General features: G+C 39.3%; 3 protein-coding genes across 4 annotated transcripts; 1 reads left to right on the top strand and 2 right to left on the bottom strand.

The window, feature by feature from the left end:
* Window positions 1-4,285: 4,285 nt before the first annotated feature.
* Window positions 4,286-8,125, bottom strand: LOC128598610 (GTPase IMAP family member 7-like). Its single transcript, XM_053609199.1, has 2 exons — window positions 8,036-8,125; window positions 4,286-5,900 (listed from the first exon to the last, which is right to left on the bottom strand). The coding sequence occupies exon 2, from the start codon at window positions 5,857-5,859 to the stop codon at window positions 4,972-4,974; it is 888 nt and encodes a 295-aa protein (XP_053465174.1). The 5' UTR covers window positions 5,860-5,900; window positions 8,036-8,125; the 3' UTR covers window positions 4,286-4,971.
* Window positions 8,126-11,928: 3,803 nt separating this feature from the next.
* On the bottom strand, window positions 11,929-22,120 carry LOC128598617 (GTPase IMAP family member 7-like). 2 transcript variants are annotated; one of them, XM_053609225.1, is made up of 2 exons: window positions 22,010-22,120; window positions 11,929-13,002 (listed from the first exon to the last, which is right to left on the bottom strand). In XM_053609225.1, exon 2 carries the CDS (start codon window positions 12,959-12,961, stop codon window positions 12,527-12,529), a length of 435 nt encoding a protein of 144 aa, XP_053465200.1. In that variant the 5' UTR covers window positions 12,962-13,002; window positions 22,010-22,120; the 3' UTR covers window positions 11,929-12,526. The 2 variants fall into 2 exon arrangements, with proteins under 2 accessions (XP_053465200.1, XP_053465202.1); XM_053609227.1 differs by having other exon boundaries at window positions 11,929-12,993; window positions 22,010-22,105.
* A 26,891-nt stretch (window positions 22,121-49,011) lies between these two features.
* Window positions 49,012-59,357, top strand: LOC128598609 (GTPase IMAP family member 1-like). The gene is made up of 3 exons (XM_053609198.1): window positions 49,012-49,112; window positions 51,076-51,127; window positions 54,529-59,357. Exons 2-3 carry the CDS (start codon window positions 51,082-51,084, stop codon window positions 55,413-55,415), a joined length of 933 nt encoding a protein of 310 aa, XP_053465173.1. The 5' UTR covers window positions 49,012-49,112; window positions 51,076-51,081; the 3' UTR covers window positions 55,416-59,357.
* The last annotated feature ends 10,285 nt before the right edge of the window (window positions 59,358-69,642 follow it).

Consider the following 69,642-nt stretch of genomic DNA (forward strand, 5'->3'; position numbering starts at 1 on the left):
CATGCTGTTTGCCTGGAAGGAGCCTTACCCTCTCTGGTTAAAGAGCAAAGGTTTCATTTTGGGATCATGAAGCTGAGCAACACCCTGGCCTCAGCCTGAGTTTAGCCTGACACAGCTATAATCCCATGCTGCTGGGGAGGAACAAGGGAGTCCAACCTCTCCTACACACACCAGGGACAAGTTCCACCACCCTGCCATAGGCTCTTGTGAGACTAAGATGCAAGCAGATCACACTTCCAAGTCTACTGTTTGTGCTGCTCACCTGAAAGGCACCCTGCCCTCTTTGACCAGAAGCCCAGAGACAGCACCATTTTGAGAGTTTAATCTGGGCTGAGCCCTGCCATCAAGCTGAGTTCAAGGTGAAATGGCTGTAGCCTACACCAAACAAGGAAGGGACAAGGGAACTAAGCTCTCCTAAGCACACTTAGGACAACACTCATCATCTTGCTGTTGGCAGCTGTGGGACTGGGCGCTGGTCTGTCCAATGCCCATTGCAAATACCAGTAACACCACTTGGGTCCACCACTGCTACTGCCAACACCCATGTCATATCACCTGTGCAGGGGCCTGACAGCCTGCACACAGAGCTGGCCCTCTGCTCCCCGAGGCCCGAAGAGAATTTTTTCCCGCCCCAATACACTAACATAGTTACCCATGGGGAGTACTTTGAAGGTGACTGTCATGATACTCAGCAATAAACTATGTAGCACTTCCTAGGATAAGTTTATGAACTTAACTGTCAAGCCGCATGTAAGTGGGGTTGCACCAAACTAAAAATCTTCTGCATAGCAAAGAACACAATCAATAAGTGAAGAGACGATCTATGGAATGAGAGAAAGTATTTGCTAGATATATATCTGTTAATGTCTGAGGGTTTATGTCCTTTAAAAAAATGGTATGTTGAAATCCTCACACTCAAGATGATGATATCAAAAGGTGAGCCCTGTGGGAGGTGCTTGATTTTAGGGATGGAGACCTCATGAATGGGATTAGTGCTCTTAAAAATGTGGGACTTCAGCTTGGCGCTTGTAGCTCAAATGACTAAGGTGCCAGCCACATACATGGGAGCCAGTGGGTTCGAATCCAGCCCCAGGACTACCAAACAACAATGACAACTACAACCAAAAAATAGGTGGGCACTGTGGTGGGCACCTGTAGTCCCAGCTACTTGGGAGGCTGAGGCAAGAGAATCGCTTACCCAGGATTTTGGGGTTGCTGTGAGCTGTGACGCCACAGCACTGTAGCCACAGTGACAGCTTGAGACTCTGTCTCAAAAAAAAAAAAGTGGGATTTCATCAGGCACTGACTCTGCCAGACTCCTCAGCCTCCAAAATGGTGAGAAATAAATTTCTGTTGTTTATAAGCCGTCTTGTTTATAGTATTTTGTCATAGAAGGCCAAATGAACTAAGAGAGATAGTTGGTACCAAGAAGTGGGGGTGCTTCTATAACAAATATTTTAAATGTATAAGTGGCTTTGAAACTGGGTAATGAGTAAAGGCTGGAAGTGTTTGGTAGTCTGCTAGGAGAAAGGCTACATTGCTATGAATGGGCCATTTAGGATGATTCTGCTGAGGCTCGGACAGTCTCAGTCTTCTTAAAGAATGCCTTACCAGTTTATAACTACTAAGGTTATTGGTAGAAATAAGAAAGGTTACTCTGCTGTGGTCACAGACAGAAATGAGGGATGTGTTATTGGACAATGGAAGAAAGGACATCCTTATTAAAAACTGGCATGGAGTTTGGCTGGATGGTGTTTACTTCTATCTAGTGTTTCATGGAAGGTACAATTTGTGAGTGATGAAATTGAATATTTATCTGAGGAATCTTTTAAAAAGTGCCATTCAATCCTATAATTCCTCTACTAGGTATATACCCAGAAGACCAAAAATCACATTATAACAAAGATATTTGCACCAGAATGTTTATTGCAGCCCAATTCACAACTCCTAAGTCATGGAAAAAGCCCAAGTGCCCATCGATCCACAAATGGATTAATAAATTGTGGAATATGTACACCATGGAATATTATGCAGCCTTAAAGAAAAATGGAGACTTTACCTCTTTCATGTTTACATGGATGGAGCTGGAACATATTCTTCTTAGTAAAGTATCTCAAGAATGGAATAAAAAGTATCAAATGTACTCAGCCCTACTATGAAACTAATTAATGGCTCTCATATGAAAGCTATAACCCAGTTATAACCCAAGAATATGGGGAAGGGAGAGAAGGAGGGAAGCGAGGGGGGAGAATGGGCAGAGGGAGGGTGATTGGTGGGATAACACCTGCAGTACATATTACAAAGATACATATGAAACTTAGTAAATGTATAATATAATTGTCTTAATACAATAACTAAGAAAATGCCAGGAAGGCTATGTTAACCAGTGTGATGAAAATGTTTCAAACTTTTTATAAAACCAGTGTATGGTGCCCCATGATTGCATTAATGTACACAGCTATGATTTAATATTAATAAAAAAGTGTTGACAATAAAGGTTCACCCCTCTTGACAGCCTGCAATAAAAGAGAGACGAGAGAAATAACTTAAAGATGGAATTGGTAGCCGAAGGAAAGTAGAACTTAAACTTCTGGAAAATTCTATCTATCATATTGGGGAAAAATAAGAAAGCCTGTTTAGAAGAGAACAAGGATGTGGCCAAGTTATCCTTTGACAAAGGAGATTTCTGTGGGTCAGCCCTCTCAGTGGAACCCAGGTCCTATTGATCAAGATAGTGAGGAGATTTAGTCAGCCATTTAAAAAGAAACCAGAACCTACTGTCCCAGACAGTGGAAGAATGATCCCAAAAGCATTTCAGAAATCACTGAGGCTGACTCTGCCAAACCCAGAGTACTAGGGCCCAGGGGAAAAAATGATTTAAAATGGGGAGTCACTGCTGCCCAACACTGCCTCACATCGTAGGCTGTGCTCCCCCAAACTCTTGCCACGTTCCTTGGCTGCCCCAGGTACAGCTCTGGAAAGCTCCAGTGTGGTGTGCATAACCCCAGCAAAGCTACGAGGACAGAGCTACCCACAGCTGTGGAGGCTGGACTGTCACCAAAAGGGTCCACAAGGCAGGACCTCCACATCAGTGGACCTGGAGGGTAGAGCATCAAGCCAAAAAAGGTGACTATTGAACCTTACGGTTTTGAAAACTTGCTTGGTAACTGTCACTCCTGTGGTTTTTCTTATTTTTCCCTTTTGAAATCGGAATGTCTATACTATGTTGTTCCATCAGTGTATGTTGGCTGCACATAATGTATTTGATTTCACAGGTTCATAACAAGCAATTTGCCTCAGAATGAATTCTACCTTAAGTCTCACCCATATCTGATTAGATGATAATTAGATGAAACTATGGACTTAGATTTTAAAATTGATGCTAACATAAGTTAAGACTTTCTTTCTTTCTTTTTTGGTTCCTCTTATTTTTACTAATGATGTTTTTCACAAAGGTCCTTGCTTCTCTCAACTGAAGCATTAAAATTGAATGTGGTTTTGTAGATGCCCGTTATCTGTTACACAAAGTTTAATGGGGGGGAGCTCAGCTTTCTCATAACATAAAATTCTGGCTAACAATACATAGGGAAGAAGAGACATCCTCTTTAAGTGGTAATGATTAAAGTGAGGTATACAGTTATATTCCCCAAGTGATGAAGTCATATAACTTTGAATATTGGGCGGAGTTTTCCATGACATCAATGGAAATAAAAGTCTAGTTATAAAGCCACCTAAAGTTAAGACTTTCTTAAGACTTTCAGGGCTATTGGGGTGAAATTAATGTATTTTGTGTGAGAGAAGGGCACAAATCTTGGGGTGTCCAGAACAGAATGCTATGGTCTAAATGTTTATATCCTCCCAAAATTTGTATGTTGCAATCCTCATCCTCAAGGTAATAGAAGTATGAGGTGGGGCCATAAGGAGGTGATTAGGTCTTGGGGCCAGATCTCTCATACATAAGATTAATGTCCTTATAGAAAAGGTCCAAGAAAGACCCCTCACTCCTTTTACCATGTGAGCTGAGAATGAAAAGGTGGCTGTCTATGAAAAAACAGGCTCTCACCAGACCCACGTCACCTGGCCCCCTGATCTTGGACTTCACAGGTTCCAGAACCATGAAAAATACATTTTTGTTACTTGTAAGCCACTCAATCTACAGTATTCTTTATAGCAGCCCAAATGGTATAAGGCCATAGCTAAAGGAAATGGAATCAGTGTCCTGCAGAGATATGTGCACTCTTCCACTCACTGCAGCCATCACTCATAACAGTGAAGGTACAGAACAACCCATATCCCTAGGCAGATGAATGGATAAAGAAAATATGGTGTTATCATTAACATTCCATTCATAATAATGCAATATTATTCAACCTTGGAAAAGAAAAAAATCTTGTCATTTGGAACAATATGGATGAAACTGGAGGACATTATGCTAAGTGAAATAAACTAGGCACAGAAAGATAAACACTGCATGATCTCACCTAGATGTGGAATTTTAAAAAGTAGAGCTCACAGAAGCAAAGAGTAGTATGTTGGTTACCAGGGACTGGGGGATGGGGGAAAAGAGGAGATTATTCAGTTTCAATTTATGCAGAGTGCATAAATTCTGGAGGTCTAAGTGCAGCATAGTGACCATAATTAATAATGTTATATTTTATTTTTGAAATTTTCTAAGGAAGTAGGTCTTAAATGTTCTCACCACACCAAAAAAAAAAAAAAAAATATATATATATATATATATATATGTAACTGTGAGGTACTTATCCGTTACTTACCTTGATTTAGTCATTTCACAATGTATACACATATCAAAACATCACATTGTATACCTTAACTATACACAACTTTTATTTGTTAATTATATCTTAATAAAGCTGAGAGACAGGAGGCATGGTTGCAACCATCTTTGAAAAATACAATGTGACACATTAACAAATCATAGTAAGTTGAGGAGAAAGAATTAAATTGATATCACTTCCAAAACCTAGGCCATATTCCTAAAAGCAAGTTCTTAATCATATTTAAAATTTTTTCAAATACATTACTCTCAGCCTGTTCCCTTATGTTTCTTATTTTTTCTTCATATTTCCTCCTTGCTAATTCTATCCTTTTCTCCTTTTCTTCCTTTGATTTATGAGCATATTCTTTTTCTATTTTTTTAATCTCATCATTTAATTGATCAGTGTAGATTTTCCTCAAAACCTCCGCCTGTCGCCTCAACCTTTCCTCTGTGTCCTTGTATATGGCCTCAGAAAAGTAAGAGCCTACATTTTCTTGCACCATCCTATCTATCAGCTCCACCAGCTCCTGCACTTGACTTTCCTGCTTTGCCTTATCTGTTCGGCTGCTGTTGCTAACAGCACAGTACCTGCCCCCGCACTCTTTGATGATACCTTCCAGGTTCACAGCTTCTTGTACAAAATCATCTAGAGTTTTTTCATGTTCCTCCAACTCTTCTTTGCGGGTGAACAAAATAATCATGTGCTTCATGGCTGCCTCACCAAAGACAGCCTTGATCAATGCAACGGTTTTCTGCTCTTCTTCCGTGAAGCGGCCCAGGGGCATAACCAGGACAATGGCATGAGGCCCCGGGCAAGAATAGAGAACGCAGCGGCTGACTTCTTTACAAGTGGTATCCAGGCTCTCTTTGGTGTCAAAGAGCCCTGGGGTGTCAACCACAATAAGTTCTCTCTCCTTCCATTCTCGGGATGCTCTCTGACAGGTCTGGGTAACCGCATGGGCAGCAATTTTAGATGCAAAGATTTTCTGTCCAAGGATGGTGTTTGCTGTCGCACTTTTCCCACTTCCGGTTTTCCCTACCAGGACTATCCTCAGTGAGCGGTCCTGATGTGCAGCCATATTCACACTAAGAAGCTCGGGAACTTAGGCTCCTATAAGACCTAAAGGACAGAAAGGAGAAGAAATAAAGACCAATTTTAAATGAGTGGGAAACATTCCCAACCCCCTTTTCTTATTCCTCTTTCTCCCTGAAAATTTGTAATATTCTATTATCCATATTGATCCCAGTAGCGAATGAAAGATGAAACAATTCAATGACTGTGGAAGAAATAATACAATAGTTAAAGAGTTTCCAGGTCCAGATGGTTTCACAGGCGAATTCTATTAAACCTTTTAAGATCTGATCGTCTGGGTGCCACTTGAACTATTCCTTACTATACAAAAAGAAGGAAAACTTTTAATTCTTTATAGGCAAGTATAATATCAATTCCAAACGTTGACAAATATTCACCAATAAAAAGCTATGTGTGTGTCTCATTTGTGAATATTGATACAATGTCCAAAATAAATAATTAGACATTAATAAATAATACACCATAAGTGCAATTTATTTTAGAAATACTAGGGTGGGTCAACATGAGAAAATTGGTTGTTACAATACATCACATTAATAGATTAAGAAGAAAATTACCTAGATGAAGAAAAGGAAATTTAACACTAATTCATGTTTAAATAATTACATAATATAGAAATTAATAGACACTTCTTTAACATGATTTTATACTAATATAAATATTTTGAATTTTGTCATCTTCTATTCTGGAGCTACAACTGCTGGTTATGAAGTAGATTGGATGCAGAGAAAAGCAAATTAGCCTGGAGAATCAAGAAAAGGAAGAACAAGAAAAGACCAGCTTTACCAGAAAGTGAAACAGTATAGTCTGTATAATTAAAGAGGTATGAGGTTGGTGAGTGAATAGAGACAGACTGCAAAACAGAAGCAGAAAATTAAGAAATAGACACTGCTGGGGCAGTGCCTGTGGTTCAGTGGGTAGGGCACCAGCCCCACATACTGAAGGTGGCAGGTTCAAACCTGGGCCTGGCCAACTATAACAGCAGGGACAACTGCAACAACAACAACAACAAAAAAGCCAGGCGTTGTGGAGGGCACCTGTAGTCCCAGCTATTCGGGAGGCTGAGGCAAGAGAATCGCTTAAGCCCAAGAGTTGGAGGTTGCTGTGAGCTGTGATGCCACAGCACTTTACCAAGGGCAACAAAGTGAGACTTTGTCTAAAAAAAAAAAAGAAAAGAAAAGAAATAGACACTGCTCATATACTTATTTATATTTAGTTATATTATGTTACATTAATATTCTATTCCATAAAATAGCATCTACTATCAATGTCAGAAAAGGTGAACAGTTTTATAATCAACATTGGGATAACTATATAATCACATAGAAAATAGATTAAATTGCATCCAATTCCCCATATCATGCAAATTCCTAATAGATCAGAAAATTATTGTAGAAAATTACCCCACATAAATAAAAGAAAGTCAACACATATAAACAAATAATAAAAAATAAATAGCCCATATAAATGCATACTTTTTTTGCAAACTGGGAGTTGGGAAAATGTTTCTAAGATTTAATATAGTGTAAGGAAAAGACTGAAATTTTTGATTACATAAAAATCTAAAAAATGATGTAAGGCATAGAAAACCATAGACAAATTAAAACATAAATGTCAAATTAGGAAAATATTCCTTTCAATTTATATCAGAGAGAACTAATTTTCCTATTGTATGAATAATATCTAAAAGTAGAGAAACAAAAGCAAACAACTGGAAAAGGAAATTGAACAAAAGATATGAATAGTTCAAGGAAAGAAATGTCCCTCAAATATATAAAATATATTCAAATTTATTTATAATAGAGAAAATGAATACACAATAAAAAATAAAATACAATTACACCAAGGTAAGTATTTCTCAGCTATAGGTATGGCAAAAATACCTTGGTTTGGGGGTGTAATTTGATGGTAAAGGTATAAGAGAAAAAGGTCATCTCCTACATGTCCAGTAGGAATAAAAATACAGTCCACCACCTCTATAGGAGAAAGTAGCAGCATCTTGCAAAAGTACATATACATTTACTCTTTGATTATCAATCCCAATTTTAGGATTTATCCCAAGTCTACACTGGCAAAAACATAGAAGGAAGTATGCAGAAAGCTATTCATTTTTGTTGGATGCCGGAAAGGAGTCGACAAACTTTCTTCTTGAGCAGGCTCACCTTCTCTTGAGCAAGTGGATGAGTTTCCAAGTTTTCTCCAAAGAGGCTGTTTGAGCTGCTGCTTTTGCTTTAACTGTAAGACAAAAGCATTTTTACCTCCTAAAACCTTTGAGTTCAGGAAGCTCAGATTGGGTGGAGCCAATGAAGAAACTGTCTGCTTTTAAAGAGACAGAGATATTGTTCCATAATTTGGTGGATGCTTTGCTTTTACTGAGTACGAGTTGAAATCTTTTGCCCATGTGCCTGCTGTAACGCTAACATTTCCTAAGGCTATGTTTTTTGCTTGGGGTTATAGCAATAGGTCCAAAACGCCCTTTATTAAATGACCAAAATATTAACCAAAAAGCATGAGGCACGGTGTCTGTTTGTATTTCCTGGGTGGAGGGAGAGACTGAGAGCTGATTTTGGGGGAAGAAGGAAAATGAGCATGTACCTTGGTGTTTCCAAATTTAGTGCCAAAGGATATTTCTTAAGAATTGTATGATATGGGTTATTTTTTTAAAATAGAGTCATTCAGGAAGGTCTGAAGTTACTTATTCACAAATTAACAGCACTGAGGTTCAAAGGCAAAAGAGTCTAAACCATTCAAAACCAACAGAGGGAAAAAAATGAAGGTGAGGACTGAAAAAGTCTGCCAGTGATCACAGAACTTCTCAAGAATTTTCAGGTTTCTCCAAGTTTGAAAGTATGCATGCTCTTTGGGACTTTGAGATGTGAGCTATTCTCATTGGGCATGGGTGTGGAGAGAAGGGAACACTTGTACACTGTTGGTGGGTTTGCAAACTAGTATGCCCTTTTTGGAAAGAAGTATGGAGGATCCTCAAAAAGCTAAAAGTAAACCTTCCATTTGTTGCTATGAACGGGCCATTTAGGATGATTCTGCTGAGGCTTAGACAGTCTCAGTCTTCTTAAAGAATGCTTCACTAGTTCATAACTACTAAGGCTATTGGTAGAAATAAGAAAGGTTACTCTGCTGTGGTCTCATACAGAAATGAGAGACATGTTGAACAATGGGGAAAAGGACATCTTTATTAAAAAGTGAGATGGAGTTTGGCTAAATGGTGTTTACTTCCAGTGTTTCATGGAAGGTACAATTTGTGAGTGATGGAATTGAATATTTAGCTGAGGAAATCTTTAAGCAAAATGTTGAAGGTACACAGCTTGGACCTACAGTAAAATGAGAGAAGAAAGAAATAACTTAAAGATGTAATTGTTAGCCAAAGGGAAGCAGAACTTAAACTTTTTGAAAATTCTATCTATCCATATTTGGGAAAAACACAAATGCCTATTTAGAAGAGAACAAGGGTATGGCTAAGTTATCCTTTGATAAAGGAGATTAGTATGGGGGTGGAACCTGTGGCTCAGTGGGTAGGGTGCTGACCCCATATAATGAGGGTGGCAGGTTCAAACCCAGCCCTTGCCAAACTACAACAAAAAAAATAGCTGGGCATTGTGGCGGGCACTTGTAGTCCTAGCTACTCAGGAGACGGAGGCAAGAGAATCGCCTAAGCCCAAGAGCTGGAGGTTGCTGTGACTGTAACATCAGGGCACTCTACCAAGGGCAACAAAGTGAAACCACTGTCTAAAAAAAAAGAAAACGAAAAAAAGGAGATGAGTATGAGTCAACCCAGGTCCTAATGATCAACATAGTGCGATTTAGTCAGCCATTTAAAAAGAAACCTATAGCATGTAAACTGTGACGTGGCAGGGCCCCTATGGTTTGGGAGAACATCCGGGGGATGAACCCCCCCTCTACTGACCCTCCTCAACATATAACATATTTTCTCTAAGCTTCAACTTTTAACCCAGCGAAAGAAAAACAAGTTTTCCTTAAAACTTTAGCTTTTAACTTTACAGCTGCTCTTCAAAGCAGTCACGTACATTTTCCAGCTAATCTTATAAATATGTAGTATTGCCAATATTTTAGAAGTCATGCAGTAATAATAGGTTATGTTTACCTGGGAATTTGTGCCTGTTTCTCTTCTTATAATTAAGTTGAACATGTGTCTTACTTCCTTGAAAAACAACTTTGTACTGCCTCCTTAAAAATAAAGCTATTTTGGCACTCAGGTGCTAGTGATAGAGAAAAATATCCCAGATCTCCCAAGCCCATCTTTGACTCTCATTTCCACCTCTGTCTCTCACATCTTTGTCTTTTGTGTTTTATTTCATCATTTCCCACATATTCCACTCTGGTTCATTTCTTTTTCATGCTGATTTGTGAAAGAAACCAGGACCTATTGCCCAAGATTGTGGAAGAATGATCCCAAAGGCATTTCAGAGATCATTAGGGATGGCTCTGCCATCACAAGCCCTGAGTACTAGAGTACTAGGGCCTGAGGAAAAAAATGATTTCAAATGGGGGCGTCACTGCTGCCCAACACTGCCTCACATTGTAGGCTGTGCTCTCCACACTCTTGCCATGTTTCTTGGCTGCCCCAGGTACAGCCCTGGAAAGCTCCAGTGTGGTGTGCATAACCCCAGCAAAGCCACGAGGACAGAGCTATCCAAAGCTGTGGAGGCTGGACTGCCACCAAAAGGGTCCACAAGGCAGGACCTCCACATCAGTGGACCTGAAGGGCAGAGCATCAAGCCAAAAAAGGTGACTATTGAACCTTACGGTTTTGAAAACTTGCTTGGTAACTGTCACTCCTGTGGTTTCTCTTATTTTTCCCTTTTGAAATGGGAATGTCTGTCCTATGTTGTTCCATCAGTGTACGTTGACTACACATAATGTATTTGATTTCACAGGTTCACAGCAAGCAATTTGCCTCAGAATAAATTATACCTTAAGTTTCATCCACATCTGATTTAGATGATAATTAGATGAGCCTTTGGACTTAGATTTTAAAATTGATGTTAGCATAAGTTAAGACTTTCAGGGCTTTGAGAGTAAATTAATGTGTTTTGCATGTGAGAAGGGCATGATTCTTGGGGTACCAGGACCAGAATGCTATGGTCTAAATGTTTATATCCTCCAAAAATTTGTACGTTGAAATTTTCACCCCCAAATAGGAGGTGGAGCCATAAGGAGGTGATTAGGTCATGGGGGCAGAGCCCTCATATATGAGATTAATGTCTTTATAGAAAAGGTCCAAGAGAGACCCCTCACTCCTTTTACCATGTGAGCTGAGACTGAGAAGGTGGCTGTCTATGAAAAAACAGGCTCTCACCAGACCCACATCACCTGGCACCTTAATCTTGGACTTCCCAGGCTCCAGAACTGTGAGAAATAAATTTCTGTGATTTATAAGCCACCCAGTGTACAGCATACTTTATAGCAGCCCAAATGGTATAAGTCCATAGCTAAAGGAAATGGAATCAGTGTCCTGCAGAGATATGTGCACTCTTCCACTCACTGCAGCATCATTCATAACAGTGAAGGTACAGAACAACCCATGCCCCTGGGCAGATGAATGGATAAAGAAAATATGGTGTTATCATTAACATTCCATTCATAATAATGCAATATTATTCAACCTTGGAAAAGAAAAAAATCTTGTCATTTGGAACAATATGGATGAAACTGGAGGACATTATGCTAAGTGAAATAAACTAGGCACAGAAAGATAAACACTGCATGATCTCACCTAGATGTGGAATTTTGAAAAGTAGAGCTCACAGAAGCAAAGAGTAGTATATTGGTTGCCAGGGACTGGGATATGGGGAAAAAGAGGAGATGTTGGTCAAAGAATACAAAGTTTCAATTATGCAGTGTGCATAAATTCTGGAGATCTAAGTGCAGCATGGTGACCATAATTAATAATGCTATATTCTATTTTTGAAATTTTCTAAGGAAGTAGATCTTAAATATTCTCAACACGCCAAAAAAAAAACTATGAACAAATTACTTACATTGATTTAATCATTTCACAATGTATACACATATCAAAACATCACACTGTGTATCTTAAATACACACAATTTTTATTTGTTAATTAACTCTTAATAAAGCAGGGAGGCAGGAGGCATTGTTGCAACCATCTTTGAAAAATACAATGTGACACATTAACAAATCATAGTAAGTTAAGGAGAAGGAATTAAATTTATAGCATCTCCAAAATGTATGCCATATTTTTAAAAGCAATTTCTTAATCATATCTACAATGATTTCAGATATATTATGCTCAGCTTCTATCCCTATGTTTCTTGATTTTTCTTCATATTTCCTCCATGCTAATTCTATCTTTTTAAACTTTTCTACCTTAGATTTATGAGCATATTCTTTTTCTATTGTTTTAATATCATCAATTAATTCATCACTGTATTTTTTCCTCAAAACCTCTGCATGTTGCCTCAGCCTTTCCTCTGTGTCCTTGTATATGGCCTCAGAAAAGTAAGAGCCTACATTTTCTTGCACCATCCTATCTATCAGCTCCACCAGCTCCTGAACTTGACTTTCCTTCTCCACCTTATCTGTTCGCGGGCTGTTGCCAAAGGCACAGTACCTGCCCCCGCACTCTTTGATACCTTCCAGGTTCACAGATGCCTTTATAAAATCATCAAGAGTTTGTTCATGGTTCTCCAACTCCATAACAAAATAATCATGTGCTTCATGGCTGCCTCACCAAAGACAGCCTTGATCAATGCAACGGTTTTCTGCTCTTCTTCCGTGAAGCGGCCCAGGGGCATAACCAGGACAATAGCATGGGTCCCTGGACGAGAAGAGAGAACACAGCGGCTGACTTCTTTGCAAGTGGTGTACAGGCTCTCCTTGGTGTCAAAGAGCCCTGGGATGTCAACCACTACAAGTTCTCTCTCCTTCCATTCCCGGGATGCTCTCTGACAGGTCTTGGTAACCGCGTGGGCAGCAATTTTAGATGCAAAGATTTTCTGTCCAAGGATGGTGTTTGCTGTCGCACTTTTCCCGCTTCCGGTTTTCCCTACCAGGACAATCCTCAGTGAGCGGTCCTGATGTGCAGCCATATTCACACTAAGAAGCTCGGGAACTTAGGCTCCTATAAGACCTCAAGGACGGAAAGGAGAAGAAATAAAGACCAATTTTAAGTGAGTGGGAAACATTCCCAACCCCCTTTTCTTCTTCCTCTCTCTCCCTGAAAATTTGTAATATTCTATTATCCATATTGATCCCAGTAGAGAATGAAAGATGAAACAATTCAAAGACTATGGAAGAAATAATAAAGTAGTTAAAGAGTTTCCCCCACAAAGCAGTACCAGGTCCAGATGGTTTCACAGGGGAATTCTATTAAACCTATTAAGGTCTGATCATCAGGGTGCTACTTGAACTATTCCTGACCATATGAAAAGAAAGAAAACTTTAAATTCTTTATTAGGAAAGTATAATATCAATTCCAAAAGCTGACAAAGATTTCACCAACAAAAAGCTACATATGGGTCTCATTTGTGAATATTGATACAAAAATCCAAAATAAATTGTTAGACATTAGTATATAATTACCATAAGTGTGATTTATTTCAGAAATACTAGGGTGGGTCAACATGAGAAAATTGGTTGTTACAATACATCACATTAATTAAGAAGAAAATTACCTAGATGTAGAAATGAAATTTACTAAATTTAGCACTGATTTCGTGTTTAAATCATTTCATTAAATATAAATTTTATACTTCTTTAAGTATATGATTTTATACAGATATAAATATTTTAAATTTTGTCATCTTTTTTTCTGGAGTTAAAAATGCTGATTATGAAGTGCATTTGGATGCAGAGAAAAGCAAGTTTCTGGACTATCAAGAAAAGGAAGTACAAGAAAAGATCAGCTCTACCAGAAAGTGAAACAGTACACCCTGTATAATAAAGAGGTATGAGGTTGGTGAGTGAATAGAGACAGACTGCAAAACAGAAGCAGAAAATTCAGAAATAGACCACTGCTTGCTTACTCATTTATATTCACTTATATTATGTTACATTTATATTCCATAAAATAGCATATAATATTAATGGGGGGAATGAACAATTTTATAAGCAACATTGTGAAAACTATATAATCACATAGAAGATTAAATTGTATTAAATTGTATTCAATTTCACACACCATGCAAATCCCTAATAGATCATAAAATTCAATGTAGAAAATTAGCCCACATAAATAATCAAAGAAAATCAACCCATGTAAATAAGTAATAAAAGATAGCCCATATAAATGCGTATTTTTTGTAAGTAGGTAAAATGTTTCTGAGATTTAAAATAGTATAAGGAGGGAGTGAAAGCAAGATGGTGACCAAGTAACATCTTCCCTGCAACTGGGCACCATGAGTCTGGGGAGATAAGACTCCAGGCATCTCTGGCTGGTGGTATCTGCCTATAATCATCCCTATGAGGATACAGGGAGTCAGAGAGAGACATCTGGACCCCCAAAGGAGGACAAAAACAGTGCAAAATTGGAAAGTGGTTGTGTGTGTTCAGTTGGTCTAATCCCACCGACAGCTGTAAGTACAGCAGCAGTGAGACTGCAAATCGGAAAGGCCTTACCTGTGATCTGTTTTGGTGTTTTTGGACGTGGCACTCAGTTGAACTGCCTTGAGGAGAGCTTGAGCAGAAGTGTGAAGAATGTTGGGCATTGTCTAGGACCCCAGACTGAGCCACTGAGCCAGATGGAGCTAATAGAGTTTGGCTGTGGGCTGCAGGAAGCCATTGTGAGAGAACTGCCCCAGCAAGCTCCGCCCTAAGGGTCACAGGGCAAGGATCAGGTGGGAGCTAGTAACCTACTGACTGAGCAGCCTAAAGGTGGGGACTGAACTGCCTTACAGCCTTAACCCTCATGGGCACAGTGAGACAGGTTTTGGCACACTGGCTAAGTGGATAGCCACTTCTGCAGTGATACCAGCAACAAGCACTTTCCTGGGAAAGCTCCTGGTTAGCCAAGTTTAGAAGTTTAAGTGACTTTTAACAGGGCTGAAGAGAGATTTAGGGTCTCCACCCTGTAGACTTTGAGAAATCAGCGAGGCCTCCTGTCATATCAGTGTTGTGATTAAGACATCATACCCCAGAAGACCACCTGTTGCCCAGACAATATTCAACAAGATATATATACCACTTTGCTTTTGGTTATTTTTCTTTTTTTTTTTTTTTATTAAATCATAGCTGTGTACATTAATGTGATCATGGGGCACAGTCACCAAGCCCCCTCCTCCTGCCTATGGTTATTTTTCTTTCTTTCTTTGTTTTTTATTAATTTTGTTGTTGTTTTGTTTTGTTTTTAATTTCAACCATTTCCATACAGACTTTTTCTTTTCTTTTTTTTCTTTCTCCGTTGTTATAGTTTAAATACAATTTCCCATTGCTACCTTTTTCAATAATTAGAACTTCATTTTTCTAGTGTTTCTATCCCTATTATTTGGTTTTTCACCCAATTTTATCCCGTAAAGTTTTCTGTTTGATTGTTTGGTTTGATTTATAGCATTTTTGTCTTTCCTCTATACTTGGTGGAGGTGGGGTACTGTGTCCCATCAGGTTAGCAAAGAGCCGCTGACCTCAAGGGAACCACACAACTGGGCACACCCAGAGGTTGGGGTTTTTTAAAGGTTCTGTCAAAGTACTCTACTGTACACCTATATTGCTCTGTCTCCCCCTTTTGTGCCTCTATTCTTTTTGTTAATATTCCCTTTTACCCACTCCCTCTTCTTTCTCTATTTTCTTTTCTTTCTTCCTTTCATTTATCCCTCCTTGCTCTTCAACCTTCTCATCCTTCTGGTCCTGTACCAAAAGGACTCATCGAAATTGTAGTCCACAGGCACGGGAACTTAAAGAGCAAGAGGAAGTGGAAGGAAAATTAGGGCAAGGAAACTGATAAAAGAAATCACTTATTAGGAAGAATCAGCAGAAAACTCCTGGCAACATGAAGAAACAGTCCAGAGCAACCCCTCCAAGGGACCATGACGTAGCTACTGCAGAGGATTCCACCTATAAAGATATATTAGGAATGACAGAAAGGGAATTTAGAATACACATGTTGAAAACAATGAAGGAAACTGCTAATAAAATGGAAAATAACCAAAAGGAAATCCAAAAACAGAATCAAATAAGGGATGAACAATATGAAGAATATAGAAAGGATATAGCAGAGCTGAAGGAACTGAAGTGGTCAATTAGGGAACTTAAAGATGCAATAAAAAGTATCAGCAACAGGTTAGACCATGCAGAAGAAAGAATTTCAGAGGTAGAGGACAAAGTTCTTGAGATAACTCAGATAGTTAAAGAGGCAGAAAAGAGAGAAAGCAGAATGTTCACTGACAGAATTATGGGACTTTCTGAAGCATTCCAACATACGAGTTACAGGAATCCCAGAAGGGGAAGAAGAATGCCCCAGAAGAATGGAAGCCATACTAGAGAACATTATAAATGAAAATTTCCCAAATATCACCAAAGATTCCGACACACAGCTTTCAGAGGGATATCGAACCCCAGGTCACCTCAACTCTAACCAAGCTTCTCCAAGACACATTATGATGAACCTGTCCAAAGTCAAAACAAAAGAAAAGATTCTACAAGCTGCCAGGAGTAAGTGCCAGTTGACCTACAGGGGAAAATCCATCAGAGTGACTGCAGACTTCTCTAATGAAACTTTCCAAGCAAGAACACAATGATTATCTACCTTTAATCTACTTAAACAGAACAATTTCCAGCCCAGAATTCTATACCCTGCTAAGCTAAGCTTTAAAATTGATGGAGAAATAAAATCATTTATGGATATACAAACATTGAGGAAATTCGCCACAACAAGACCAGCTCTACAGGACATACTTCAACCTGTTCTACATACTGACCATCACAATGGATCAGCAGTAAAATAAGAACTCAGAAACTAAAGGACAGAACCTATCTTCCACACTGATGCAAAAGATAAAACTAAACAATGGACTCTTATCAAAATAAGGTGAATAGATTACTACCACACATATCAATTATCTCAATAAATGTTAATGGCTTGAATTCCCCACTGAAGAGGCATAAATTGGCTGACTGGATTAAAAAACACAAGCCATCCATTTGCTGTCTGCAAGAAACACACCTGGCTTCAAAAGACAAATTAAAACTCCAAGTCAAGGGTTGGAAGACAATTTTTCAGGCAAATGGAATTCAGAAGAAAAGAGGAGTTGCAATCTTGTTTCAGATACATGTGGATTTAAAGCAACTAAAGTCAAAAAAGACAAAGATAGTCACTTCATATGGTCAAGAGAAAAATACAACAAGAAGATGTTTCAATTCTAAATATTTATGCACCCAATTTAAATGCTCCCAGATTCTTGAAACAGACTTTACTCAGTCAGAGCAACATGATATCCAATAATACCATAGTAATGGGGGACTTTAAGATGCCTCTTACAGAGCGAGACAGATCCTCTAAACTGAAACTAAACAAAGATAAAAGAGATTTAAATGAGACCCTACAAGAACTGTGCTTGATAGATGCATATAGAACACTCCATCCCAAAGGTAAAGAACATACATTCTTCTCATCACCCCATGGAACATTCTCCAAAATTGATCATATCCTGGGACACAAAACAAATATCAATAGAATCAAAAGAATTGAAATTTTACCTTGTATCTTCTCAGACCATAAGGCACTAAAGGTGGAACTCAACTCTAACAAAAATGTTTGACCCCACACAAAGGCATGGAAATTAAACAACCTTCTGTTGAATAACAGATGGGTGCAGGAAAAAATAAAACAGGAAATCATTAACTTCCTTGAGCATAACATAAATGAAGACACAAGCTACCCAAAACTGTGGGATACTGCAAAAGCAGTTTTGAGAGGAAAATTTATCGCTTTAGATGCCTACACTCGAAAAACAGAAAGAGAGTGCATCAACAAACTCACAAGCCATCTTATGAAATTGGAAAAAGAAGAATAATCTAAGCCTAAACCCAGTAGAAGAAAGAAAATATCCAAAATCAAATCAGAGATCAATGAAATGGAAAACAAAAGAATCATTCAGAAAATGAATGAAACAAGGAGTTGGTTTTTTGAAAAAATAAATAAAATAGATAAACCATTGGCCTGACTAACTAGAAATAGAAAAGTAAAATCTCTAGTAACCTCAATCAGAAATGATGAAAGGGAAATAACAACTGATCCCACAGAGATACAAGAGATCATCTCTGAATACTACCAGAAACTCTATTTTGACCAATGAGAAATTTGACAATGTGAAGGAAATGGATCAATATTTGGAATCACACCCTCTCCCTAGACTTAGCCAGGAAGAAATAGAGCTCCTAAACAGACCAATTTCAAGCACTGAGATTAAAGAAACAATAAAAAATCTTCCAACAAAAAAATTCCCTGGTCCAGATGGCTTCACACCAGAATTCTATCAAACCTTCAAGGAAGAGCTTATTCCTGTACTGCAGTAATTATTCCAAAAAATTGAGGAGGAAGGAATCTTCCCCAACACATTCTATGAAGCAAACATCATCCTGATACCAAAACCAGGAAAAGACACAACTAAAAAGGAGAATTTCAGACCAATTTCACTCATGAATATAGATGCAAAAATTCTCAACAAAATCCTAGCCAATAGATTATAGCTTAACATCAAAAAAGTCATATATCATGATCAAGTAGGTTTCATCCCAGGCATGCAAGGCTGGTTTAACATACACAAGTCCACAAACGTTATCCAGTGTATTAACTGAGGCAAAAATAGAGACCATATGATCCTCTCAATAGATGCAGAAAAAGCATTTGATAAAATCCAGCATCCTTTTCTAATTAGAACACTGACTAGTATAGGCATAGGTGGCACATTTCTAAAACTGATTGAAGTTATCTATGACAAACCCACAGCTAATATTTTACTGAATAGAGTAAAACTGAAAGCTTTTCCTCTTAGAACTGGAACCAGACAAGGTTGTCCTCTGTCACCTTTACTATTCAACATAGTGCTGGAAGTTCTAGCCAATACAATTAGGCAAGACAAGGAAATAAAGGGAATCCAAATGGGAGCAGAGGAGGTCAAACTCTCCCTCTTTGCTTACGACATGATCTTATACTTAGAGAACCCCAAAGACTCAACTACAAGACTCCTAGAAGTCATCAAAAAATACAGTAATGTTTCAGGATATAAAATCAATGTCCACAAGTCAGTAGCCTTTGTGTACACCAATAACAGTCAAGATGAGAAGCTAATTAAGGACACAACTCCCTTCACTATAGAAAATGAAATACCCAGGAATATACCTAACGAAGGAGGTGAAGGACCTTTATAAAGAAAACGATGAAATCCTCGGAAAGGAAATAGCAGAGGATATTAAAAAATGGAAGAATATACCATGCTCATGGATGGGAAGAGTCAACATTGTTAAAATGTCTGTACTTCCCAAAGCAATCTACCTATTCAATGCCATTCCTATTAAAACACCAACATCGTACTTTCAAGATTTGGAAAAATGATTCTGCATTTTGTATGGAACCAGAAAAAAACCCATATAGCTAAGGCAGTTCTTAGTAATAAAAATAAAGCTGGGGGTATCAGCATACTAGATTTTAGGCTGTACTACAAAGCCATAGTGGTCAAGACCGCACTGTGTACTGGCACAAAAACAGAGACATAGACACTTGGAATCGAATAGAAAACCAAGAAATGAAACTATCATCTTACAACCACCTAATCTTCGATAAAGCAAACAAGAACATACCTTGGGGGAAAGACTCCCTGTTCAATAAATGGTGTGGGCAGAACTGAATATACACATATAAAAGACTGAACCTGGACCCACACCTTTCTCCACTCACAGAAATTGATTCAAGATGGACAAAGGACTTAAATTTAAGGCATGAAACAATAAAAATCCTCAAAGAAAGCATAGGAAAAACACTGGAAGATATTGGCCTGGGGAAAGACTTCATGAAGAAGACTGCCATGGCAATTGCAACAACAACAAAAATAAACAAATGGGACTTCATTAAACTGAAAAGCTTCTGTACAGCTAAGGAGACAATAACCAAAGCAAAGAGACAACCTACACAATGGGAAAGGATATTTGCATATTTTCAATCAGACAAAAGCTTGATAACTAGGATCTATAGAGAACTCAAATTAATCCACATGAAAAAAGCCAACAATCCCATATATGAATGGGAAAGAGACATGAATAGAATCTTCTCTAAAGAAGACAGACAAATGGCTAACAAACATATGAAAAAAATGTTCATCATTTGTATCTATTAGAGAAATGCAAATCAATACCACCCAGAGATACCATCTAACCCCAGCGAGATGGCCCACATCACAAAATCTCAAAACTGCAGATGCTGGCATGGATGTGGAGAGAAGGGAACACTTTTACACTGCTGGTGGGACTGCAAACTAGTACAACCTTTTTTGGAAGGAAGTATGGAGAAACCTCAAAGCACTCAAGCTAGACCTCCCATTTGATCCTGCAATCCCATTACTGGGCATCTACCCAGAAGGAAAAAAATCTTTTTATCATAAAGACACTTTCACTAGACTGTTTATTGCAGCTCAATTTACAATCGCCAAAATGTGGAAACAGCCTAAATGCCCACCAACCCAGGAATGGATTAACAAGCTGTGGTATATGTATACCATGGAATACTATTCAGCCATTAAAAAAATGGAGACTTTATATCCTTCATATTAACCTGGATGGAAGTGGAAGACATCATTCTTAGTAAAGCATCACAAGAATGGAGAAGCATGAATCCTATGTACTCAACTTTGATATGAGGACAATTAAAGACACGGTGGGGTGGGGGAAGGGGAGAGCAGAGATAGAAAGAAGGAGGGAGGGGTGAGGAAAGGAAGAGCAAAGAGAGGGAAGGAGGGAGATGGGTGGGGCCCTGGTATGTGACACACCTTTTGGTGGCAAGACAGGATTGCAAGTGGGACTTTACCTAACAAATGCAATCAGTGTAACCTGGCTTATTGTACCCTCAATGAATCCCCAACAATTAAAAAAAAATGCCTTAGAAAATGCCTTAAAATAGTATAAGGAAAAGACTCAAAATTTTGATTACATAAAAATCTAAAAAATTATGTAAGGCATAGAAAGCCACAGACAAATTAAAACACAAATATCTAATCAGGAAAATACTCCTTTCAATTTATATCAGAAAGGGTTAATTTTCCTACTATATGATGAATATCTAAAAGTAGAGAAACAAGACACAAACAACTTGATAGGAAATTAATCAAGAGATATGAATAGTCCAAAGAAAGAAATGCAAATGTCCTTTGAATATATAAACTATATTCTAATTCATTGATAAGAGAAAAATGAATACATGAAAAAAATAAAATATAAATACACCAAGATAACTATTTGTCAGCTATAGGTATGGCAAAAATACCTTGGTTTGTCGGGTAATTTGGGGGTAAATGTATAAGAGTAACAGATCATCTCCTACATGTCCAGTAGGAATAAAAGTACAGTCCACCACCTCTAGAGGAGAAGGTAGCAATGTCTCGCATTTACTCTTTGATTTTCAATCCCAATTTTAGGATTTATCCCAAGTCTACACTGACAAAAGCATAAAAGGATGTATGCACAAGACCATATCCTTTTGTTGAATGCTGGAAAGGAGTCAGTAAATTTAATGTCAGGGGTGATCTGGGAAACCCTCTAGGATTATGATTTTCTTTTTAGCAATGAGAGCAATTTAGACAGGTTGTCTCTAAATTGCCTTCCAGAACTAAAAATCATCCTTGGGAGCTGTTAATTTCCTGTGAAGCACATTCCACAATGCTCCACATCTATCACAAGAGCCACTGGGTGGAAGGTGTAACAGGCAGTGTTAGGCGTCCCATGAAATCTGAGCGGTGCAGGTGCCGCTGGTAAATCTCCTCACTGCCCTGTCTACCCTGTACAACCACCACCGGAGCAGCACCCTTCATGCAGTGGTGCTGGCACAGTGTCCTGCCTCTCCTCAAAGAAGAGTCCACCCTACATGTACCCTTGTCCCCTACTGCCCCTCGCAGCCACAGCTCTGCATCATGGGACCCTCTACTTGGCAGACTCACCTTCTCTTGAGCGAGTGGATGAATTCCCAAGTTTTCTCCAATGAGGCTATTTGAACTGGTGCTTTTGCTTTAACCGTGAGGCAAAAGCATTTTCACCCCCTAAAATGCTCAGGAGTTCAGGAAGCTCAGATTGGGTGGAGCAAATGGCAAAACTGTCTACCTTTAAAGAGACAGAGATATTGTTCCATAATTTGGTGGATGCTTTGCTTTTTACCAAGATGAAACCTTTTGCTCATGTGTCTGCTGTAACACTAACGTTTCCTAAGGCTATATTTTTTGTTTGGGGTATGCCCAGAAAACATTAGGCACAGTGTTTGCTTGTATTCCCGGGGTGGAGGGAGAGACTGAGGGCTGATCTGGGAAAGAAGGAAGATCAGCGTGTACCTTGGTGTTTCCAAATATAGTGCCAGAGGATATTTTTTAAGAATTGTATGATGTGGGTTTGTTTTTTTTTAAATACAATTGTTCAGGAAGGTCTAAAGTTACTGATTCAAAAATTAACAGCACTGAAGTTCAAAGTCAAAAGAGTCTAAACCATTCAAAACCAACAGAGGAAAAAAAAAATGAAGCTGATGACTGAAAAAGTCTGCCAGTGATCACAGAGCTTCTGAAGATTTTTCATATGGTTTATCCAAGTTTGAAAGCATGCATGATCTTTGGGACTTTGTGATGTGAGTTATTCTCACTGGGTGTGGGAGTGGGTGTACACTGTTGGTGGGTTTGCAAACTACTACACCCTTTTTGGAAAGAAGTATGGAGGATCCTCAAAGAGCTAAAAATAGACCATCCATTTGATCCTGCAATCCTGATATTAGGTATCTACCCAGAAGGAAAAAAAAAAAACATTTTATCATAAGGACATTTGCACTCAAATGTTTATAGCAGTTCAATTCACAATCACAAAGATAATGGAAACAACCCAAGTGCCCATCAACCCATGAATAGATAAATAAAATGTGGTATATGTATACCATAGAGTACTATTTAGCCATAAAAAAGATGGAGACTTTATATCTTTTGTATTTGCCTGGATGGAGTTGAAGAACATTCTTCTTAGTAAAGTATCTCAAAAATGGAAAAACAAGCTTCCCATGTACTCAATATTAATTTGAAACTAATAGATGCACAACTACAGGCCTGCAATTAAATTCAAGAAGAGGGGAGTAAAAAGCATGGAAGAGCCTCAGTAAGCTCCCCCTGACAGGTACAATGTAGGGCTACAGGGCACACCTCCTGGGTAAAGGATTCAACTACAACTCGGACTTTTCCTCAGACATGGAAATAAAGTAAACTAATTGTATGTACTCTTATACTAGTTCAAAATTTAAAAAAATAAAATCTGATGATCTGACAAGTAAAGATGCACCCAGGTGTCAGGCCCTACTTGCCTTCTCTATCTTCCTACCTTCACTATATCCTCCTGCCCCAGACTCAAGCAGAGACAGATGTTCCCAGATTTTTATATTAAGTCATTTGTACATAGATCATAAATACATTTATGCCATTATGGGATTCGGTGTGTTGATTATTTGTACAAATTGGAGTGCTTACATCCTACTAATCAACCTAGCTTTCACCTTTACCTAATTACAGCATTAAGACATTTGTGTTCTACACCTGATAGATCCAACTTGTACTTGCAATATGCTCCATAGGTGTGGTCCCCCTACTATCCCTCTCTCTATCAACTCACCCGCCTCCCTTCCCCTCTCCCTGCCCTTCTCTCCCTCATCCTAAGCTATAGTTGTATTTCATTTTTCATATGCAAGTGTGAGTGATTATAAATTGGTTTCACAGTAGTACTGAGTACATTGGATATTTTTTTTCCATTCCTGAGATACTTTACTAAGAAAAACATTTTCCAACTCCATTCATGTAAACAAAAAAGAAGTCAAAGTCCCCATTTTTTAATGCTGCATAGTATTCCATGGTATACCTATACCACAATTTAGTAATCAAGTCATGGGTCGATGGGCATTTGGGCTTCTTCCATGACTTGGCAATTATGAATTGAGCTGCAATGAATAATCTGGTGCAAATATCTTTTTTGTCATATAATTTTTGGTCCTTTGGATATACACCTAGAACAGTAATTGCAGGATCAAACATTTAGATCCCTGAGTGTTCTCCAAACTTCCTTCCAAAAGGAACTTACTAGCTTGCATTCCCACCAGCAGTGCAGAAGTGTTCCCTTTTCTCCACATCCACAACAACATCTATTGTTTTGGGATTTTGTGATGTGGGCTACTCTTACTGGAGTTAGATGGTATCTCAGAGTAGTTTGGGTTTGCATTTCTCTGATGATTAAAGATGATGAGCATTTTTTCATGTGTCTGTAGACCATGAGCCTGTCTTCTTCAGAGAACCTTCTGTTCATGTCTCTTGCCCACAATGAAATGGGATCACTTGTTTTTTTCTTACTAATAAGTTTGAGTTCTTTATGGATTCTGGTTATTAGAGCTTTGTCAGAAATATAACTTGCAAAAATCCTCTCCCATTCTGAGGGCTATCTATTTTGAATTGGCTGGCGACCTGTAAAATACTGAAACTGGACCCACAATTTTCTCCTCTAACAAATATTGACTCTCACTTTGGAATATCCAGGGGTGAGCCCTATTGTTGTTGCTGCTGCTACTTCTTTGTGCCTTGGAGGCACTACTGCTCCTGTATGATTCCCTCTCAGCTGAAGGTTAAAGGACTTAAACTTAAGACAAGAAACAATAAAAATTCTTAGGGATAGTGCAGGGGAAACACTTGAAAAAATTGGCCTGGGTGAATACTTTATGAGGAGAAAATCCCAGGCAATTGAAGCAACATCAAAAATACATTACTGGGAGGATTGGAGTGTGGCAGAGGCAAGATGGCTGACTGAAGCCAGATTTCCACTGAGGCTCCCATCCAGAAGGAGAGTTAAAGGACAGAAGTTTAGCAAGTAACCTGGTGGATTAGAGCTGAGCCAAGAGAAAAGGTTGAAGAGTTCACATCAACCCTGCTGAGGCAAGCTGTGACCCCAAGGATACAAACAAAAGGTACAAAATCCATTGCCAAGTGGATGGGAATCCCCTCCCCAATGAGAAGGGCTCACAGTACTCCATACAAACAAGCAAGCAGAGTTCAAAAGTCCTCCCATTTTATCCCATGGGACAGACCATCTAAAAACTGGACCTACTTCCCCTACTAGGGTCCCATGGTGCTCTCCTGCCAGGCATGAAACTGTATATATCCTCTACCTGCAATTCTGAATACCCAGCACTCCCCTCCACTCTCACTCTGAGGTCCAGAGGCCTGTCTCCCAGGAGTCCAGATTCTTGGGTATTTTCTCAAGAGGTGTGGACAGGGCATGGACTGCTGCTGATCAGTGCTGATTCTGTGGCATGGGAGTAAGGAGAGGATGGTCAGCTGAGAGGGAATCATACAGGAGCAGTAGTGCCCCCAAGGCACAAAGAAGTAGCAGCAGCAACAACAATAGGGCTCACCCCTGGATATTCCAGAGTCACAGCCCCTGTCTCTCTGGGCAACCAGAGGAGGCCAGGCATCTTCTCTGGTGGCAGCCACTGGCAGAACAAATCTGAGAAAGAAACAAAGGCCCCATGAATAAAGGGTTTGCCTGAGGCGGTACTGGCCTGGGCAGAGCGCGGGACCAGAATATGCACGAGCAGAGCTGGTGGATTCCTAGGGTGGGGCTGACCCAGAGGACCACTTTACTGAGCCTAAGATGCACCCTGCCCTCAGGGGATCATTAGCTGAAACAAAGGAGGGCAGGCAGAGGCTGGAAAATGAAGCTAACTGTGCAGCCCCAATACAAACTGCAGCCAAGACCGGGCAGCAGCACAGACCAGGCCTGAGTCACAGGCTCTGTGAACTCAAACAGCATCTGTTCTGCAAGGGAATATAGCTGGGACAAAAACAAATTCTGTGAAGTTGTTCTGCTCTGTCAGCAATATCAATCAGGGGTGGAGCTGGAACTGAGTGAACCACCCCAGCCTCCATTAAGCACCCGAGGTTGTCAGGCCTCAACTCCCCCTGCCGGATAGTGGCAGAGAGCAACATCCAGGCTGAGGAGACCCAGATCTTCCTGTGTTTCAGGCAGGTGCAAACCACTAGAGTGTTTGCTCATTGGAGGGACTGGGTCAAAGCCCTGTGGGGTTATCAGTGACTGGGTGTGACAAAGGTGCAAGGTGGGAAAGGAAACATCAACCCTCCCAGACTAATCTATTTGCTGAGTGTGTCCTTATGCCCTCACAGAGTACCAGAGAAAGTCATATTTGAGTTGCCTGTGATCTAGTTGCCAGAGACCTTTTGAACTCTACCATCTGAGACAGGTGCTCACTGAGACAATTGATTTGGACCTCTTCAACTTGGCCAATTACTCGAGGACTGTCCAAGTGGTACCCTAGGTATGTGGTTGTGGGAAAGTTTGATTTTCCTTTTCCAATTGTTGCCTGTGGGGAACAGGGTGACTTAATTGCTGGTATTTCTCCACAGCTGAGACTTCAACCCAGAGTAACTGATTCACTAAGGTAGGACAGAGACCAGCTGAAAACAAGACAGAGCCACTTAGCCCCACCACACCAAGCAGGTCCCCAGTTTCTCAGGCCATAGCACTGTACAGGTCCTTGGCAAACTTCTAGGGGAAAAGGTACAGACACCAGTCCCAGCTTTTGGGCAAAGGGCTGGTTAATCCCTACTCCTGGAGCCCCCAACCCAACTTCTCTTTATCTGCTCATCTAATCAAATGGTGTAAAATAATTGTGGGGCAGAATCAGTAGAAAAATTCTGATAACATGAATAACCAGAATAGATCAACACACCCGCCCCCCAAGGAAACATATGGCAGACACAACTGAAGATCCCATCCATAAACAGATGACTGAGATGTCAGAAATCGAATTCAGAATTTGGATTGAAAACAAAATTAATAGAATAGAAGAAAATTAGAAATTCGATGAGCACTTCAAAAGTTGTCTCAAGAATTTAACAAATTCAAACACAAAATCACCAAAGATTTTGACATATTGAGACAAAAACTTGCAGCCCTCAAAGATCTGAAAAATACAGTTGAATCCCTCAGTAATAGAATGGAGCAAGCAGAAATAAGGATTTCTGACATTGAAGATAAAGCTTTTGAATGCTCCTAAACTCTCAAACAGGAAGAGAAATGACCCAGCAAAAATGGGTCATTCTCTCAGAGAGCTCTGGGATAATTCGAAGAAAACTATATTTGCCTGGTAAGATCCCCAAGTGGGACAAGGCTTCACAAGGCACAGAGGCTCTTCTTCATGAAATTATGAAAGAGAACGTTCCAGACGTGCCAAGAGATTCTGAAATTCAGATAGCAGTTTCAGAATCCCAGGACAACTCAACCCAAATAACACATCCCCCAGGCACATCATAATTAACTTCGCTAAAGTTAATATGAAGGAGAAATTTCTGAAAGCAGCCCAACATAAAAAAACCATAATCTACAAGGGGAAGACTATTAGAATGACTGCAGATCTCTCTGCTGAAACCTTTCAAGCTAAAAGAGAGGGGTCATCAACTTTTTATCTCCTAAAACAAAATACCTTTCAACCCAGGATCCTGAACACATCTAAATTGACTTTCATTTATGATGAAGAAACTGAATAGTTTAATGACATTCACATGTTGAAGAAATTAAACCAGCTCTACAAGATATTCTCAGACCTATCCTCCATAAGGACGAGTGCAATCCTCAACCACAAAAGTAAACTCTTTAATCAGAAGAAACTTTTGATTAAACTCCAACTTCCACAGTGGCGAAAGGATTAAAAATGTCCACTAGACGTTTGAAAAAACTCGATACCCAAAATTCTACCAGGCTTATCAATATTCTCCATTAATGTGGATGGCATAAATTGCCCTATAAAGAGGCACAGGTTGGCAGACTGGCTACAAAAACTCAGGCCAGATAACTGCTGCATACACAAATCTCATCTTACTTTAAAAGATAAATATAGATTCAGGGTGAAGGGATGGTCATCTATATTTCAGGCAAATGGAAATCAGAAATAAGCAGGTGTTCCAAATCTATTTGCAGATACAATAAGCTTTAAACCAACAACAGTAAGGAAGAATAAGAATGGTAACTTCATATTTATTAAGGATAATGCTCAACATGATGAGATTTCAATTATTAATATTTAAGCACTCAACTAGAATGCGCCTCAATTTATACGAGAAACTCTAACAGACATGAGCAACTTGATTTCCTCCAGCTTCATAATAGTCAGAGATTTTAACACTCCTTTGGCAGTGTTGGATAGATCCTCCAATAAGGTGAGCAAAGAAATTTTAGATTTAAACTTAACCATTCAACATTTGTATTTAACAGACATCTACAGAACATTTCATCCCAACAAAACTGAATACACATTCTTCTCATCAGCCCATGGAACATACTCCAAAATCAATCACATCTTAGGTCACAAGTCTAACCTCAATAAATTTAAAGGAATAGAAATTATTCCTTGCATCTTCTCAGACCACCACAGAATAAAAGTTGAACTCAGTAACAACAGGAATCTACATACTCACAGAAAAAACATGGACATTAAATAACCATAAGCTGAATGATAAGTAAGTCATAGGTGTGATTAAGAAGGAAATAACAAATTTTTGGAACAAAATGACAATGAAGACACAAATTATCAGAATCTCTGGGATACCGCAAAGGCAGTCCTAAGAGGAAAATTTATACCACTGAAAGCCCTCCTCAAGAGGATGGAAAGAGAGGACATTAACAACTTAATATGGGACACCTCAAGCAACTGGAAAAGGAAGCACATTCCAACCCCAATCCCAATAAAAGAAAAGAAATAACCAAAATTAGAGCGGAATTAAATGAAATTGAAAACAAAAGAATTATACAACAGATCAATAAATCAAAAAGTTGGTTTTTTGAAAAGGTCGATAAAATAGATAAACCTTTGGCTGCCCTAACCAGGAAAAAAAAGTGAAATCTCTAATTTCATCAATCAGAAATGACAAAGACGAAATAACAACAGACTTCTCAGAAATTCAAAAAATCCTTAATGAATATTACAAGAAACTTTATTCTCAGAAATATGAAAATCTGAGGGAAATTAACCAATACTTGGAAGCAAGTCACCTTCCAAGACTTAGCCAGAATCAAGTGGAAATGTTGAACAGGCCTATATTAACTTCTGAAATGGCATCAACTATACAAAATCTCCCTAAAAACAAAACCCGGGACCGAATGGCTTCATGTCAGAATTTAATCACACCTTTAAAGAGAAACTAGTACCTAGATTACTCAAACTTTTCCAAAATATAGAAAATGAAGGAATACTACCCAACACATTCTATGAAGCAAACATCACCTTGATCCCCAAACCAAGAAAAGAAAAGAAAATTATAGACCAATATCACTAATGAATATTGATGCAAAAATTTTCAACAAGATCCTAACAAACAGAATCCAGCAACACATCAAACAAATTATATATCATGACCAAGTGTTTTTTATCCCAGGGTCTCAAAGCTGGTTTGATATACATAAATCTATAAATATAATTCAGCACATAAACAAATTAAAAAACAAAGACCATATGATTCTTTCAATTGATGCAGAACAAGTTTTTGATAATATTCATCATCCCTTCATGATCACAACACTTAAGAAAATTGGTATAGAAGGGACATTTCTTAAACTAATAGAGGCCATCTACAGCAAACCCACAGCCAATATCATATTGAATGGAGTTAAATTGAAATCATTTCCACTCAAATCAGGAACCAGGCAAGATTGCCCATTGTCTCCACTGCTCTTTAGCATTGTAATGGAAGTTTTAGCCATAGCAATTAGGTAAGAAAAGATAGGATCAGAAGAGATCAAATTTTCACTCTTCACAGATGATATAATTGTATATCTGGAAAACAACCAGGATTCTACTACAAAACTCTTAGAAGTGATCGAGGAATACAGCAGTGTCTCAGGTTACAAAATCAACATTCACATATTGGTAGCCTTTATATATAACACCAGTAGTCAAGCTGAGAAAACAGTCAAGGACTCTACTCCGTTCACAGTAGTGCCAAAGAAGACAAAATATTTGGGAGTTTATGAAACAGGATGTGAAAGATCTCTGTAAAGAGAACTATGAAACTCTCAGAAAAGAAATAGCTGAAAATGTTAACAAATGGAAAAACATACCATGCTCATGGCTATGAAGAATCAACATTGTTAAAATGTCCATACTACCCAAAGCAATATACAATCTTTTTTCAATTATTGTTAAATCATAGCTGTGTACATTAGTGCAATCAAGGTGTAAAATGTGCTGGTTTCATATACAATCTGAAACATTCTCATCAAACTGTTCAACATAGCCTTCATGGCATTTTCTTAGTTATTGTATGTAGACATTTGTATTCTGCATTTAGTAAGTTTTGCCTGTACCCATTCTGAGATGCACCATAGGTGTGGCCCCACCCATTACCCTCACTCCATCCCAACCTCCCCACTCCCTTTCCCTCCCTTGGCCCTTTCCCCCATATTCTTGGACTAGCAAATTGTGTTACATGTATACCATGGAATATTATGCAGTCGTAAAGAAAGATGGAGACTTTACCTCTTTCATGTTTACGTGGACGGAGCTGGAACATATTCTTCCTAGCAAAGTATCTCAAGAATGGAAGAAAAGTATCCAATGTACCCAGCCCTATGAGGAAGCTAATTTATAGCTTTCATATGAAGGCTATAACCCAACTATGGCAATATACAATTTTAAGGCAATCATTATTGAAGCAATCCATATTTTTTGAAAAATCTCAAAAAAATAATACTTTTTTTTATATAGAATCAGAAAAAAACTCAAAGAACTAATATATTACTCAGAAATAAAAACAGAGCAGGAGGAATCATGCTACCAGACCTCAGACTATACTATAAATCGATAGTGATCAAAACAGCATGGTACTGGCACAAAAACGGAGTGGTAGATGTATTGAACAGAATAGAGAACTAAGAGATGAACCCAGCTACTTATCATTATTTGATCTTTGACAAGCCAATTAAAAACATTCAGTGGGGAAAAGATTACCTATTTAACAAATGGTGCTAGGTGAACTGGCTGGCGACCCGTAGAAGACTGAAACTGGACCCACACCTTTCACCATTAACTAAGATAGACTCTCACTGGATTAAAGATTTAAACTTAAGACAGGAAACTATAAAAATACTAGAAGAAAGTGCAGGGAAAACCCTTGAAGAATTCGGTCTGGGCAAGTATTTTATGAGGAGGACCCCCTGGGCAATTGAAGCAGCTTCAAAAATACACTACTGGGACCTAATCAAACTAAAAAGCTTCTGCACAGCCAAGAACACAATATATAAAGCAAGCAGACAGCCCTCAGAATGGGAGAAGATATTTTCAGGTTATGTCTTTGACAAATGTTTAATAATCAGAATCCACAGAGAACTCAAAGGTATTAGCAAGGAAAGAACAAGTGATCCCATCTCAGGTGGGCAAGGGACTTGAAGACAAACTTCTCTGAAGAAGACAGGCGCACAGCCTACAGACATATGAAAAAATGCTCATCATCAGTTGCGGAACGGACAGTAACAGAGTAAGCAGAAGGAGGAGGTGGAAGGCGGTCCTGGAGGAATGCCAGGACACGGGCTAGATGCTGGTGGTGGATCTCTAGTTAATGACAGAGAAGACTTAATTTACTCTTCACGATCAAATCTCTCAGCTGGAGAGCACACTCACTCTTAAAAAGAATCCAAGAACTAAGTTGTAGAATTTAGTCTGTGATTTGAAGTTACTGGAAGAGTGAGTCTTCTGATTTCAGAACTGCCCCTCACCTGTGCCCTACATGCACTGTACAGTCCACAGGCATGAGAACTTAAAGAGCAAGAGGAAGTGAAAGGAAAATTAGGGCAAGGAAACAGATAAAAGAAACCACTCATGAGGAAGAATCAGCAGAAAACTCCAGGCAACATGAAGAACCAGTCGAGAACAACCCTGCCAAGGGACCATGAGGTAGCTACTGCAGAGGATTCCACCTATACAGAAATGTTAGGAATGACAGAAAGGGAATTTAGAATACACATGTTGAAAACAATGAAAGAAATGATGGAAACAATGAAGGAAACTGCTAATAAAGTGGAAAATAACCAAAAGGAAATTCAAAAACAGAATCAAATAAGATGTGAACAATATGAAGAATATAAAAAGGATATAGCAGAGCTGAATTAAATGAAACAGTCAATCAGGGAACTTAAAGATACAATGGAAAGTATCAGCAACAGGTTAGACCATGCAGAAGAAAGAATTTCAGAGGTAGAAGACAAAGTTTTGGAGATAACTCAGATAGTAAAAGAGGCAGAAAAGAAGAGAGAGAAAGCAGAACGTTCACTGTCAGAAATATGGGACTTTATGAAGCGTTCCAACATACGAGTTATAGGAATTCCAGAAGGGGAAGAAGAATGCCCCAGAGGAATGGAAGCCATACTAGAGAATATTATAAAAGAAAATTTCCCAAACATCACCAAAGATTCTGACACACTGCTTTCAGAGGGCTATCGGACCCCAGGCCGTCTCAACTCTAACCGAGCTTCTCCAAGACACATTGTGATGAACCTGTCCAAAGTCAAGACAAAAGAAAAGATTCTACAAGCTGCCAGGAGTAAGCGCCAGTTGACCTACAGGGGCAAATCCATGAGAGTGACCGCAGACTTCTCTAATGAAACTTTCCAAGCAAGAAGACAATGGTCATCTACCTTTAATCTACTTAAACAGAACAATTTCCAGCCCAGAATTCTGTACCCTGCTAAGCTAAGCTTCAAAATTGACGGAGAAATCAAATCATTTACGGATATACAAACATTGAGGAAATTCGCCACAACAAGACCAGCTCTACAGGAAATACTTCAACCTGTTCTGCACACTGACCACCACAATGGATCAGCAGCAAAGTAAGAACTCAGAAATCAAAGGACAGAACCTAACCTCCACACTGATGCAAAAGATAAAACTAAGCAATGGACTCTCACCAAATAAGACGAATAGAATACTACCACACTTGTCAATTATCTCAATAAATGTTAATGGCTTGAATTCCCCACTGAAGAGACATAGATCGGTTGACTGGATTAAAAAACACAAGCCATCCATTTGCTGTCTGCAAGCCTGGCTTCAAAAGACAAATTAAAGCTCCGAGTCAAGGGTTGGAAGACAATTTTTCAGGCAAATGGAATTCAGAAGAAAAGAGGAGTTGCAATCTTATTTTCAGATACATGTGGATTTAAAGCAACTAAAGTCAAAAAAGACAAAGATGGTCACTTTATATTGGTCAAGGGAAAAATACAACAAGAAGACATTTCAATTCTAAATATCTATGCACCCAATCTAAATGCTCCCAGATTCTTGAAACAGACCTTACTCAGTCTGAGCAATATGATATCTGATAATACCATAATAACAGGGGACCTTAACACTCCTCTTACAGAGCTGGACAGATCCTCTAAACAGAAATTAAACAAGGATATAAGAGATTTAAATGAGACCCTAGAACAACTGTGCTTGATAGACGCATAAAGAACACTCCATCCCAAAGATAAAGAATATACATTCTTCTCATCACCCCATGGAACATTCTCCAAAATTGATCATATCCTGGGACACAAAATAAATATCAACAGAATCAAAAGAATTGAAATTTTACCTTGTATCTTCTCAGACCATAAGGCACTAAAGGTGGAACTCAACTCTAACAAAAATGCTCGACCCCACCCAAAGGCATGGAAATTAAACAATCTTCTGTTGAATAACAGATGGGTGCAGGAAAAAATAAAACAGGAAATCATTAACTTCCTTGAGCAGAACAACAATGAAGACACAAGCTACCAAAACCTGTGGGATACTGCAAAAGCAGTTTTGAGAGGAAAATTCATCGCTTTAGATGCCTACATTCGAAAAACAGAAAGAGAGCGCATCAACAATCTTACAAGAGATCTTATGGAATTGGAAAAAGAAGAACAATCTAAGCTTAAACTCAGTAGAAGAAAAGTAATCTCCAAAGTCAAATCAGAGATCAATGAAATTGAAAACAAAAGAATCATTCAGAAAATTAATGAAACAAGGAGTTGGTTTTTTGAAAAAATAAATAAAATAGATAAACCATTGGCCAGACTAACGAGGAATAGAAAAGTAAAATCTCTAATAACCTCAATCAGAAATGATAAAGGGGAAATAACAACTGATCCCACAGAGATACAAGAGATCATCTCTGAATACTACCAGAAACTCTATGCCCAGAAATTTGACAATGTGAAAGAAATGGATCAATATTTGGAATCACACCCTCTCCCTAGCCTCAGCCAGGAAGAAATAGAGCTCCTGAACAGACCAATTTCAAGCACTGGATCAAAGAAACAATAAAAAATCTTCCAACCAAAAAATGCCCTGGTCCAGATGGCTTCACTCCAGAATTCTATCAAACCTTCAAGGAAGAGCTTATTCCTGTACTGCAGAAATTATTCCAAAAAATTGAGGAAGAAGGAATCTTCCCCAACACATTCTATGAAGCAAACATCACCCTGATACCAAAACCAGGAAAAGACCCAAACAAAAAGGAGAATTTCAAACCAATCTCACTCATGAATAGAGACGCAAAAATTCTCAACAAAATCCTAGCCAATAGATTGCAGCTTATCATCAAAAAAGTCATTCATCATGATCAAGTAGGCTTCATCCCAGGGATGCAAGGCTGGTTTAACATACGCAAGTCTATACACGTTATCCACCATATTAACAGAGGCAAAAATAAAGATCACATGATCCTCTCAATAGATGCAGAAAAAGCATTTGATAAAATCCAGCATCCTTTTCTAATTAGAACACTGAAGAGTATAGGCATAGGTGGCACATTTCTAAAACTGATTGAAGCTATCTATGACAAACCCACAGCCAATATTTTACTGAATGGAGTAAAACTGAAAGCTTTTCCTCTTAGAACTGGAACTAGACAAGGTTGTCCTCTGTCACCTTTACTATTCAACGTAGTGCTGGAAGTTCTAGCCAATACAATTAGGCAAGACAAGGAAATAAAGGGAATCCAAATGGGAGCAGAGGAGGTCAAACTCTCCCTCTTTGCTGATGACATGATCTTATACTTAGAGAACCCCAAAGACTCAACCACAAGACTCCTAGAAGTCATCAAAAAATACAGTAATGTTTCAGGATATAAAAATCAATGTCCACAAGTCAGTAGCCTTTGTGTACACCAATAACAGTCAAGATGAGAAGCAAATTAAGGACACAACTCCCTTCACCATAGTTTCAAAGAAAATTAAATACCTAGGAGTATACCTAACGAAGGAGGTGAAGGATCTCTATAAAGAAAACTATGAAATCCTCAGAAAGGAAATAGCAGAGGATATTAACAAATGGAAGAACATACCATACTCATGAATGGGAAGAAACAACATTGTTAAAATGTCCGTACTTCCCAAAGCAATCTACCTATTCAATACCATTCCTATCAAAATACCAACATCGTACTTTCAAGATTTGGAAAAAATGATTCTGCATTTTGTATGGAACCAGAAAAAAACCCGTATAGCTAAGGCAGTTCTCTGTAACAAAAATAAAGCTGGGGGCATCAGCATACCAGATTTTAGTCTGTACTATAAAGCCATAGTGTCCAAGACAGCATGGTACTGGCACAAAAACAGAGACATAGACAGTTGGAATCAAATTGAAAACCAAGAAATGAAACTAACATTTTACAACCACCTAATCTTTGATAAACCAAACAAGAACATACCTTGGGGGAAACACTCCCTATTCAATAAAATGGTGTTGGGAGAACTGGATGTCTACATGTAAAAGACTGAAACTGGACCCACACCTTTCCCCACTCACAAAAATTGATTCAAGATGGATAAAGGACTTAAATTTAAGGCATGAAACAATAAAAATCCTCCAGGAAAGCATAGGAAAAACACTGGAAGATATTGGCCTGGGGAAAGACTTCATGAAGAAGACTGCCACGGCAATTGCAACAACAACAAAAATAAACAAATGGGACTTCATTAAACTGAAAAGCTTCTGTACAGCTAAGGACACAATAACCAAAGCAAACAGACAACCTACACAATGGTAAAGGATATTTGCATATTTTCAATCAGACAAAAGCTTGATAACTAGGATCTATAGAGAACTCAAATTAATCCACATGAAAAAAGCCAACAATCCCTTATATCAATGGGCAAGAGACATGAATAGAACTTTCTCTAAAGACGACAGACGAATGGCTAACAAACACATGAAAAAATGTTCATCATCTCTATATATTAGAGAGATGCAAATCAAAACAACCCTGAGATATCATCTAACCCCAGTGAGAATGGCCCACATCACAAAATCTCAAAACTGCAGATGCTGGCGTGGATGTGGAGAGAAGGGAACACTTTTACACTGCTGGTGGGACTGCAAACTAGTACAACCTTTCTGGAAGGAAGTATGGAGAAACCTCAAAGCACTCAAGCTAGACCTCCCATTTGATCCTGCAATCCCATTACCGGGCATCTACCCAGAAGGAAAGAAATCCTTTTATCATAAGGACACTTGTACTAGACTGTTTATTGCAGCTCAATTTACAATCGCCAAAATGTGGAAACAGCCTAAATGCCCACCAACCCAGGAATGGATTAACAAGCTGTGGTATATGTATACCATGGAATACTATTCAGCCATTAAAAAAAAACAGAGACTTTACATCCTTCGTATTAACCTGGATGGAAGTGGAAGACATTATTCTTAGTAAAGCATCACAAGAATGGAGAAGCATGAATCCTATGTACTCAATTTTGATATGAGGACAATTAATGACAATTTTGATTATGGGGGGGACAGAAAGAGGGAAGGAGGGAGGTGGGTGGGGCCTTGGCGTGTGTTACACTTTATGCGGGCAAGACATGATTGCAAGAGGGACTTTACCTAACAATTGCAATCAGTGTAACCTGGCCTATTGTACCCTCAATGAATCCCCAACAATAAAAAAAAAAAAAAATGCTCATCATCTTTTATCATCAGAGAAATGCAAATCAGAACTACTTTGAGATATCATCTAACTCCAGTAAGATTAGCCCATATCACAAAATCCCAAGACCAGAGATGTTGGCATGGATGTGGAGAAAAGGGAACACTTCTACACTGCTGGTGGGAATGCAAATTAATACGTTCCTTTTGGAAAGATGTTTGGAGAACACTTAGAGATCTAAAAATAGACCTGCCATTGAATCCTACAATTTCTCTACTAAGCATACACCCAGAAGACCAAAAATTACATTATAAAAAAGATAATTTGTACCAGAACGTTTATTGCAGCCCAATTCATAATTGCTAAGTCATGGAAGAAGCCCAAGTGCCCATCAATCCACGAATGGATTAATAAATTGTGGTATATGTACACCATGGAATTTTATGCAGCCTTAAAGAAAGGGAGTTTACCTCTTTCATGTTTATGTGGATGGAGCTGAAACTTATTCTTCTTAGTAAAGTATCTCAAGAATGGAAGAAAAGTATCCAATGTACTCAGCCCTAGTATGAAACTAATTTATAGCTTTCACATGAAAGCTATAACCCAATTATAAGCTAAAAATATGGAGAAATGGGAAAGGGAGGGGAGGGGTTAGGATTGGTGGAGGGAGGGTAATTAGTGGGACCACACCTACAGTGCATTTTACAAGGGTACAATAAAACTTACTAAATGTAGAATAGAAATGTCTTAACACAATAACTAAGAAAATGCCAGGAAGGTTATGTTAACCAGTTGATGAAAATATGTCAAATGGTATATAAAACCAGTGTATGGTGCCCCATGATTGCATTAATGTACACAGCAATGATTTAATAATAAAAAAATGAAAAATAAAATAAAAAGACATTACTGGGATCTGATCAAATTAAAAAGCTTTTGCACTGCCAAGAACACACTAAGTAAAGCAAATAGCCCTCAGATGTTCCTAGACTTACTGATGGGTACTCTGGAAAAATTTTGACATTCGTCAGGCAGCTTCCCAAAGCTTTCATGATTGACCATATGCTCCAGTTATTTTTTTTCTTTTATATCACTGTAAGAACATGGTGTATGTTTCTTTTTTTTTTTTTTTCAAACATACAGATTTATTTGCTTCCAGTACATCAAAGTATATATTTCCTTTAGGTAATTTGATTCTTTATTTTTATTTATTTATTTATTTATTTATTTATTTTTATTAAACCATAGTTGTGTACATTAGTATGATCGCAGAGCACCATACACTCGGTTCATAGATCGTTTGACACATTTTCATCACATTAGTTAACATAGCTTTTGTATCATTTTCTTAGTTATTTTGCTAAGACCTTTACATTCCACATTTACTAGGATTCACATATACCCTTGTAAGATGCACAGCAGGTGTAATCCCATTAATCCCCCTCCTTCCCTCTCCCTCCCCCCTCCCTCTCCTCCCTTTCCCCTTTCTCCCTATTCTTAGGTTGTAACTAGGTTATAGCTTTCATGTGAAGGTCCTACATTAGTTTCATAATAAGGGTGAGTACATTGGGTACTTTTTCTTCCATTCTTGAGACACTTTACTAAGAAGAATATGTTCCAGCTCCATCCATGTAAACATGAAAGAGGTAAAGTGTATGTTTTTTATTTTATAAGTGTGTGTGTGCACACAACAAAATTCAGAGCATTTTCTGCTGCCTTAATCTTAAACAAATATAAATTTATGTTATTAAAACATTGCAGTAATAATAAAAGGAGATGAAAGGACTAATTCCTGACACTTAGACCTGGCTCTTATACAAATTGTGTATGTGACCTTGGTATATGAGTTTCCTATTGCTACCATAACAAATTACCAAGAATTTAGTGACTTAAAATAACACATATTTATCCTCTTATAGTTCTAGAAGTCAGAAGTCCAAACTGAGTCTCACAGGGATAAAGTCAAGTTGTTAGCAAGGTTCCTTCTCAAGGCTCCAGGGGAGAATCAACTCCTTGCTCCCCCAGCTCCTTGTGTGCTGCCAATATTCTTTGGCTTGTGGCCACACCATACCAGTCTCTGCTGCCATCTTCACATTGCCTTCTTCCTCCTGTGACCTTCTTGCCTCCCTCCCTTGTGATGATATTTAGAACTACACAGATAATCCAGGTTAATCTCCCCATCTCTAAATCATTAATTTACTCACATCTGCAAGGACTTTTGCCCGTAAGGTAACAGTCACGGGTTCTCTATTACCAAATCTATATTAGTTTCTGGGGCTGCTCTAAGAAATTGGTGCAGCAAGCTTGACTGGGGGCAGTAATTAGTTGTCTATGGTTCTTGAAGCCAGAAGTCAAAAAAATCAAGCTGTCATCAGATCCATGTACTCTCTCTGAGGACCATAAAGGAGGATCCTTCCTTGGCTTTCCCTGTTTTCTAGCAGTTGCTGGTGACGCTGGCATTCTTTGGCCTACAAATGCGTCACTCCCATCTCTGCCTTGGTTGCCACATGGTTTTGTCAACCAAATTTCACTCATTATTTACATCTCAGCATGTCAAAGCATACATTTTTTGTTTCCCATAATTAGCTATGTCTTCAAGAAATGAGCAGCAGGATGATTTATTGTAATTTCACTTGTGTGTAAAACAAATGCATCCTGACCCAGCCACAGCCACTTGTCTCCTTACCTCCTCCCCATCCGGTCATATCTGTCACTTAAAGTTGTGGTCATAGGTGCGGCACCTGGGGCTCAGTGAGTAGGGTGCTGGCCCCATATACCAAGGGTGGTGGGTTCAAACCCAGACCTGGCCAAACTACAAACAAAAAAATAGCTGGGTGTTGTGGCAGGTGCCTGTAGTCCCAGCTACTTGGGAGGCTGAGGCAGGAGAATCACCTAAGCCTAGGAGCTGGAGGTTGCTGTGACCTGTAACACCAAGGCACAAGTTGTGGTCATAGCACAGGCTAGAAAGGCTAGGCTATAAGGGCTCATGTCCCTATCTTGACACCTGCTGAATTGTTCAGAAGGAAGTGGAGAGGAAGCCTGAGCCAAGAAGAAATATCACTACGGGAGCCACACTGATTTGTGCTTCAGCTCCTCATTGGATCCCTCCTCCAGCTGGGGCAGGCCCAAGGATGAAGCAGAAGAGTCTTCCTCTGAGTCAACAAACTCGAACTAGTTCCTCATACAGAGACACAAGTTACCACTTGTGACTCTGACGAGAATGAGCTGAACAAAATAAAATCTGCTCTAAATTGGAAGAGGTGCTTATATGTGTTGGTACTTTTCTAAATTTTAACAATGAATTTCTCAAAACCTAAATAGTTAATAATTAGCTGAGCACCTTCATTGTCTTTAAATATTGTTTATCATGAAGAAAGACACATGACTTTGGTGTATCAGTTGGAAGACAGAAGTCCAAAATGAGTCTCATAGGGATAAAGTCAAGGTGTTAGCAGGGTTCCTTCTTGAGGAAAAAGTGTATTTAAATGACTCATTTCTAAGCGTGAAAGATCATAAATGACTATTTGGAAATCCTGCCATTTCTGTCAGCCGCTGTGAGTCTAACGTATTTGCATTTAGTAGAAGACCAAGGACTTCCAAATAAAGACAATGATCCTACCTATAACTGTAGGTAGTTATTCTAACAACATTTTTTAATTACCTTCACATCTTTGTTGAAATTTCAGAATCAGTTTCAGTCAATTCATACAAGACTGTTAGGAATTTTATTGAGATTGTATTGAATAAATACATAAATTTAGACAGAACAAACATTTTAACAATATTGAATTTCCAATTCACAAACATGGTATATGTCTCTGTCTAATAAGGTTTTGTTGTTCCTGAATAACATGCTTGCATAGATTTTATTGCATTTTCCCTTAAGTAGTTTATATTTTTATGCTATTATAAATTATATTTTATTTTATTTTCCAATTACTTAATAACAGTACATTAGATGGAATTTTTAATATTAATTTTGTATATTAATCTTGTATTCTGTGACCTTGCTAAATTTACAAGTTTCGGTAGGTTTGTTGCCTTTGCTGTTATTGCTCTTTCCTTACAATTTTCCATGTAAAAACTTATGTAGTCAATACATAAAGACAATATTATTTCTTCCTTTTCCATTCTTTTTTTTTTTTTTTTTTTTGTAGAGACAGAGTCTCACTTTATGGCCCTCGGTAGAGTGCCGTGGCCTCACACAGCTCACAGCAACCTCCAACTCCTGGGCTTAAGCGATTCTCTTGCCTCAGCCTCCCGAGTAGCTGGGACTACAGGCGCCCGCCACAACGCCCGGCTATTTTTTGGTTGCAGTTTGGCCGGGGCCGGGTTTGAACCCGCCACCCTCGGTATATGGGGCTGGCGCCCTACCGACTGAGCCACAGGCGCCGCCCCCTTTTCCATTCTTGTATGCTTTTACTTTCTTTTTATTATCGTATTGCACTGGTGATAACCTCTAATACAAAGTTATATAGTGAAAGAAGTGGAATCTTTGATCTATTCTTAATTTTAGAAGTAAAAATCAATATTTTACCATTTACCATGATGTTATCAGTGGGGTTTTCAAATACGTTCGTCATCAAATTGTGGGTACTGCTTTCTATTTCTAGTCATTTGAGAATTTTAAATACAAAGATATATCAAATTTTGTAAAATTATTTTTCTGCATCTACTAACATTAAAACATATGAAAGTATAAAGTCACTGATAGAAATAAATATGTGGTCAAATTTAGAATATTCTGTTACTGTAATGGTGGTATGTAAGTCTTTCAAATCTCTAGTATGAAAAGTCCAAATGGCCAAAAATAACTATAGCTACAGTAACACACAATATAAAAAGTTGCAAATTGTGACATCAACAACATAAAAAGTGTGGAGGGAGACTGAAAGTCTATAGGATTTGTATGTGACTGAAGTTAAGTTGTCATCAGCTTTAGACAATCTGTTATAACTGGGGGTGGAGATACGAGAGGACAAGATGGAGGAAGCAGAGGCAGAGGAAAGCTCACTCTTTAAGCATACATAAATTGAATCTGTCATGAAAAGTTTATGGTAAGTGTAGGTTAGGGAATGTAATAAAGGAATAAAGGAAAGAGAGAAGAGGTAGATACTAAAGACAGCATGCATACAGGGAGACCACAATGCATATCAGGAGCTCTGGAGCATGTTGAACAAGACAGCACAGACCCTGAAAAAGAAAACAAGAAATGTCTTGCCGAGGCCTGATCTTCCACCCTCCTCAGAGCCTGTACAAAGTTCTCAGAGGACTTAATGAACTGCTGCTAGAAACTGGGGACAGTACTGCAGCTGGATTTCTATAAAAGGAAAACAATCTGTTGGAATAGAGATAAGACCAGTTCCTTTCACCCCTGCTCCTGACGTGGCTATGGCCTCAGCCTATCTGCCTGCGGAGGCCTTGAGATATAATTGCTTCCTTTGCTTGCTATGTACATGGTCACACCTGTTGTTTGCTCTGCATCCTGCTTCTAAGTCCAGTTCCTTGTTCTTTAAACCATATCTCATTCCCCTAGGTTATAGATAAAGAAAGGTAGAATGTAAGCAGTTACAAAAGTTAGTTACAGAGTAGCTTAGTTGAAATTTGAAACACTGCAAAAATAATGATGAATAGGGCAGTTTTTGCTTTACTCATTGCCTTGCTAACCTGGTGATAATGTATGTAATCAATACTGAGTTAACCCGGAGCAAAGGGTCTTCACTTCTCCTCCCAGAAGGTGAAGAAGTTCCCCCTAGGCCTACTCTTTAAGTGCCTACTCTGTGCCTTTGTCTTTATTACTTTCATTCTTTTATGTTCACCAAGCACTGGGGATACCCACAAGCTGTGTGGGGGCTGGCAACCTCTCAATAACTATGAGGTGTTTCATGTAAGCCTCATGATAACCACAAAGCAAAAAACTACAGCTGATACACAATTAAAAAGAAAAAGTAATCAAAGCTTAGCGTTACATTAAATCACCAAATCATAATATTAAGCAATAACAAGAAAGGGAAAAGGGATCTATTATTTAAAAAAAAAAAAAAAAACAGAAAACAATTTGCTACTTGGCAGTAGCAAGTGCTCACCTACCAATAGCAACTTTGAATGTAAATAGATTAAACTTTCCAATCAAAATACATAAAGTGGCTGAATGGAAAAATCAGTAAAACCAAGAATTGTTTCTCTGAAAAAAAATAAACATAATCAAAAAATCCCTAGCTAGACTAAGAAATAAGAGCAAGAAGACTCAAATAAATAAAATCAGAAATGAAAATGGAGGCATTACAACAGATGCCTCAGAATGAAAAGGATCCTAAGGGATGGTTATGAATGATTGCAACAAATTGGATAACCATAGGAAATGAATAAATTTCTAGAACTGGCCAGTAATAAGTAAATAAAGCAGTAATTAAACACCTTTCTTTGTTAAGAAAAGCCCATGACCAAACAAAGCCAGCTTTATGATTGAATTCTACCAAACATTCCAAGAAGAATTATGTGCATTATCAATACTTCTTAAAATCTCCTTAAAAATAGAGCTAGAGAAAATACTTCCAAACACATTTTATAAGGCCAGAATCACCTTGATACCTAAGCCAGACCAACACACCACAAGAAAAGAAAACTACCAGCCAATATCTCTGCTAAACATTAATGAAAAAATTCTCAATAGAATATTAGCAAACAGAATTCAACAACATATCAAAAATATCATACACCATGACCAAATGGGGTTTATCCCTGGTATGCAAGTCTCGGTTTAACATACGCAAATCGATCAATGTGATGCACTACATTAACAGAATAAAAAATAAAAATCATATGACCAGCTCAACAGTTGCAGAAAAAACATTTGACCAAGTTCAACATCCTTTCATGATAAAAACTCTCAACAAAATAGATATATAAGAAAATCCCCTTCTCTCTGGTGGTTAACATGAGATGTGGATCATTTAGTTTCCTACTCGAGAAGGGCCTGAGCAAGTTATCTACGCAATGAAGACTCAGTCTAGTTGGCAACCCTCAGAAACGATTTAGAGTATGCCTCAGACTTGTTATACTTGGTAGGCAAGGAAGCAAAGTTATTACCCATTAATTCCTGGCTGCCAATGATTGAGGGACACTTCCAGGGGAATTAATTGCCTGGGACTTCCAGCCTTTCACCATTTGTTTGTCAAGCATTATTCTGCAGAGACAAAGCTTTTGAGCAAAAAATTTAAGGTGCTTGAAGTGAAAGGTAATGGGAATGGATGGTAATGGGGAATAGCAAGATGCTACTAGAGAGATGGTTACAATATTTCTTAGGAAATTTTGACAAATATCAAAGACAAAGTAAGACCAGTTGAGGCTCCTACTTCAGAAGGGCTGAATGGAGACAATAATAGCATCAGTTGTTACCTGAACCAGTCTTCCAAGACACTGCTCAAAAACAAAGTGGAGATCAGATTGCCAGTTTCTAGTTCCACATGCAAGAAACTTGGAAGTTACCACTCCATCCTAATAACAAGTAAAAAGCTACATGAACTGAAAGATCAACAATTTTCTAAAGTCCATAAGAAAAGTGAGGTTACAGGGCAAACCACTGCCCTCCAAATTGGAGAGACAGATAGGCAAATGCGGAGAATTGCAGCAATGGAGCAGAAACCTCTGTAGAAACCCGCATGGAGGTGAGAAAGCCTGAACTATGACTGACAAATTGTCGGAAGCTAGAGGTGTGGACAAGTCTGAGAGGTAAAAACTCCAAGGGATCTAGTCAAAGGAGCCCCAATGGCTTTTGTGAGTTTCACTCAAACTGATTTTCACAGTAAATATCAAGGAAAATTCCCTTAATACTTCTGGCAAAAGAAAAACCACTGTTTTCTTTTTGGTTTTTGTTTGTTGTTGTTGTTTTGTTTTCTTTTTGCAGTTTTTGTCCAGGGCTGGGTTTGAACCTACTACCTCTGGTATATGGGGCCGGGGCCCTACTCCTTTGAGCCACAGGTGCCACCCCAGAGCACTGTTCTTCTTAACTAAGTCTGCTCTCAGGAAATACTAGTTAACCAGAGCTTAATCTGCTAGGGGTTTATCAGAGCTTAATTGACCAGCCCAGCCAGCTTTAGCCATCAAGTCTCATGTGAGAAGGGAGAGAAAATCTGAGGAACATGTAGGAAATTCACAATTCCAAGGCACAGGCTCACCAAAAGACTGAAACCTAATCATAGGACTGTACCATGCTTTCCTTCCCTCCATGTCTTACCATCACATTACTAAAAACATATTCACAGTAATTCCCTTTAGCCAATACATCATTCCAGCTGCCAAGAAAGTTATAAAGCATACTAAATGGAACACAGTTGGAAGAGACAGAGCAAGAATCAGGACAAGACATGGCAGGAATGTTGGAATTATCAGAGAAGGAATTTAAAACACCTATGATTAACATGCTGAGAACTCTAAGGGAGAAAGTAGATAGCATGCAAGAACAAATAAATAATGTAAGCAGAGAAATGGAAACCCAAGGAAAGAAGGAAAAAGATAAGCTAAAGATCAAAAACACTGTAACAGAATTGAAGAGGACAAGATAAACTCTCTGAGTTTGGGGATATATTAATAAAAACCTCAAAAACTGACAAGCAAAGAGAATAAAAAATCAAAAAAGAGTAGAATATCCTAAAATGATGAGATAATTAAAAAACATGTAAAATACTTATAATGGCATTAGCAGAAGAAGAAAGAAAGAAAGGAAAAGAAGAAATATTTGAAATTAATATCAGCCACCAAACCACAGATCCAGAAAGGTCAGATAACACCAAGTTGGATAAATGAACAAATATATATAACTAAAAAACCTAAACCTACACACATGATACTTAACCTATAGAAAACCAAAGATAAATAAAATACCCTAAAAGAAGACAGAGGGGGGAAAATATTACTTGTACAACAGCAAAGATAAGAATTACATCTGACTTTTCCTCAGAAACCATACAAGCAAGAAGAGCACGGAGTTAAATATTGATAGAGTTTAGAAGTAAAATCTACCAATGTAGACCTCTGTACCCTGAACAATTATTCTCAGACAAACAAAAATTGAGGGAATTTGGTGCCAATAGACCTACCTTGCAAGAAGTGTTAAAAAGAAGTTCTTTAGAGAGGAGAAGAAAAATAAAATGTGTCAGAAACTTGGATCCACATAATGTAAAAAAGATCATTGAAAGGAACAGTGAAGGTAAAATAAAAACTTTTATTTTTCTTGTTCTTAATCGACCCAACAGAAAACAGTGTGTTCATAATAATTATAGCAAATAATAGCAACAATGTATTCAATTATGCATACTTACATTTATACTCATATATGCTGATTAGTAGGTTTTGATTAGTTGTGAGCATAGATTGTGAACTCTAGGGAAAAATAATTTTTTTTTTTTTGAAAGAGGAAGCTCCCTGTCCATACCTACCCAAAGCAACACACAATTTTAATGGAGCCAGTAGTGTTACCCACGCTATTGGCTATGGGTTTGCTGTAGATGGCCTCTATCAGTTTAAGAAATGTCCCATCTGGGGCGGCTCCTGTGGCTCAGTTGGTAAGGCACCAGCCCCATATACTGAGGGTGGCAGGTTCCAACCCGGCCCCAGCTGAACTGCAACCAAAAAATAGCTGGGCGCTGTGGCAGGCGCCTGTAGTCCCAGCTACTCGGGAGGCTGAGGCAAGAGAATCACTTAAGCCCAGGAGTTGGAGGTTGCTGTGAGCTGTATGATGCCATGGCACTCTACCAAGGGCCATAAAGTGAAACTCTGTCTCTCCAAAAAAAAAAAGAAATGTCCCATCTATACCAATATTCTTAGGTGTTCTGATCATGAATGGATGCTGGATATTACCAAAAGCTTTTTCTGCATCAATTGAGAGAATCATATGGTCTTTGTTTTATAATTTGTTTGTGCGATGAATTATATTTATAGATTTACATATATTGAACCAGCCGTGGGACCCTGGGATAAAACCCACTTGGTCATGGTGCATAATTTATGTGAGTGCTTCTACAGCAATCACAAGTAGGCAGACAAAGGAATTATTATATTATCCCTCATTCAAGGGTTCAAAGTATGAGCAGAGTTTACAGAAGAAGAAGCGTTAGTTTCAAGATTCCAGGAAGCTACGTTTTGAAAATTCTTTGGAACTGAGTTACCATGAGAAGGACTTTACAGGACTGTCCTTGAGTTTCTGCTAGAAGCCTTTTGTCCTTATAGATCAGAACATACTTTTCCCAGGTTTCCTGTCTCATTCCTCCCTTTATATGCATCTTTCAACTTGGGGCCTCACCATCAGCTTGCTCCTGGAGGAGCCAATAGTATTTCACATAGAACACTACTGTAGGAACACTGTAGAACAGTGTAGGAGCCAGTAGTGTTACACATATGTGGTTGGGGTTTTTTTTATTAAATCATAGCTGTGTACATTAATGCAATTATGGGGTACAATGTGCTGGTTTTATATACCATTTGAAATATTTTCATCAAACTGGTTAATATAGCCTTCACCAAATTTTCTTACTTATTGTGTTAAGACATTTATACTCTACACTTGGTAAATTTAACATGTACCCTTGTAAAATGCACCATAGTTGTATTCCCACCAATTACCCTCCCTCCACACAACATCCCACCTCCCTGCCCCTCCCTTTCCTTTTTCCCCTTTTTCTTGGTCTATAGTTGGGTTATAGCTTTCATATGAAAACTACAAATTAGTTTCATTTTCAGTAGGGCTGACTACATTGGATACTTTTTCTTCCATTCTTGAGATACTTTGCTAAGAGGAATATGTTCCAGCTCCATCCATGTAAACATGAACAAGGTAAAGTCCCCATCTTTCTTTAAGGCTGCATAATATTCCACGGTGTACATATACCACAATTTATAAATCCATTCATGGGTCAATGGGCACTTGGGCTTCTTCCACGATTTAGCAATTATGAATTGGGCTGCAATAAACATTCTGGTACAAATATCTTTGTTATAAAGTGATTTTTGGTCTTCTGGATATACCTAGTAGAGGAATCGTAGGATCCAATGGCAGGTCTATTTTTAGATCTCTAAGTGTTCTCCAAATGTCTTTCCAAAAGGAAGGTATTAGTTTGCATTTCCACCAGCAGTGTAGACGTGTTCCCTTTTCTCCACATCCATGCCAAATCTCTGGTCTTGGGATTTTGTGATATGGGCTAATCTTACTGGAGTTAGATGATATCTCAAAGTAGTTTTGATTTGCATTTCTCTGGTGATTAAAGATGATGAGCATTTTTTCATATGTCTGTAGGCCGTGTGGCTGTCTTCTTCAGAGAAGTTAGGAAAAATTTAACTGAGAATTTTGACCAGTAACTCACGCCTCTTGCAACAAGGCACCAACTCACACAATACCATCTGTGAGGGAAATTTTAGCCAGTAAACAAAAACTGTATTGGAGCACCCTTCCTACTCATGTGATTGGGCCCCCAATGACTTTTTTATTTACCTGAAGATAAAGTAAATATTGAAAGGAAGACATTTTGATGACATTAACGATATCAAGGGTAATAAAATGAAAGCTTTGATGGCCATTCCAGAAAAAGAATTGTTCCAAAATTACTTTGAAGGGTGGGCTAGGCACTGTTGTCCATGCATAGCTTCCCAAGGGGAGTAACTTGGAAAGTGACCATGGTAATATTCACCAGTGAGGTATTTAGCACTTTTTGTAGGATGAGTTTGAGAAGTTGATTGTCATACCCCTCCTACCTGGAAGAAACTTAAATGCTTATCACTAAGTGAATCTTAGTAGTGATAAGGCTATGTCTATATGATTCCAACTATATGATATCAGCTTAGTCCAAAGCATGGGTGGGTTTTGTAGTGAAAACCTAAGTGCCCACCACCTCCCTGATGAGTGCTTCTGTCTCTTTAAGTCAATATCACTGCCCTCCCCGAGCTTTCTGAACTCTGCAGTCACCAGTCAGCCCGGCTCAGTGACTTCCTCCATGTACTAAGCCTTCTGCCCTCACAACTGAAGGGAAAGCAGCAGATTCAGACTTTTCAGGGCTGACTTCAGAGCCTGTCACCAGGAAGGGTGAGTCTGAGCCTGGAAGACGGCTGGGGATGGGAGCTGAGGGCAGTGGGAAAGACTCAGTACCTGAAGGTGTTGTCCTAACAAAGCTCTCTGAGCAACCTGTGTTCTGCTCAGAAACAGAATAACCACACACTTCCAGGATTTTAAAGACATTATGAATTTCCAATGGAGTAAGTTTGCCAGCTCCAGAGCACACACGTTCTTACTTGGGACTAAACCCTTTCTCTTTCTCCCTGAATCAGAGAAATGCTAGAACTATTGAAGGGGACAAAATATACCGTAGAGGGCAGCAAACAGTCCCCAAATGTAAATTCAGCAAAGGTGAAAGATATGTCTAAGGATGCAGAAGCAATTCTAACCTCAGAACAAGTTAAAAAGTAAAAATTCCATATATGTGTATACCTGAGCTGAATCCTCCAATTCTCCGCCTTCTCAGCACTACAAAGGGGTCTTTCAGGAGATGTCTAAGGTCGTGAACATGGTCTTCAAATTCTTGCCCTACATGTACCCTTAAAGGCCTCCCCAGTCCTAGTAGCCCAGGACCCATCTTAGTGCTGACCATCTGAATTTCTTCATCTGTACGATAAAGGGAGAGGCTAAGGAAACCAGTTTCCAGGGCAGATCCCTGGAAAGGCTGCACTGGGAGCCCCTGGGGAAGGGAGATGCCTATCAAAACAAAGATGCAAATGCAAATCACAATCTGTGAAAATTTTGCTTTTTATTTTAAAGAATCTCCTAAATAATTTCAAAAAGAGTAAATTTAGGGAGGCATTTGACCAGATAGACATGGAGACCCCTGGAAGTTTTGAGATTATAGGAATTTACAGGTTTAAATTTAAAATTTACATTTTAACCTCAGATTTCAGCTCTTATGAACCTTGGATTAACTTTCAACCCCCAGTCCAAACTATATGGAAAGTTCCAGTGACCTGCCCAGAGTTCTCCAGATTCCCTGTAGCACACTTGCATTTTCATCTTTGATGAGGACTTCTTACTTTGATTAAACCCTTGTTCTCTGTTCTGAATATTGCAGCTGTCTGTTCAGTTCTGCTCTTGCATTTGTTATGGAGTCTGCTGATTTCTGCATGCAAAATAATTAATCATGTAAGGCCAGTGGGGTGAACTTTACTGAAGGCTTTAGGGAGAGATAGGGGAAGTTCCTACAGAAAAAGTCTTGGATTGAGTACAAGGCAAACCTGCTCTTCAGATCCCTCACCAGAGACAGTTATTCATCCAGCTTCCCTCTCTGCTCTTCCCCAGGGTATGGTGTCCCCAGGTTCCCTGGAGTGGCCAGGGCAGGAGATGGGAAGATGTGTAGTTTGACGTGGATAGTAAGGCACAGATAAAAATGCAGAAGAGAGTCAGTAGTCATGACCAAGGGAGCTGCATTCTGTTGCTTTTGTGATCAGGCAAACTGGATCACAGAGTGTTTAACTTTATTAAATAATGTTTGAAATTGGCATAATCACTTTATTTGGGGAAAAGCCTTGAATTTGGAGGGGGCAAAAACTTGCAGGAGTTGAAGGGAAATGTCCCAGTCTTTCCAGCACAAAGGTCATATTTAGACAAGCAAATAGAAACAGACAGTTGGCTTTTTGAGAGTAGAGCTGAGAGCTCTTGGGTCAATTTATGAAATGCATTTGTGAGCCAGAGAAACCCAAGATTTACCCAGTGTCCTCTCATTTGTTTCCTAGACCAGTTCCCACTAAGACAGGTCCCTAAATCACTGAGAAAAATTGTTCTCATATTCTAAGTTATTTGACATCATTTCTAAAGATGGACTTATCACTTATTTCACTTGCCTTGTTTCCCACCCCGCCCCATGCCAACTCTCATAAACACACACACAACCCACAAGATTTTAAAATCCTTGAAGGCAAGGACAATCTCTTTCCACTATTATCCCCAGCATTACATCTGTGACAAATGATTATGACAATAAGCCATTCTATGACTGTTTCAGGTGAGCATGGGACAGCAAGAGAAGACTGGAAGAGATGAGGAGCTTATATGTGGTAAGAACACATGTCTGAAGAACACACTTGCCCCTGTACGTTTGTGCCTGGATTGGGTACAGAGATGATTCAAAGCTAATGTTCAGACATGCTACTTTCGGGAGAAAATTCTTTTAGCTAGCCTCCAAATGATAGAGAGGTTGTGACCACCAAGATATCACAGCAAAAGCCTTGGCACCACCTCTGCCCTGATCTACTGTGAGATATTGGGAAAGCCCTTTGACTGCTCTGGGCCTTGGGAACTGAGCATAATAATTGAGGCCCTAACCTTCTCCTCAGTCAGTGGGTCAGAGTATAGAAGATTATGTGAATATAGTTTTCCAAAGAATGTGTTGGAGAAAAATTATTAAGAATTAAAACATAATTAGGCAGGAGGTTCGAGAGAGAAGTGAGGGAGGGAAAGAGAGACAGAGAAGGGAGACTCAGGGACAGAAGATGGGCAGTGGAGACAGACTGAGAATGGGAGTGCCTCTCTGACATTGGTTCTGCTGTTGGATTTTACAAAGATCCAAGTCACAGAAGGAAAGAAGAATGTGGATTCACACCAGTCATTTCCTTTCAATGACAAACTTGCATGGGTGGTGTAAGAGCAGAGTGATGACAGTCAGACCAGAACAAGGGTATTTAGTGGAAGAGAGATGACATTCACAATAGATAGGAAATGGGGTGGAGGTTGGAATAAACCTTAATCATTTATTTCTCACCCCACCTCAAAAGAAATGTCTGTGCCTTCCTCCCAGTTTTGGGGGACATGAAATTTTTGGAATGATGAGTGAACTTACCTTGTCAGGAGCTCAGCACTAAAGAACAGTTTGTGGGGCCAGGTGTGGTGGCTTATGTCTGTAATTCTAGCACTCTAGAGGCCAAGATGGGTGGACTGCCCTGAGCTCAGAGGTTTGAGACAAGTCTGACCCAGAGTGAGACCGAGTCTCTACAAAAAAAAAAAAAAAAAGCCAGGTGTTGTGGTGAGCACCTATAGTCCCAGCTACTTGGGAGGCTGAGGCAAGAGAATCACTCAAGCCCAAGACTTGGAAGTTGCTGTGAGCTATGATGCCATAGCACTCTACCAAGGGCCACAAAGTGAGACTCTGTCTCAATAAAAATAAATAAATAAATATAAGAAAAAAGAAAATTTTAAAAAGCCTTCAAACTAAAACAATTGAAATCAAAATTAAAAGAAAAAAAAGAACAGCTTGTGGCTCAGGGTCATCATGAGTAGTTGAGTCTATGACATGCTCCACATGCAATGTCCCACTTAATCCTCAGAGGAACTTTTAAGGTAGGTTGACCAGTTATCATTCCCTCCACTTTCAATATGAGGAAATTGGGGATGGCAGAGGTTAGATCAGGCCAAAAATAATTACCTGTGAATGACACAGTACTCTGCAACAGAATACTATGAATGACATGAGGTAAGACCAACTGTCACCATACCCCACAATATACTGACATGGAAATGTTGTATGGCACCAAGATAGGTAAGTGGGGCTGTGGTTAGATTCTGCAACAGAAATGAACCCATGTATCCTGTGTCTGGCTGCCACCTTCGGAAATGTGCTGCCTTGGTTAAAGAGGGCCATCACTTTCATTCTGAGATGTGGAAACCTTCTCATTGTCTCTTAGGCTCAAACAAAACCAGTGGGAAAGAAGAAGCCAAGAGAAAAACTAGACTACCTTTCCCAAGTCTAAGGTTGGAGGACACCAACATCAAACCAATTACAAACCTCTCATTAGTTTTAATTCTTGACATTCTCAATGCTTGAAACTAAATTCAGTTTCCTGTTAAGGTTGTTCTCACCTTAGTAGTAAAATAAGGTTAAAATTCACTTCTGGACAGAAACAAATTCTTAGAATGAATTTGTTCATAGTAGTAATAATGAAAACTACCAAGATAAATGATACAACCATAAAATTATAGAAGGATAAATTTAGAGAACACCATGGGGCCATCAAAAATCAAATCCCCTTCATTTAAAAGGTGGCAAAAGTGAAATTCAGAGATGGCCTTCTTCATGGACTTCAGTAGTAAGACAGATGCCACAACTCAGGTGTCCTGCCTTCCATCCAGGTGTGGGCAGTTCCTAAGACCCTGAAACTTCCTGTCTCCTAATCAGAATCAGAATCTAAAGCCAATTAGTGACTTTTGAATGAGAGAGAACAATAACTAGTCCACCTACTTTAAAATTTCCTCTGAGGATTAAGTGGAGCATGTCATAGATTCAACTAAGACAGTTCAGGAGCGCTGGCCTTGCAATCTCCCCTACCTCTGAATAAAATTGCAAAAGATGACAGGTGAAACTGGTTAGGAACAGGCTGGTTAGGCAGGTTTTGGTCTCTGGGATGGGATGACAAATTCCATTCTGGCTACCCCTGGACTAGGTGACTTCAGATTTTGAGGTCTACAATCCCCTACAGAGGGAAATGCTTGCCCTGGCACAAACAGCATAAAGAGTTCAGGAAGGAGCTGGTGTCAGAGAAGTGAAAACCAAGACTACCTCATCATCTTGGACTCTGTATATTAGAGTGACCTAGAAACCGCCACCTTCTATCAGCTCAACCACCCAAGAGTTGGCTCAGAATCATGCATTGGGACCTAGAAATGCCACCAAGGTCTGAATTTGAATCCAGAAGCCCTCACCCCCAGAATCTTTATCTACCACTTGAGCTGACATGATGACCTCTTATTCCCAGCCTCCTCAAAGAAATGACTCAGAGTCACTGAACACATACTAAATGCCAGCCACTCTGCTCAGCACTTGGGTGGATTAGCTCTAACCCTCTGAAGACCAACCAACGCCATTATTCCCATTTTACAGAAAAGGAAAGTCAAGGCTCAAAGAAATTAAACAACTTCCCCACAGCTACCCAATTAACCAGAAAGGCAATGCTTTAATCTCAAGGCTTCTGACTCCAGATCCCACCCAGTAACCACCATCCCTTCTTCCAGGGATGGACATGTGTTAGAGAGCCCACCACAGGGGTCAGGTATGGAAAGACCCATGAGAATGCAGGGGGAGATGAAGGCCCTACGTAGCCTGGACGTGTGCAGAGGGCCAGAGGGAGCTAGTGTCAGCTGAAGAAATGGCCTCTAGAGACAAGTTCATCCGGTGGTGAGGTATCTACAGGTACATGTGGTGAAGCCAAAGAGGAAAGGAACAGATGGGTAAGGATCACCCAGGAGTTCAGTCTCTGCTCAGATCACCACATAAAAGTCGGTTCAAAAGCAAAGGTTGAAGCCACCATTCTTTGTTCAAAAGGCATCTGGGAGATCCATTTACTCAGGATACCTCAGGGGACTCAGGCTGAGACAATTAGGGGTCTTTAGGGGTTACTTGCTGGGTTGGTTACTACACTCTGCCTCGGGTTACGATTTGGAAGCTTACAAATAATTTGTCTAACAGGTTCAGCAGAGAACAGCCGGGCCCTGCAGGAGCCCACGCTGAGGCTCATCCTGGTGGGGAAGACTGGAGCGGGCAAGAGCGCCACCGGAAACAGCATCCTGGGCCAGCGGCGCTTCCTCTCCAGGCTCGGAGCCACGTCTGTGACCAAAGCCTGCGCCGTCGGGGTCCGGTGGTGGGAAAAGTGGTGCGTGGAAATCATAGACACTCCGGACATTTTCAGTTGTGAAATCCCCGAGGCAGAGCCCGAGTGCGAGGAGAGAGGTCGCTGCTACCTGCTCTCCGCCCCGGGTCCCCACGCGCTGCTGCTGGTGACCCAGCTGGGCAGGTTCACCGCCCAGGACCAGCAGGCGGTGAAGACGGTGAAGGCGATGTTCGGGGAGGACATCCTGGAGCGCACAGTCATTATCTTCACCAGGAAGGAGGACCTGGCTGGTGGCTCGCTGCAGAGTTATGTGCGTGGCACAGAGAACCGTGCCCTGCAGGAGCTGGTGACCGCGTGCAGGGGCCGAGTCTGTGCCTTTGACAACCGAGCCAACGGCCAGGAGCAGGAAGCCCAGGTAGAGGAGCTGCTGGGGCTGGTGGGGACCCTGGTCAGGGAGAACGGGGACACGCACTACACCAACGATGTGTACCGCCTGGCGCAGGCCCTGCACTGGGAGTGCCCGGAGGAGCGACTCCGGAGGGTGGCGGAGAGGGTGGCAGCCCGCATACGCGGGGCCCAGCGGTCCTGGCTGCTGGCCGGGCTGTGGGAGTGGCAGAAGTGGCTCAAGTCCCACGGGAGCGGCTGGTGGATGCGCGTGCTCCTCCTTCTGGGGGGCGCGCTCCTGCTCTACCAGCTGTTCTGGAGGGGCTGGTGTGAGGGCTTTCCTGAGGTCACACCTAGCTGACCTTGTAAGTGTGACCCTGACCCATCAATGCACTATTGATGTGACTGTGGCTCCTAGAGTTCTGCGTCTGAGGTTAGAGACTGCCATCCCTGTTCTGGTCCTAACCTGTCCACTTGAGCGTATGCCAGCACCCACCCCCCACCAAACCTTCCCTGCTCTCCACCCCTGGGCCCAGGGACCAAAAACCCAGGTGGAGGCTCTCCCCTTGCAGGAGCCAAATGACCACTGTGGCTTTTGCTCATTTCCCACAGACCTCAGGCTGCCTTTCAACTTGTACCTTACCTAACAAATCACACGATGTTATCTAATCATGTTTAACCTTATATTAAATAAAAGTATAAAAAACCAGATGAGAAGCATTGAGCTTCCCATTCCCCACATTCCCTATGGGACCAAAAGGGAGCAGAGCCTCGGTACTGTGCAGCTGGGCTTAATGGATGACCATGTTGTGTGAAATGAAGTTGGTAGTTGTAGATGCTTGTTCCTCTTGTTGTAAGTGCTTGCCATCTGGAAGAAAGACTCGGACCTCACTTCGGGTATAAATCAGATGGTGATTTATTGCACTTGCGCAGGTGGGCTGCCGCCCAAAGGTGAACGGCCCCGAAGAGAAAAGCAGGTTGTCTTTTATACCTTTTTTCTTGCCATGCAAGCAAGCAAAAACAAAAGCAGAACGTGGCAGTTAGTTAGCCCAGGGGTGGGGTTACAGAATTGGCTGGGGCGGGGGCGGGGGGTGGCGGTTGGCACAAGGGCAGGGTTACAGCGAGTCAGTTGGCACCAGTTGCAGTGAGTCAGGGGATTGTATTGTGGCAACTGGCATGGGGACAAACTTGGCTTGGGAAATAAGTTTTTCACCATTGTTTAGTCATTGCTGGAGGGCTGGGGTATGTTCTACCATTGTTACCTGTTGCTAGGAGTTCTTGGGAACTCAGGGAACTTCCTTGTTCTATTCTGAAACCTGTTCTCAGGATTAACCCAAGGGGGGGTTTGAAACATGTGGGGACTCAGGCTGAGACAATTAGGGGTCTTTAGGGGTCTTCTTGCTGGGTCGGTTACTACACTCTGCCTTATATGCCCAACAAAGTTGTTACTCTTTGTCATCCCTGCCTGCAAAACTCTGCAGAGTAACACACATTCTGATGGGTGATCATAGGAGGAGAACATAGCAGTGTGGAACCTTCCATCTGCACTCCTGATGCATCCCCAGTCAGACCTCTCAGAAACTAGAATGCAAATGATTCTGTAATTCCAAAGAGAGTGTAACTGGGGCTCAGTTCCCAGGCTTTTGAGGGCCTATGTAAGTCTACTTCCAGGGAGGCTTATACACCCACAGGTGAATGTGTAAATAAGATGAGTAAGTTCTGGAGATCTTCTCAACTTAAGGATAAATCAAACAAATTGAAGAAGTTTGGAAGTTTTTCTTTATTTCAGTCTCCAAGAAATAGGGCAAACAGGTCTTTGTGGATCGAAAGCTGGTGGTAACGATGGTGAGATATAGAGTCATATCTGGGAGAGTCAGCTCTCCATTCCAGATAAAATGAGGCAGGTTAGCCTGTATTGTCTGCCCTACTGTTCCTTCTTATGCTTTCACCCACACTTGCTGTGTCTTCAACACCACCACCCTCACCCACAAATTCCAGCTCATCTCTGCTATCACCATGTAAGTCCACACCTCTGCCCTACACCATCCTCTACTGCTGCCCTCACAGCCAGAGACTTTCAGGTTACTGATGACCTTGATTACTAAAGAAACAAGTAAAAAGGGAAAATAATATGCAACCACTGAGCCGATATTAGAGAGGGAGGCCAACACTAGCAGAAACACTAGTGCCAAATGGTGAGACTCAAGATTTCCTCAGCAACAGAGGCCATTGGTGTAAGGAGTTATAAGCAAATCCCAGAAGATACCCTAATAGGAAATCTTGGTATGGTCTTGTTCACTTTTTCATGTACTTTTTTTTTTCCTTTTTTGAGGCAGACAGAGTCTTACTATGTAGCCCTCAGTAGAGTGCCATGGCGCCACAGCTCACAGGTACCTCAAAATCTTGGGCTTAAGTAATTCTCTTGTCTCAGCCTTCCAAGCAGCTGGGACTACAGGCACCAGCCACAATGCCCAGCTATTTTTTGTTGCAGTTGTCATTGTTGTTTAGCTGGCCCAGGTCAGATTTGAATCCGCCAGCTTCGATGTATGTGGCTATTGCCGCAACCATTGTGCTATGGGTGCCAAGCCACTTTTCCATGTACCTTTGCAGTGAACAGACAGAAGAACTCTGCCACTGGCATTCTGCTGATAAAGAAGATAACCACTGGTGAAATTAAATGTGAAAAAAGAATAGCAAAGGGCTCGGCATGAGCAATAGAAGGTTTCAACCCTCAATGCAAATCAAGTGAGAAACATTGGATTCTTGCTCTTGGTCTGCACAGGAACAAGACCTAGGGAATTCCTAGGAGCAGTGACTGAATGGGTGGGAACCTGGGCAGGCGCATTCCAGGGATCTTATAGCAGAAGGTGATTGGTCAAACCCAATTTGGATTAAAATCTCAAAAGATACAATCTAAAATGCATAAACCCAAATGCTGAAATCCTGAAAAGTTGAAATCCCTGAAGTTTAAATTCCTAAGGTCCAAAATCCCTAACACCTAAAATCTCGATAACAATATATTTGCATCATATTAGGCAGAACTATTACCTTGTTCTTGTCTTTATTTGGCAATTGAGTTGGTTTAAGGAGGTGCATGTGGATGCCCAACTGACAAGGAGTGGCTTTGTGAGCTTAATTTTTAAGATCAACTTGTCTGGATTAAGGAATACCTAGAAAGCTGTGAAAACATAATTTTGTATATTTCTGTGAGGGTGTTTCCTGAGGAGATGCATGAATTAGGTGAAGAAATCTCCCCTAGGGTTGAAGGCCACCTTCCAATTTGCTGGGGCCCTGCATGTGGAACAGATTTCCAAGTACCCAAAACAGCATAGAGACATCACACAGCAGATGGGAAAACTTACTAGGGAATACTCATGTCAGTGTATATCAAACCAAAGAAGTTTAAAAAGAGCAGCGCCTCACAGAAAATGACAGTGAACATATTCTCCAAGGGAAGCCAAGGTCTCCAAGAAAAAAAAAGTGGCTTTTCATTGTGATTAAAGACTTCGAACAATAGTTAATGATTATGAAAATCAGGCAGCTTTTATGGACTATCTCTGTGCAAATGCCTGTAACCTATTCCTGTAATTTGCTTTTTCATACATTGAATTTTCTTTTTAGTTTCATTTTATTTTTCCCCTTTTTAGTTTTTTCCACTATTTTAAATTGTGAGAGTTGTTTTTTATAATTTGTTATGCTGTGAATTTCATCTTCACATCAATTCCAGTACCAGAGGTATGAATTGGGTAGAGACTTTGAGAGAATTCTAATCATTTTATGTATTTTTTGCAAATTCGATTCCACAAAAGAGCATTCTTACAACACTGACTGTGTGTGTGCATATAAAAATGTTAAAACTTCCTCAAGTAAATGAAAATATGTCCTTTTTGTATGTCTGCATTTGTGAAAGGTAAAATTTTTCAAGATCTTAGCTCTTTGGGCAGCTACATGAATTATGATGAACCATGGCAGCTTTTGATAGATCTCATTAAAGGACTCAGGTTATTTGACATGGCATTTCAGATGACCGCAGTTATAAAGCTGGGTTCTCACAATTGCCAATCATAGTGATAAGCATTTATACCTTTCCCTTTTTTTCTTACTTCTTTGTAAAGACAGGTTGCCTGCTCATCACCAATATACCTGCTATGACTGTCATTGTTACACCTGAGTATTAATGCTTGCAAAATTATGTTTGTGGTTTTTGCCTGTTTTATTGTGAAAAGTGGCCTGTGAGGTGTTCTGTCAAGTTTTTATGTTTCAAAAAAAAATCCTATGTTAAAAGTGTAAATAAATACCTTTTAAAGAATTTTAGTGTGTGGGTTATTTATTTATTTATTGTTTCAGGTTCATTGAGGGTACAAAGAATTAGGTTACACTGTTCGTATTTCTTAGGTAAAGTCCCTCTTATAATCGTGTCCCTTCCCAAGACGTGTGCTGTACACCATAAACCCCATCTCCCTCCCTTCTTCCTTCTCCCTTTCCCTCATTCCCCTGCCCCCCACCTTGAATTGATTTGAGTTTTTCTCTTACGTGGATATGTATTAGATCACCTACTGCCTTCATATTAGGATTGAGTACATTGGATTCTTGCTTCTCTATTCTTGTGATGCTTTACTAAGAAGAATTGTGTCCCCACTCTATCCAGGTTAATACAGAAGAGCTTTTAAAGAAATTTTAAATCGATCACATGATCCTCTCAATAGACGCAGAAAAAGCATTTGATAAAATCCAGCATCCTTTTCTAATTAGAACACTGAAGAGTATAGGCATAGGTGGCACATTTCTAAAACTGATTGAAGCTATCTATGACAAACCCACAGCCAATATTTTACTGAATGGAGTAAAACTGAAAGCTTTTCCTCTTAGAACTGGAACCAGACAAGGTTGTCCTCTGTCACCTTTACTATTCAACGTAGTGCTGGAAGTTCTAGCCAATACAATTAGGCAAGACAAGGAAATAAAGGGAATCCAAATGGGAGCAGAGGAGGTCAAACTCTCCCTCTTTGCTGATGACATGATCTTATACTTAGAGAACCCCAAAGACTCAACCACAAGACTCCTAGAAGTCATCAAAAAATACAGTAATGTTTCAGGATATAAAAATCAATGTCCACAAGTCAGTAGCCTTTGTGTACACCAATAACAGTCAAGATGAGAAGCAAATTAAGGACACAACTCCCTTACCATAGTTTCAAAGAAAATTAAATACCTAGGAGTATACCTAACGAAGGAGGTGAAGGATCTCTATAAAGAAAACTATGAAATCCTCAGAAAGGAAATAGCAGAGGATATTAACAAATGGAAGAACATACCATACTCATGGATGGGAAGAAACAACATTGTTAAAATGTCTGTACTTCCCAAAGCAATCTACCTATTCAATACCATTCCTATCAAAATACCAACATCGTACTTTCAAGATTTGGAAAAAATGATTCTGCGTTTTGTATGGAACCAGAAAAAAACCCGTATACCTAAGGCAGTTCTCTGTAACAAAAATAAAGCTGGGGGCAACAGCATACCAGATTTTAGTCTGTACTACAAAGCCATAGTGGTCAAGACAGCATGGTACTGGCACAAAAACAGAGACATAGACACTTGGAATCGAATTGAAAACCAAGAAATGAAACTAACATCTTACAACCACCTAATCTTTGATAAACCAAACAAGAACATACCTTGGGGGAAAGACTCCCTATTCAATAAATGGTGTTGGGAGAACTGGATGTCTACATGTAAAAGACTGAACCTGGACCCACACCTTTCCCCACTCACAAAACTTGATTCAAGATGGATAAAGGACTTAAATTTAAGGCATGAAACAATAAAAATCCTCAAAGAAAGCATAGGAAAAACACTGGAAGATGTTGGCCTGGGGAAAGATTTCATGAAGAAGACTGCCATGGCAATTGCAACAACAACAAAAATAAACAAATGGGACTTCATTAAACTGAAAAGCTTCTGTACAGCTAAGGAGACAATAATCAAAGCAAAGAGACAGCCTACACAATGGGAAAGGACATTTGCATATTTTCAATCAGATAAAAGCTTGATAACTAGGATCTATAGAGAACTCAAATTAATCCACATGAAAAAAGCCAACAATCCCATATATCAATGGGCAAGAGACATGAATAGAACTTTCTCTAAAGATAACAGACGAATGGCTAACAAACACATGAAAAAATGTTCATCATCTCTATATATTAGAGAAATGCAAATCAAAACAACCCTGAGATATCATCTAACCCCAGTGAGAATGGCCCACATCACAAAATCTCAAAACTGCAGATGCTGGCGTGGATGTGGAGAGAAGGGAACACTTTTACACTGCTGGTGGGACTGCAAACTAGTACAACCTTTCTGGAAGGAAGTATGGAGAAACCTCAAAGCACTCAAGCTAGACCTCCCATTTGATCCTGCAATCCCATTACTAGGCATCTACCCAGAAGGAAAGAAATCCTTTTATCATAAGGACACTTGTACTAGACTGTTTATTGCAGCTCCATTTACAATCGCCAAAATGTGGAAACAGCCTAAATACCTACCAACCCAGGAATGGATTAACAACCTGTGGTATATGTATACCATGGAATACTATTCAGCCATTAAAAAAAATGGAGACTTTACATCCTTCGTATTAACCTGGATGGAAGTGAAAGACATTATTCTTAGTAAAGCATCACAAGAATGGAGAAGCATGAATCCTATGTACTCAATTTTGATATGAGGACAATTAATGACAATTAAGGTTATTGGGAGGGGAGAAGAAAGAGGGACGGAGGGAGGGGGGTGGGGCCTTGGTGTGTGTCACACTTTATGGGGGCAAGACATGATTGCGAGAGGGATTTTACCTAACAATTGCGATCAGTGTAACCTGGCTTATTGTACCCTCAATGAATCCCCAACAATAAAATATATATATATATATATATATATTCAAGAAAACTAAAAACAAAAAAGAACCAAAAAAAAAAAAAGGAAACTTACCAAAAGGATAAGGATCCAAAGGATCCTTACCATCATTTGTTAATTTTGTTTTTTTTTTAATAACAGCCATCCTATCTGAAAAATGCTTAATCATTAATTTAAGTGAGAAACATCAGTATGGACTCAGGATTTATGTTGTTTTTTTTTTGTTTATTTTTATCTTTCTAAAAATTCAAACTTCACTAAGTCTTATAAATAATGATAAATAATACTCTAAGTTCTTATATTGTATTCTATGAAACCACTTTTCAATAAAAGAAATCAAATTACTTAAGAAAAAAAATTTTAAATCATTTTTTCCAGAATTATATTTTAATCTATTTACATGCAAGGTTAATATAGATATGCGAGGTTTTGTTCCTGTCTATTGTTAATTGTCATCTAGTTGCTTTGTGAATTCTTTGTTTCTTTCTTTTTCTTTGTCTTTGTGGTTTAGTGGGATTCTGTAGTGTTGCCATTTAATTGCACACTTATGTGTGATTCTTTTATAAGACCTATGAATTTTATACTTTCATGTGTTTCTTAAATAGTGAATATTGACCTTTTTTTTCCATGTTTCAGACTTTCTTGAGCATTTCCTGTGGTGCCAATCTACTGGTGACAAATTTCCTCAAAGGTTATTTGTCTGGGAAAGATTCTAACTCCTTCATTTGTGAAACTTAATTTTGCTGGAGATAAAATTCTTGGATGAAAGTGTTCTTTTGGTGCTTTGAAAATGCCATCCCATTCTCTTTTGGCCTCTTAAGTTTCTGCTGAGAATTCTACTGTTTTGTTTTCTTTTGTTTTTAATCTGATCTGGGGCTGAAATTGCAACTCTATACATAATTTACAACTTTCTTTTTTTTTATTAAGTCATTTGTACATAGATCATGAATACATTTATGCCATTATGGGATTCAGTGTGTTGATTATTTATACAAATTGGAGTGCTTACATCCTACTAATCAACATAGCCTTCACCTCATTTACCCAATTACAGTGTTAAGGCATTTGTATTCCACACCTGAAAGATCTAACTTGTACTTGCAATATGCTCCATAGGTGTGGTTCCCCTACTTACCCTCCCACTATCGACCCAACTCCCTCCCTTCCCCTTTTTCTCTCCTTCCCTCCTCCTTCATCCTGGGCTATAGTTGTGTTTCATTTTTCATATGCAAGTGTGAGTGATTATAAATTGGTTTCACAGTAGTACTGAGTACATTGGATATTATTTTTTCCATTCCTGAGATACTTCACTAAGAAGAATATTTTCCAGCTCCATCCATGTAAACATAAAAGAGGTAAAGTCTCCATTTTTTTTACTGCTGCATAGTATTCCATGGCATACATATACCACAATTTATTAATCCATGCATGGGTCGATGGGCACTTGGGCTTCTTCCATGACTTGGCTATTATGAATTTAGCTGCAATTAACAATCTGATGCAAATATCTTTATTGCCAAATGATTTTTGGTCCTTTGGATATACATCTACAAGAGGAATTGCAGGGTCAAATGGCAGGTCTACATTTAGATCCCTGAGTGTTCTCCAAACTTCCTTCCAAAAGGAACATACTAGCTTGCATTCCCACCAGCAGTGCAGAAGTGTTCCCTTTCTCCACATCCACGCCAACATCTGTAGTTTTGGGATTTTGTGATGTGGGCTACTCTTACCATGCACCTGTCTCCTTCAGAGAAGCTTCTGTTCATGTCTTTTAACCACAATGAAATGGGATCACTTGTTTTTTTCTTAGTAATAAGTTTGAGTTCTCTTGGATTCTGGTTATTAGACTTCTGTCAGAAATATAACTTGCAAAAATCCTCTCCCATTCTGAGGGCTATTTGCTTTACTTAGTGTGTTCTTGGCAGTGCAGAAGCTTTTTAATTTGATCAGATCCCAGTAATGTATTTTTGATGTTGCTTGAATTGCCCACGGTGTCCTCCTCATAAAGTATTCTCCCAGGCCAATTTTTTCAAGTGTTTCCCCTGCACTCTCTCTAAGAATTTTTATAGTTTCATGTGTTAAGTTTAAGTCCTTTAACCAGTGAGAGTCAATTTTTCTTAGAGGAGAAAGGTGTGGGTCCAGTTTCATTTTTCTACAGGTCGCCAGCCAATTCACCCAGCACCATTTATTGAATAGGGAATCTTTGCCCCAATTTATATTTTTGGTAGGCTTATCAAAGATCAAATGACAATAAGTGTCTGGGTTCACCTCTTAGTCTTCAATTCTGTTCCATACATCTACCTCTGTATTTTTGTGCTGGTACCATGCTGTTTTGATCACTATCAATTTAGAGTATAATCTGAAGTCTGGAAGTGTGATTCCTCCTGACTTGTTTTTATTTCTGAGTAATGTCTTGGCTATTCAAGGTTTTTTCTGTTTCCATATAAAATGAAGTACTAATTTTTCCAGGTCTTTAAAGTATAACTGAGGTGCTTTAATAGGGATCACATTAAATCTGTAGATTGCTTTAGGTAGTATAGACATTTTAACAATGTTGCTTCTTCCCAGCCTGAGCATGGCATACTTTTCCATTTGTTAACATCTTCAGCTATTTCTTTTCTCAGAGTTTCATAGTTCTTCTCTTTATAGAGATCTTTCACGTCCTTAGTTAGATACACTCCCAGATATTTCATCTTCTTTGCCACTATTGTAAAGGGAATAGAGTCCTTGATTTTTTTTTCCCCTTGACTATTGTTGGTATATATAAAGGCTACAGATTTGTGAGTGTTAATTTTGTATCCTGAGACGTTGCTGTATTCCTTGATCACTTCTAGGAGTTTTGTAGTTGATTCCCTGGGGTTTTCTAGATATATGATCATATCATCTGTGAAGAGTGACAGTTTGATCTCCTCTGGTACTATTTGGATCCCCTTGATTGCTTTCTCTTGCCTGATTGCAGTGGCTAAGACTTCTATTACAATGCTAAAAAGCAGTGGAGACAGTGGGCATCCTTGCCTTGTTCCTGATCTGAGTGGAAATTATTTCAATTTTACTTCATTCAATACAACATTGGCTGTGGGTTTGCTATAGATGGCCTCTATCAGTTTAAGAAATGTCCCTTCTATACCTATTTTCTTAAGTGTTCTGATCAAGAAAGGATGCTGGATATTATCAAAAGCTTTTTTCTGCATCAATTGAGAGAATCATGTGGTCTTTGTTTTTTAATTTGTTTATGTGATGTATTATATTTATGGCTTTACATATATTGAATCCTCCTTGGAACCCTGGAATGAAACCCACCTGGTCATGATATATAATTTGTTTGATGTGTTGTTGGATTCTGTTTGCTAGGATATTATTGAATATTTTTGCATCAATATTTATTAGAGATATTGGATCTATAATTTTCTTTTCTTGTTGGGTCTTTTCCTGGTTTAGATATCAGGGTGATATTTGCTTCATAGAATGTGTTGGGAAGTATTCCTTCTTTTTCTATGTTTTGGAAAAGGTTAAGTAATATGGGTACTAGTTCCCCTTTAAAGGTTTGATAGAATTCTGATGGAAAGCCATCTGGTCCTGGGCTTTTCTATTGGGGGAGATTTCTTATAGTTGATGCTATTTCAGAACTTGTTATAGGCCTGTTCAACATTTCTACTTCTTTCTGGTTAAGTCTAGGAGGGTAGCATGTTTCCAAGTATTGATCTATTTCCTTCAGATTTTCATACTTCTGAGAATAGAGTGTTATGTAATATTCATTAAGGATTTATTGAATTTCTGAGGAGTCTGTTGCTATTTGGCCTTTATCATTTCTGATTGATAAAATTAGGGGTTTTCTACTTCTACTACTTCTCTTCTACTTCTGGTTAGGTTAGCCAAAGCTTTATCTATTTTACTGACTTTTCAAAGAACCAACTTTTTGATTGGTTGATCTGTGGTATGATTCTTTTATTTTCAATTTCATTTAGTTCTGCTCTAATTTTAGTTATTTCTTTTCTTCTGCTGGATTTAGGGTTGGAATGTTCTTCCTTTTCCAGTGCTTTAGATGTCCCAATAAGTTGTTGACTTCCTCTCTTTCCGTTCTTTTGAGGAAGGCTTGCAACACTATAAATTTCCCTTTAAGACTGTCTTTGTGGTATCCCAGAAGTTTGGATATTCATGTCTTCATTATCATTTTTTTCCAAAAATTTGGTAATTTCTTTCTTAATCTCATCTATGACCCAGCTATCATTCAGCATGAGGTTATTTAGTTTCCATGTTTTTGTATGCGTGTGGAGATTCCTGTTGTTACTGAGTTCAACTTTTATTCCATGATAGTCCAAGAAAATACAAGGAATGATTTCCATTCTTTTAAATTTGCTGATGTTAGACTTGTGACCTAAGATGTGATCAATTTGGAAGGAAGATCCATGGGCTGATGAGAAGAATGTGTATTCAGTTTTGTTAGGATGAAATGTTCTGTAGATGTCTGTTAAATCCAAATGTTGAATGGTTAAGTTTATGTCTAAAATTTCTTTGCTTAGCTTCCTATTGGAGGATCTATCCAACGCTGCCAAAGGAATGTTAAAATCTCTGACTATTATGGTGCTGGAAGAAATCACATTGCTCATGTCTGTTAGAATCTCTCATATAAATTGAGGCACATTCTGATTGGGTGTGTAAATGTTAATAATTGAAATCTCATCATGTTGAGTGTTGCCCTTAACAAATATGAAGTGACCATCCTTATCTTTCCTTACTTTTGTTGGTTTATACAAATACAATACAGCCTATCATATCTGAAAATAAAATTGCAACACCTGCTTTTTTCTGATTTCCATTTGCCTGAATTACACATGACCATCCCTTCAACCTGAATCTGTGTTTATCTTTTAAGGTAAGTTGAGATTCTTGAATGCAGCATATGTCTGTCTTGAGTTTCTGTATCCAGTCAGCCAACCTGTGCCTCTTTAGAGAGCAATTCAAGCCATTCACATTAATTAAGAATATTGATAAGCCAGATAGTATTTGGGGTTTTGAGTTTTTTTAAAGTCCAGTGGACATTTTTAATACTTTCGCCACTGTGGAAGTTGGGATTTGATCTAAAGTTTCTGAGTGAGTTTACTTTTGTGGTGGAGGATTGTGCTGTTCATTATGGAGGATAGGTTTGAGAATATCCTGGAAAGCTGATTTAGTTATGACAAATTTCTTCAACATGTGAATGGCATTAAAGTATTTAATTTCTCCATCAAAAATGAAACTCAGTTTAGCTGGATACAGGATTCTGGGTTGAAAGTTATTTTGTTTGAGGAGATTAAAGTTCGATGACCACCCTCTTCCAGCTTGAAAGGTTTCAGCAGAGAGATCTGCAGTCATTCTAATGTTCTTTCCTTTGTACGTTATGGTTTTCTTACGTCTGGCTGCTTCCAGAATTTTCTCCTTCATATTAACTTTGGCAAAGCTAATTATAATGTGTCCATAAGAGTTTTTATTTGGGTTGAGTCGTACAGGTGTTCTGAAACTGTATGCTATCTGAATTTCAGAATCTCTTGGCATGTCTGGAAAATTCTCTTTAATTATTTCATGAAGTAAAGCATCTGTATCCTTCTCAGCAACCTCATCACCTTCAGGAATTCCTATAAGGCAAATATTAGATGTCTTTGAATTATTCCAGAGCTCTCTGAGAGAATGATCCATTTTTGTTCTCCACTTTTTTTCCTCTTTGAGCATTTGGGAGTGTTCAAAAGCTTTGTCTTCAATGTCAGAGATCCTTTCTTCTGCCTGCTCCATTCTGTTACTTAGGGATTCTACTGTATTTCTCAGATCTTTGAGGGCTGCAAGTTCTTGCCTCAATGTGTCAAAATCTTTGGTGATTTTGTCTTTGAATTCGTTGAATTCTTGAGACAACTTTTTTAATTACTCCTTGCAATTCTGATTCCAACTTTACCTCCATTATGTTGATCTTATTTGTTATCCAACTTCTGAACTCAATTTCTGACATCTCAGCCATTTGTTTATGAATGGGATCTTGTGCTGTGTCTGCCATATCGTTCCTTGGGGGAGTTGATCTACTCTGATTATTCATGTTGCCAGAGTTTTTCCACTTATTCCATCCCATGATTGTTTTTCACCATTGTCTAGATGGGCAGGTAAGGTGAAATTGGATTGGGAGTTCCTGGAGTAATGGTTAACCAGCCCTTTGTCAAGGATCTTGGACTGATGACTGCAGCTTTTTCCCCTATAGCTTCGCAAAGGACTCGTACAGTATTACAGTCTGAGGCTGAGGAAACCTGCTTGGTGGGGGGTGGGTGGGTTAGGTGGCTCTGTCTTGTATTCAGCTTGTTCTTGTCTGATCCTAGTGGATCAGTGACTCTGGTGAAGTCTTAATTGCGGAGAAATACAAGCAACTAAGACACCCCACCCCCCCAGACAAAAACTGGAAGAGGAAAATCAACCCTTCCTGTTATCACACAGACAGGGTACCACTCGAGAGGGTCCTTGGGTGATTGGCTGAGGTTAGGAGTTCCAAACCAATTGACCCAGTCAGTACAAACTCTCAAGTGAGAGGGTTCAAAAGGTCTCCAGCAAGTAGATGGTGGAGGTCTACTGGCTGCTCAAATTTGGCTCACTCCAGTGCTCTGTGGAGTCAGAAAGGCCTGCTTGGTAGTAAAGTTGGACCAGGGGGCTGTGTCTCTTTCTCCACTTTGCTCCTCTTTCACGCCCAGTCACTGGTGACCCCACAGGGCTCAGGTCCTGCTCCCTCCAATAAGCAGATGTGCCAGGGCTTTGCACCTGTAAGAGGCAAAGGAAGATCAATGCCCCTATGGCGTGGCCAGTACCCTCTGCCACTAGCTGGTTGGGGGAACTGAGGCCTGCCTGCCTCAGGTACTCAATAGCCACTGGTGAGTATTCCACTTGAACTCAGTCTAATCCTGAGAGTAACAAGTCAGCAAATGCTTTTCTCCCTCAGCCACCATGCCTTTGCCTTTGCCACTCTGCAGCACCAGTATCCTTATAGAGCGAGTTCTGGTTTCCTCTGGCAGTCCTCAGAGTTGGGGAGGTGTCTCTCCAAGATTAGACCGCAGTGAGATAGCTCTATTGTTGCTGACTCTTTGTGGGAAGTGACCCTGCACAGATCCCAGGTGACTGCCACAGCCAGGGAGTTCTGGCTATAGGAGCAGCTCCGAGAGCATGGGGCACACAGATCTAGCAGCAGGGCGTGAGATGCTGCACATGGTTCTGGTAGTGCCTGGCACCCAGTGACCTCCGAGAATTCTGCTGTTAATCTGATGGGGCTTCCTTTATAATGACTGGACATTCTTCTCTGGGTGATTTTAAAATTCCATTCTTCATTTTGACTTTAGACTGTCTGATGATAATATGCCCTTATGAAATACATTAAGCAATGCATGTTCCTGGCCCTCCTGTATCTGGGTGTCTAAATCCCTTGCTAAATGAGGGAAGTTTTCATCAGTTATTCCCTTAAATAGGTTTTCTAATTATTTTATCTTTCTTTACCCTCAGGAATATTGCTAATTCATAACTTCAGTCACTTTTGTGTAGTCTCAGACATCTCAAAGGCTTTATTCATTCTTTTTTATTCTATTTCTTTTATTTTGTCTGACTGGATCATTTCAAAAGACCTGTCTTCAATTTCTAAGATTCTTTCTTCTGCCTCATCTACTCTATTATTG

The sequence above is a fragment of the Nycticebus coucang genome, chromosome 11 (assembly GCF_027406575.1).
Source record: "Nycticebus coucang isolate mNycCou1 chromosome 11, mNycCou1.pri, whole genome shotgun sequence".
Taxonomy (NCBI): domain Eukaryota; kingdom Metazoa; phylum Chordata; class Mammalia; order Primates; family Lorisidae; genus Nycticebus; species Nycticebus coucang.

Bases quoted from the DNA above. Each gene is read 5' to 3' on its own strand.
- LOC128598610 (XM_053609199.1), bottom strand. From the start codon at position 5,859: ATGGCTGCACATCAGGACCGCTCACTGAGGATAGTCCTGGTAGGGAAA.
- LOC128598617 (XM_053609225.1), bottom strand. From the start codon at position 12,961: ATGGCTGCACATCAGGACCGCTCACTGAGGATTGTCCTGGTAGGGAAA.
- LOC128598609 (XM_053609198.1), top strand. From the start codon at position 51,082: ATGGGACAGCAAGAGAAGACTGGAAGAGATGAGGAGCTTATATGTG. The intron at 51,128-54,528 runs GTAAGAACACAT...TTTGTCTAACAG, and splicing joins AGATGAGGAGCTTATATGTG to GTTCAGCAGAGAACAGCCGG.